Source organism: Equus caballus, chromosome 19, assembly GCF_041296265.1.
Source record: "Equus caballus isolate H_3958 breed thoroughbred chromosome 19, TB-T2T, whole genome shotgun sequence".
Classification (NCBI taxonomy): Eukaryota; Metazoa; Chordata; class Mammalia; order Perissodactyla; family Equidae; genus Equus; species Equus caballus.
The window spans coordinates 49,377,454-49,428,717 of NC_091702.1; the positions used below are offsets into that span (position 1 = coordinate 49,377,454).

Sequence of the window (51,264 nt, forward strand, 5' to 3'; positions counted from 1 at the left end):
TGATTGCACCCGTTGTTAGCTGCACAACAATGGGCAAGTTGCTTTGTTTCCCTGTCCCTCAGTTTTCTCATGTGTCAAATGAGGTAATACAGGGAACTTTTGGGGGGATTATGTCAAGTAATTTATATAAAGAGATTAAGACACTACCCGGGGCATACTAAATGCTCAGGAAGTTTCAGCTTTTCACTTTCTCTTTCATAACCGTCTATATGGGCTGAAATTTTTTAAATGAGTTAATTTTATAATCATAAAAAGCATTAGCAAGGCTTGTTTTAAAATGTTCATCGTAACTCACCCCTAGGGAGTTTTGTTGCTGGGAAGACTCCTGTGTCTGAATGAACGTCCATTTTAAAAAGGTAATAAAACCTCAGGCCCCTATGCTTCTGAAGGAAAATGTCATTCTAGCATCATAGATGGGTGACTGGTCGGCCAGCTTGAAACCGCTTGAACCACACATGGTAACTCCAGAAAAGAAATTTAGCAACTTGGGTTACTTCACTTAGGGAGACAAAAACTTGAATAAATAATTGCAAGGAAGCAATTTCTTTCAACCATTGTCAGCGTATGTGAATTAGTATGACATTTTTGGAAAGCAATCCAGTATTACTAACATTTTGATATATGTGTCGACCTAGCAAGTCTCACCAAGAAAATCTATCATATAGAAATGAAGGCACCAGTATGAGCATAGATATACAAAAACGTTTACTGCAGCATCATTTGTAGTTGAAAATAACTTGAAATAATCTTAATATTTATCACAAAGAAAATGGCTGGCTAAATTATAGCATATCCATACTGTGGAATATTATACTTCCAGTGAATAAATTAGATCTATGTATACTATCAGGAGGGATATTCATGATATCATTGTTAAGTGACAAAGGAAAATTGCAGAGTGACACATGTGCTATGATTTAATTATTTTTTTACTTTTTATTAAGATTATGATAGTTTACAGCCCTGTGAAATTTCAGTTGTGCATTATTGTCAGTCATGTTGTAGGTGCACCCCTTCACCCTTTGTGCCCTCCCCCCACCCCCCGTTTCCCCTGGTAACCACCAATCAGTTCTCTTTGTCTACATGTTTAACATCCATCTATGAGTGGAGTCATACAGAGTTCATCTTTCTCTATTTGGCTTATTTCGCTTAACATAATACCCTCAAGATCCATCCATGTTGTTGTGAATGGGACAATTTTATCCTTTTTTATGGCTGAGTAGTATTCCGTTGTATATATATATACACCATATCTTCTTTATCCAATCATCGGTTGATGGGCACTTAGGTTGCTTCCTCATCTTGGCTATTGTAAATAATGCTGCAATGAACAGAGGGGTGCATGGGACTTTTGGAATTGCTGATTTCAAGTTCTTTGGATAGATACCCAGTAGTGGGATGGCTGGGTCATATGGCATTTCTATTTTTAATTTTTTGAGAATTCTCCATACTTTTTTCCATAGTGGCTGCACCAGTTTGCATTCCCACCAACAGTGTATGAGGGTTCCTTTTTCTCCACATCCTCTCCAACATTTGTCACTTTTTGTTTTGGTTATTTTTGCCATTCTAACAGGTGTAAGGTGATATCTTAGTGTAATTTTGATTTGCATTTCCCTGATGATTAGTGATGACGAGCATCTTTTCATGTGTCTATTGGCCATCTGTATATCTTCTTTGGAGAAATGTCTGTTCATGTCCCCTGCCCATTTTTTTGATCGAGTTGTTTGATTTTTTGTTGTTGAGCTGTGTGAGTTCTTTATATATCATGGAGATTAACCCTTTGTTGGATATATAACTTGTAAATATTTTTTCCCAATTAGTGGGTTGTTTTTTCGTTTCAATCCTGTTTTCCCTTGCCTTGAAGAAGCTCTTTAGTCTGATGAAATCCCATTTGTTTATTTTTTCTATTGTTTCCCTTGTGTGAGAAGACATGGGACATGTGCTATGATTTCATTTGTGTTAAGAAACCCGAAAACAAAAAAACAACTTTGTGCATACGTATTTGTATTACCATGGAGAAATGTGTAGAAGCACATACACCAAGCTATTAACATTGATTACCTCAGGGCCATGGTAACTATATGTCTACAGTTTGAGTTTTTAAAATGAACATGTATTGCTATTGTAATTTAAAATATACATATAGTAAGTGGGATGGATTTGGGGGGAAATTAATATGAAGACCAAGATTGAGAAGAGATCACCCAGCTGCTTTAAATGAATCCTGGTCCCCAGACTCTGAACTGCAATCTTGCTTTAGAAAGACCTTGGGGGTGACTGGGGTCTTTGCTCAGTAATTTCTAAATAATCCCAAAGAGAAGAGAGTTAGAAGACGTGAGTGGATACATTCGCTCCAGTAACTAAAAAGAGAGAGAGCAGAGATTCCTGAAATTAGAGATCAGGACGATGTTAACTCACAGCAAAGTCCAGGACAAACCCCTCAAAACGTGGCTTGTATATATTTAGGAAATGAAGTAGCAATTACTAGGAACCTGCATGGGTTCCTGGGAATTAAATCATCCTAAAGCTAAATTAATCGTATTGTGTCTCCCTAGCTCTCTCTCTCAAATCAGGGTATCATTGTAGATATAAAGTATTGAAACTTTTCTCATAATATGTAAGTATTCAAGAAAAACATGAGTTAGAAATACATGTGAAACTTCAGACCCAGAGTACTCATCAGGCTCAAGGATGCTTCTAGAAGTAGGGCTCTACCCTTGACCTTCTCCTTTCAAGTTGTTGGACACAGATATAAAAAAGGAATTTATGAAAAGTCATATATATTATATATATATATAGTAAATATATATAAAACTGATGTAAAGCTTGGAGGGACAGCTAAATATTTTTAAGGATAAAATCAGGACATGAAAAATTCCTGACAATTTGGAGAGACCACAACAATATGTAATGGAATTGGGTTACATGCAAAGTTCCTTCAGGTTCAAAAAAATCAATCCACAAGAAAGAAGGCAAGCTGGATTAATAAGAATATATATTTTTGAAGGTTGAAGAATCGTAGTTAACCCTAAAGTGACTTTTAAGCTAAATTAATGGAGGATTATAATGAAGACCGTGAGAAATTGTACTCCTGGTGTACTCTGTGGGAGTAAGGCTTGGAATGTCAAGCCCAGTCCTGGGATTGTGGGACAAACAATGTGTTCAGAGTAGAGTCACCAGAGAGAGGAGGGGTCTGGAAACCCTGAGGGCAGGGGCTGAGTCTGGTTCATTATTTTTTATTATTCCCTGTGACACTTTGCACAGCGCCTTGCACTTGGCAGTGAATCTGACTGTTGGGTTGAATTACTTCAGCGATAGTCTCTCTTCATGGAAAGATCTCAGTAGAGGTTGTGAACGACCTAGGTGTGGAGGGGAGACCCACGCTCTGCCTTGCCCTGCCACCAAGCAGAGTTCCTTGTTACCTCTCCCTTTTTCCTAACCCCCGCACATCTCACTTCCTTAAAGCCGGGTTTCCCAAAGTGTGGGCCGTGGAGCCCTGGGCCAGATGGTTTGAGTAGCACTTACACCCAGCATTAAATAATGTCAACTCTCATGGTGAAAGAGTTATTCATGTTTTAATTTTTTTTCAATCCACTGATTGTATATGGAAGAAAGTCTCTCTTTGGTGTTGATACATTTTTGACAGCTCTCTCATACCTGCTAATCTTCCCTTTTTAATAAGGAAAAGACAGGCCTGGGGCATAGAGCCGTCAGCGCCCATGCTCTCTAGTTAGAATTCTAAACATTATATTCTCATTGTATTTATTTTTAGGATTAATTTATAATAAAGGAGACTAGTTTTCCATTTAAGATAATGACCCAAAGTCTCCGATGGGAGCAAAATAAAACGTGGGAGAGTTTAATAGGGCTTTAAAGTAAGAAGATGTTAGTGAAAAATGACAGGGCTGTGCCCAAAAGCAAAACTGAAAGGATGACAGGAAAAGCAGGTCAGGTCGGGGTAAGACCAATCAGCATCAGCATCACATTGCATGGGTTTGATCACAGAAGCATAAGATAATTTATATACACTTTGAAGAAAAGCAACAAGCAGCAGGGAATTCTAGCAAGAACTCTGTGCTGAGCGATGTCTCCCAGGATGATGACCATGTTCCAACGGTAGGAAGCTGAAAGCACAGGAAAGGCAGCCTAATACAGCTCAGGGTCTCTAGGGAGGTTCTTGCCGGGAATCTGGGTGGAGTCACGGAAAGACAGGTTTGGGGTTTTGAAAAAAAAAGAACTCCAAGCCTGCAGAAGGTTCTTCAGACATCTGGTTATTCTCCTACTGACTGTGGTGGCCGGTGCAGAAAGTAAAGCTTGCATGTGAGGATTCACGTTGTGTCACCTGTCCTTTGGTTGCATTTCACAGCCTGCACAAAGGCCGAAGCTTCCTCGCTGGTGACCTGGGTGGCTCGGCCCAGAGGGACCAATTGCGGCCTGTTGTTTACATCACCCACCCTGCCTGGAGAACATTAGCAAGTCAGCAGTCTCCTTCCAAAGCGCATTTACTGAAGTTTAAAAAAACTCTGGAACAGATATTTGCACACCCATGTTCATGGCAGTATTATTTACAATAGCCAATAAGTGGAAGCAACCCAAGTGTCCAATGATGGATGAATTGAAAAACAAAATGTGATTTAGACGTGCAATGGAATATTAGTCTTAAAAAGGAAGGATATTCCGACACATGCTACAACCTGGATGAAACTCGAACACATTATGCTAAGTGAAATAAGCCAGATACAAAGGGACAGATATTGTATGATTGTGTAAGATATTCTGGAAGAGTAGTCTTCATGGACAGAAAATAGAATAGTGGTTACCAGGGAGGGGCAATGGGGAGTTATTGCTTAATGGGTACAGAGTTTGAGTTTGGCTGATGAAAAGTTCTGGAGATGGATAATGATGATCATTGTACAGCAATGTGAATGTACTTAATACTATTGAATTGTACGCTTAAAAATGGTTAAAACGATTTTAAAGAGTTAAAGAAAACCATTAAGTATGGAAGAATCCAGACTGTACCCGGCTGTGGAGAAAGTGGTGAAGGTGGAGGCCAGAGTTCTCTGTTTGTTCCCCAGCCCCACCCCACCCATTCTCCACCCTTCTCGGCCCTGCTTTATACCCCGGCCACATCAACGTTCCTCTTGCCTTCTGGCTTCTGGTTGGAGTCACTCAATGGGGAGCAATGCAGGAGGAAAGAAGAATGAGGCTGGAGAATCTGTTTCCCGGGACACCCCCTGCAGGATCACTGCCCAGTGACTGTGTCTCTTGATTAAAGGTCCCGAAGCCCTCTCTGTCTCCAGATTCTGGTGCTCCTTCCTCTTGCCTCTTCAGACCTAGGGGAGTGGCAGCTCCCACTGCCCCTTGCCCCAGGGAACAGCACCATACCTTGTGGTCTCCCCGTTCCCTACTAACACTTTTGTAAATAGTCTTATTGCTAAATTCTCAAAATGCCCAGTTTGAGCGCACCATCTGTTTTTTGATGGACTGTGGCTGATAGAAGGTTATTTATAAAGATCAGAGTTTGGGAAACACTGACCCAAAGAAAATCCACCTATATTCCCAAAATATCTCTCTGATCCCCCAGACCTTCCACATATCCAGCGAAGCCAAAGGTAAGGGACGGTGAACGGCACCATCTCCCTCCCCAGGCTCCACCCCCTCTCTTTTTCCAAGCACTTCTTTTCGGTTGCTATTTTAATAAAGAGGATTCAGCATCTACTTTTTTCTCCAGCCCCACGGACTGTAAATCACACATTTTGTACATAACAGAATTCCATTCCAATAAAACAATGACATGATTCAGATATTCCATGGAGTTTTATTCTTTTTAAAAAGCACTTCCCCTGTGTATGTTTCTAGTGAATCTTAGGTACAGATGCCCAACGATATGGGGCAATTGCAGTTCGATATGAACAGGAAAGCTGAAATGTTATCCTTGGACGCCTCTTCAAATTGGCAATGGAGGCAAAACCCTAAAATGAATGCTTTCTCCCCTCTAAAGTGGCTAATTATGCAGAAAATAAGCAAGAGCTTTGCCCTCCTTCTCAGTAGTGATGACCTAGAATAAGTTAAACTCCTCCCACTCTGAAATCCAGGGAGATGGATCCTGGCCAGGCTTAGACTATCCACATGTCATTTTCAGGTCGTGAGAAGCAGTCACACTTGCTTGTAAGCTCACTGGCTCAGGTAAGCAGACCATCCTTTTACTGCAAGAGAAGAGCAACAAGAGGGGATGTGCTCAGGGCGGGTTCCTGGTTCGTCAGGAGAAACCAGGAGTTGTATGCTCTTGTGTTTCCATGCTGTCAGGTGACAGAAGTCTACAATCATCTAGATAGGAGCCCAGGGTGCTCCGAGGGCCCAGGGTGGTAAGACAAATACATAATAGAAGTGCCTGCTAGAGGCAGAGTAGAGGGGATTCTGGATCCACACCCACGAGTGTGACCAGTGGAGGCTAAGGAGGGAGGAAATATGCAATGAGAAATCTTTGTTCCAATAAAATCTTACATAGAAACTAAATCAAACACATATAAAACAGACCATATACGTATATATAAACATTTTTTTCTCCCCATCCCAGCCTCAGCCCTATGCTTCCCCAGCCTCCCCATTGCTTCAGCCTCCATCTTGCCTCTCCCTGCCACAGCCTTTCTGTTCTTCCCACCACCCCTCACCGTGACCCACCAGTCTCAGACCCTGTGTCACCGAGCTGCCACTCCCTCCTCTTACTGCTAACCCAACTTGATCTTCCCTGGCCTCACATCTGGATCCCCATGGAAATATATAGATGTATCTCAGATAAATATAAATATGTATATGTCCAATAAAATGGAATTTCTTATATTAAAATGGGAATGGGGAATTAAAGTCTACCCTCTTTTGTTTCCTAACATCTCAACCCAAGACGGCCCAGCAGGAAGTTCAGGAAAACCCTGGGTCTTTGTCATCTCTCCTTCAAGAAGCTAATCACCATAATGAGATTGTATGTCAACAAGCATCACATCCAAGGTCAGGATCATCCTTGTGGGTGGGTGTGTCTGGGGCAGGGGTAGACAAGGGGCTTACTTGTCATGGACAGGCAAAGGGGCAGTGCAGAACCTCCCAACAATGATAGTCTGGTCTTTTTTCCAAACTCGGTTGGAAGCCTGAAACTTGAATTTCACTTGGTTGATCTGGCACTGCGGGTTGGGGTGAACTATGACTCCTTTCCCCTGGTGTTGCTGTCTAGGTCTGCAAGGAAAAGGGAGAGCAAGTTACCATAGCACCCTGGGTCTTCTTTCCCCTTGGCTCCTATGGGGCTCTGCTGGAAGCGTTGGTTACCTGTTACACACCAGAGCTTCCTCCCAGAAGGTGGGGACCATAGTCCTTTGTATCACCCTCACCAGCCCCCTGCCCGCATACCCACACCTTTGAACATGGCTCAGAAAGCATGTGTGGATTTTTGAAAGTCAGTAAGTGGACACTGCAGCAAAATAGTAGCTCTTGGATTTTCATATATGGAAAAATGTCCCTCGTTCCCAGAGTCCTGGTTAGAGAAGAGATTCACTTTCAGAACCAACTGCCTGGAAGTCGGGCCCTCTGTTAGTTCAGTTCAAAGCATTTTGTGGGAGGACTACTCTATTTGAGACTATGACTGTGTGGATGGGAAAAAATAAACAAACAAAAAACAGATCTTGAAGCCAGAGAGAGCTGAGGTGGAGACCAGGTTTGTATCTTCCCAGCTGTGTGGTTTTGGAGTCACATAATCCTAGGTCTACACCCTGGCTCCCTCAGCGCTAGCTGTGAACTTGAACACAGGGTTTGGATTCTATTGACTCAGCCTGGGGACCCAGAGTGAAAATAATCCGGGTGTCTCTTAACCCACCCCCTTGGGCTTACCCCTCAAATTCCCCACTGGTTTGCAAGATTCAGCCACCACTTTGGCCTCATGGCCTGAGACAAAGACGAAGGAACCATCAGAGGCAGAAGGGACCCTGAGAAAGAGGAAGAGCGGGGAGGACGCTGCTTCAACCTCTGCACATCCGCACTGGGTGCCGTCAAGAGGGGAGCCACGGCCCGGCCAGCTCGGTTTCCCTTTCCTTTCTGGCCTCTGCAGAGTGATGAAATGTCTTAACCCAGCCTTAGTCATATAGTTTGTTTTTTCCTTTTGAGAAAGATCCTGTATAACTTTAAAAGCTGTTCTTTTTTTAAAAAATTTCAGAAGTACTTTGAAATATTTCAGAGACAAAGTAAGTAGACTGTCCCCTTTAAGAAGCTGCAATAGGAGCAGCTTGCAAACTAGAAGGGGTAGAAAGGACCCTGTGAATGGCCTGGGGATTTGGCCCAGGTAAATTTTCTAATTAGAAGGAAACCTGGGGGCTTCACAAAACTATAGAAAGTAGGGGAAAGATCACACAGAAGCCCTCATCCTCTCTTTTCAATTTTTGTTCTGCAAGAGAAAAACACAAGGAATTGAAGATAATCATGTTCGGACAGCATTCTTCGAAAGAGCAATGCAAATCTCTCGGGAGAGGGAAGAATTGTGATTGTCCATTCAAATCACTCAGCGAGCGTTAAAAGGTCTATCTGTGAGACCCAGAGATTCTGCTGCGATTGGTCTGGGGTGAGGCTTGGCGACGGTATTTTTCAAAGCTCTCCAGGTGATTCTAAAGTGCAGCCAGAGTTGTGTGTCACTGTCATGACTCCTGCCAGCGTTGGCTCATCTACCAACGGGCTGGAGAGGTGATGAAAATACCCTTGTAGAAGTAACAACCTTGAACTGATGTAATGAAAATTATTCAGCTATAATCTGCAAACTATAATCTGCCAGCTATAATCAGCTATCATTTGCAATCTTGAATCCCGCTCAGTGCTCAGGTGGGCGCCCGAAGACCCGTGTTGGGGAGCTGACTGCCTGCTGTACCTTGCTGTGTGGCCTGGGGGAGCTGGAACCCTGGCTGGTGGCAAGGTGTTCGGGAGCCCAGAGGTAGTTCGCCCCTCCCAGCAGAAACTCCTCTTCCCTGACGGTGAGGTTAACGTCCAGCACCGCAGCCTCAGAAACGTTTCTATGCCCAAATCTGATGTGGTCGCTCTCTTGTTTAAAATTCCCAGTGGTTCCCCAAACTGCTCTCAGGATAAAAGCCAAAATCCCGAACTTGCTCCAAGACCTGGACTGGTCTGGCCCTGATTGACGCCAGCCTCCTGTCATCCCCCTGCTGTCTGCTCCCAGTGTCACATTCTCACTCACCCCCTGCCTGAGTACCTCCTGCAAATCCTTCAAACCTTTCCTCAAACGTCACTTCCTCGCACTCGGTCAGGCTCCGTCTAACATGACCTCATGCCATCTGCCTCTGTCGACAAGTGTCCATTTCTATGTGTGCTCCCTGGTCATCTCCTTGTCTGTGCTCCAGCCATTCTGCTGCAAACCATATTTCTCAGGCTCCCCTGCCAGCAGGTTCCAGGGAGGTCTAAGGCACAGGAGGCACTCACGGTGGGCAACTGCTCTGGGCAGTGGTAACGGAGCAACTGCGTTTCCTCCCGGCTTCCAGCTCCTGCCAAGCACACCTCCCTGTGGAATCCCGCTCAGTGCTCTGCCAGCATCATCCCTAGCTTTGTCCCTCTAGTCCTGAGCTGGGAGTGACTCCTGTTGCTGATCTCTGCCTTGCCTCCCCATCCCCGTTTTGGGTTTTCAGCTCTCCCAACATATTTGTAATGAGTTCCTTGTCTCAGATTCCTTCTGTTGGACCTAGTCTGGGCTCTGGGTCTGCAGTGGACCCTGACTGAGACCGTGACTTGTCTGATGACTCCGTCTCCTGCAGGCCTGTGAGAAACTAACCAATTGCTTTTTAAAGACACACGCTCTGCTGCTGCTGAGTTCCTAAGCCCTCCTTGGCCTGTGGCTTCCCACAGTGAGGTTCTCTGCCCCTTCTTCTCAGGCCTGCTTGGTGCACATGTGACTCAACAAAGGAAGGAAATCCTCAGCCCAGTTTCAAGGACTGGCACCACCAGCATCAGGCCCTGCCGGCCCTCACCTTGCACTCCTTGGCTAACTGACCCTCTGCCTGGGACTCTATTCTGGTAACCCACCAGCACGGCCTCCTGCCCGGAGCGGGTGCTTCCCCAGCTCTGGACAGCCCTCCCTGGGCTAGTGGCTGAGGCCTTTCTACTTGCTGACGTCTCTGATGCCCCCTGCCTAGACTCCCCAATACTGTTTCCTACTGGGGACCCAATTCCCACGTTCTCACCACCTGTTGGGGCACCCTATTACTGCTGCCTGCCCACCTCATCTGCTCTAGTCTGCATACACTACGCTTGGACCTAGTACTGATTCTGAGCCTGGAATAGCTGCCCCTCACGCATCTCTGGATGCTGCGGTCACCCCCACCCCAAGGCTGGTCGGCTCCGCCCACCCATCCACGATCACACAGTGCCTGACCCGAGATATACATGTGTGCGCGTGCGCGTGTGTGTGTACTGAAACTGGAAAGGCGACTAAGTCCTAAGGAGGGAGACCAGCCACGTGGGACACTTACGTACATGGTGATCTTGACCGAAGAGGTGACATTGCCGCTAAGAAAGGTGACCGCGATGCTGGTGTCCTTGTTTCTCGGCTCCTGCAAGTAAAACTCCACGAGGCTGTGATGCACTAAGAAAGCAAAGCAGAGCAGATGACTGAGCCAGAGGTCAGTGGTGACAACGCGCAAAAAGCCCCAAAGCGCAGCAGCAGCGTGGTCAGGAATCTCCGCTCTGCCTCCCAGTCGCTGTGGGACCTGGAGCAGATTACCTGTCACGCAGATCCTCAGCTTCCTCAAGAGCAGATTGGGGATAATAAAAACAGATACCCCACAGGTCTGAATGAGAATTAAATGAGTGAATACATAGAAAGTCCTTAGCGGGTGCCTGTGCCAAGTAAGCAGTCAATGCATGTCAGTTTTTATTATTGCTTGTATCGCTATAAGGTCCCACTCCTCCCTGCTTGGTGACATCAGCCTAGTGGTGTGATTTTGAAAGAACCAAAAAGGACCTATGTTATCCTAAATAATTGACTCATAAAATATAGCAATGCCCCTCCCCCATACACACAGTGTCGGGGACCCAGTCGTGTGTGTAGGAGGCAACTGTTGCCCTGCCTGTGGCAGCTGGGTGCCTGTGTGTGTCTTGGTTAGAACACGGGCTGAGAAATATGACCTACTGACAGCAGGTTCTCAGAAGAGGGGGCGAGAGGGGAGGCAGACGGGCATGGGAAGGGTGCGGATGGGGGAGCGGGAGGACCTGGAGCTGCATCCTGACGTTTTCCCGCAGCCGTGTAGCCCCAGCTGTGGGCACATCACTTAGCCCCTCAGAGCCTCCCTTTCCTCACACCCACCTCTCAGAGCTGGGCTGTCAAGTGAGCTGACATTTGTGAACACCCACAGTTGACTCTCCTAACCCACCTCATTCCTAAGAGGTAGCCATGAATTCTCTCTGGCCGGAAGTTAGAAACACCCCCATCTCGTCTCCCAAATTCTCCCATGGACAAAGGGAAGGGAATTACTACTTATTGAGTTCCAGTCGCTGTGCTGGTGACTTCTGTATACCCTTTTATTTTATCCTCACAATTGATTCTTTGAAGTAGGTACTGTTATTGTTTCTATTTTCATATGATATGGGGATCAGAAAAGTTAAGGAACTTGCTCCTGATCACACAGCTGGCAAGTGGAGAAGAGGAGATTCAACTCCAGGTCTGCATGACCAGAGTTTGAGCTTTGGGCTCTACTCCCACTGCACCAGGCCTTCTAGCACCGAAAAGGTATGGCCACAAAGATCCCTCCACCAACCAGACGTGAGCTGATCAGAAAATCAGTTAGAATTAGGGTGGCCATATAATTTACCATCCAAACCAGCATACTTTTGTCCTGTACACACAATAAACCAGACAGGACCCCAGGATCACAAGTGTAAGCCAGGAAGTACAGTCAGCCTCGTTGAGATGCAAACAGCACAGATGGGTCCACCTGTAACGTATTTCACAGATTCTAAGACACACTTTCCTCTCATGTTTAACATCTTTTGCAATCACTGGCATCTTAGCTGCAATGAAATGCAGTGGTTAGAAGCAACAGTGCACAGTTGGAATATGTATACGAAGGGGAAGGAGGGCAGAGGGCAAGGATCAATATTCCTCAGGGAGCCTGACCTAGGAGGGCTGCCAAGGTGGGAGACACACAGGATGGGCACAAGGAGGGGGCAAAGAAGTATGGCAGGAAGGAAGAAGCCAGAGGCGACTCCCAAGTACCACTCTAGAGGGAGTACACGTTGGAGGGCAGATTTCCGTGGTAGGAGGGGAGGAATTAGGATCAGTATAGAGAGAGTAAGAAACCACCAACACCTCATCTGTAGAGCAATGGACTGACTGACTCCAAAAGTTCTGGTTCTATCTAAGACCATTAGCGACTTCACCCACTTCTCGTGACATCTTTGCCCCAGTCTTCCACTTCCCACCTTGGCCGCCATGCTGAGGTGGATACAGCCTAAGTTGGAGCCCTGGATTCTGCTGGATGGCACACTCGCAGAGCTGAGCCATGTATTTTCCCCCATCTCACCACAGTATGGAGCCTTGGAAGAAGTCAGAAGGTAGACTTTCACTTCCTTGGGAAGTGGCTCTATCTTGACACCATCTTGTTCCACCAGCCCTGGAAATAAAGAAGCAAAGACAGCAGAGCCCTGAGGAGGCCATTTCAGGGTCCTGTGGTATCCAGCCATTATTATTAGTTCATGCACCCGTTCATTCTACAGACAACTGCACTGTACTCTCATTGTGTGCCGTGCCCTATGGTAAGTCCCAGGATACAAGCAACTCAGTCCAGCAGAGGATGGACACACAAGGAAACGGCAAGCACATTCTTCAGATCAGCTGGCGTATTCTCCGGAGATATTTATAAGAAATTTGAAATTAGGTCTCTAACTTGTAAATAACAATCTATATGACAGTTGTTCTAACGGCATGTGTGTCCTGTGCAGTGGGAGCCCCGGGAAGTGTTTGACCTGAAGAATAGTGGTTGGAAAGTTGGGGAAGGGCATTCCAGATAGAAAGTACAGTTGGGCAGAGGCCCACGGGGTGAGGAAACATGAAAAACTCTCAGGAGTATGAGTAGTTAGCATCCTGGAGGGCTCACTGCCATGGAAGGTATAGTGAGAGATGAGGCTGGGCAGACAGTGTGAAGTGGTTCTCACACCAGCCGGACTGTCACATGTGGGTGGTAAGTGGGAGAGTGAGGAAGGGGGAAGGAACCATTTACACTTCCCAGGAGTTTCTCCTGGACTCCTTCATCCTGGATAGCCCCAGGATATTTGCAGCAATAATCTGCACAAGATGAGATGAGGTCAGATCCCTCTGCCTTCCTGGAGCTCTTCTCCCCAGACTGGCCTGGATCATTCAGGAATGTGCTCCACCTGACCAGAAATTAGGCACCTCTCTAGTTGGCGCATGGCCACCACAGCTTCACACCTCTACAGTGGGCCACGTGTGCCAGTCTTGGGGACTGTCCCACAACACCTTGATTTAGAGTCTGTAAGGAGTTGGAGAATGGCTGGCCTAGCCAGAAAGACCTATAGCAAGCATCCTTTCTGAGAGAGGGGTCAGGCGCTCTGGACTATACTGATGTTTCTAGAGAGCGTCCTGAGACCAGACTTGTGGGCAAGGGGCTGTGTGTGAAGGATGTGTGTAGAGTGAGTATGGCATCAGGCAGAAGCATAAAGGGTGAAGGGTAGAATACAGAGGGCCAAATGCCATCTCCCAGGTGAGAACAGGCTGAACACCTCATCGGTTAATTTCTTCACCCCAGTCGGGTAGATTTCTTCCCCACAGGAGATCAGGACTTAAAGAGGTGATAAGTAGCAAGACCTGGACTTTCCCCAAATTGTCAAAGGAAGACGAAAGAGTGGCATTTACCGATCCTTGGACAGGAAAGCAGAAAAGGGTTAAAACAATCCAGACAATGTCCAGCAAGGAAAGCCTTGTAGCTGGCACAGGGAAAGGCCATCAACGGACAGGAATTCTCCAGGGCGCTGATGTAAAGGTGCACAGCCCTCATGTGATCACAGATCAGATAACTGTAGCCTGAACAGGGAGGAAAAACACAGCAAAGGTTTCAGTTCAAGACAAATGGAAACTCCCTCTGTGTTACTTATTGTAACTCTATTGAATGTTGCATTCCAGCAGGCTATAAATACATGGGATGTCCCCAGAGCCACATTTTAAAAATATTAGTTGGCATAGTTACTGCACTCTCCCTCTTCCTTTTCATTTTCCTAGGATACCTAAGCTTAATCTACCAAGAAAATTGCTTCTTTTGAAACCCATTCTTCCGTGATCATGCAAACTCTCTTTCTGAAAATGGGAGCATATGGAGAGTTGAAGACTCCGACCCTACTTCTCAAAATGGATATCTGTCTGCACATTTTTATCTTCTGTATCATCACCCACACAACCAAATGTTTACAACCTTGTTACACCCAACCCTGGAATGAGACAATGAAGGGAGTCAGCAACAGCTCATGGTCAATCTCTGAAAGCAAATGTGCTGAGGTTCACTTGGCCAAAGGACTGATATGCTGAATTTGCCAAATGTCCCAATTTAACAGAAACTTGGTTTTCTTGTTATTGTTGTTGTATATTATTTTAAAAGTTGCAATAACTCACATTGGATGAATCGGCTGGGGCTAAGAGGTCTGTAGTGAGCCACAACTCCAGAGTTCTCGGTCTTCAAACTTTTCCTTCACCTTGGGACCCACTAAGAGGGACCTACACCAAATCTGAGCTGTGTGTTGACTTTCCTTTCTCCATGGTTGGGACACTGTCTAAGGCCAAGCTCTTCTAACTGCAGCAGGGAGCTGGGACAGACACAAACTAAACAGTTCTCAAATTGTGTTATGAACAAAAATGAAAAGTGGTCAACTAGAATGCCACAGAAAATTTCAAAAGCCGTTAAAACCAAACTATCCCATTTAATTAGAATTGCTGGAAAATTTATAAATTGTTAAAAGAAACATGTTTTGGGGAAAATCAGTAAATTTGGTAAATTAGATTAATGAGTATTCAATAAAATTGTCAAAAGAATCCTCAAAATGTTAAAACATTGGCAGAGCAGGAAAAGACTAAAAACACAGTCAACAGAAGTCAGGGTAAAATTCCCATATGAAATGATGATTGGTTGGCTATGTTCATAAGAAGAATATAAGAAGAGTAAACAACCCTTGTTTGATAATTTTAATATTATTTGAAATGATAATAAGAAAAATATATCCAGTGAATATATTCAAAAAGAACATTCCAGAGGAATATATTTAGAAGAGAAGAAATATATATTCATTAAACGTATTCAGGAAAATTATCTTGAAAACAATTTTGGAGAACTGTTAAATTTAGTAAATTTGGGGAAAAGATCATGCAGAGAATTGATCCTTTAGCCAGGCAGCTTTGGGCAAATTGATCTGCTTCTGCCACAACTAGGCTGTGCAGAGGATGTAGCTAGTGTAGACTTATGCCACAAAGCTGGGCCCGGGAAGAAGAGCTTATTGGCTTGAGGGATGTTAGATCACAGCAGGGCCTAAGAAGTGGGAGGGCAGCATAAGCATGGTGCAGGCTTTTCACTTCAGGCACTCCTCCCCCAGAATTCCTGGGCTCCAAAGACAATCATTCGATAAGTGCTGAGCAAGCTTTATGGGACCTGGCAAAGGACACAGGAAGGAAAACCCTCTGTGGGTCACACTGGATGACTCTACATGAAGGCTGGTGGTGAATTCCAGTCTCTAGGGTAACTTTCCAACTTTCTGGCTTTCTTACCTGCATGAATGAAGCTGGGACAGCCGGGCTGGTCTTGGCCTCCGTTGACGAAGTAGTCCACATGTCCGACAGGAATGCGAATACCCAGATCTGAAAGGAGGCAGAGCCCCGTTAACTTCTTACTGCAGGGGCATATGTCCCATGTCCCACAGCAGGGTCTGCTGGTGGCAGAGCCCAAGGTCTGACCTCAGAAGCCCACCCACTGTCTGTGCTGCATGGGTGCCCACCTCACTCCCGAGTGCTGTGAGCCTACAGAACTAGCTCTCAGTTTTCTAAAGGGGCAAAGGAAGCAAAAGAAGCAAAGGAAGCAGAGAAGAATAAATTCATAAGATACTCATATTTGCTAAATAAAATCAGGAAGAATATCCCTTAACACGTGTTTTTATAAATCAGGAACTATTATAAGCTTGGTAAATTTCCTTGTCAAATAGTTTCTATTTTGCTTCTGGCAACACTTCAGATAAATACGTTTGAGGCCACATTTCCACAGTCTCCCGCGTAACATATTTTTGTGCTCTCCTGACTGAGCAGAAGTATGACCTGGCTCTGAAGAGATGAGTTCGAGAGCCTGTTGCCCTCATCTCATCATTGTGACCATATCTGACCCCTCTGACTGGGTCAGATCCAGCTGCCAAAGACCCTGATTTTCTCCTTCATATCATCTGTTGCTGTTGTAAGCAATTGATGGGTATTATTTGATTAATGTCATCTATCCAGGGGTTAAGCAATGACCTAGAAGTCATCCTCAGTTCCTTCCTTTCTCTCACTCCCTGCATCCAGCCCATCACCAGGCCGGTCAGCTCTACCTCCAAAATCTATTCTGAATCTTTCCACTTCTCTCTGTCTCTACTGCCACCACCTCTGCCCAAGCCACCATCCTCTCTCACCCAGACTACCACTGCAAACACCCTCCAAAGAGCCTCTGGGCTTCCCTTTGTGCCTTCCTGCAGTCCATCCTCTGCATAGCAGCCACAGAAACTTTTTAAAGAAGTTCAAGTCATTGCCTGGTTCCCACTGATCGTAGAATAAAACTTAAACTCCTTGCATGCCCAGCTTGGTCCTGCTCCCTCTTCTCTAACTGCGCTCGGGACCTCATTCACTGTCCTCTAACCACGGCGTTTTCTTTCCTGTCCCCACCCATGTCCAGGCTTTTCTTTTGGTTGTCCTCTCCACCTAGAATGTTCTCCCAGCTCTACCCAGGGCTGACTCATGCTCATCTGCAAAGTCTCACTTTGAATATCGCCTCCTTGGACAGACTTTCTTCAATAATCCTACTTGAAGTAGGCCCCCTGCCCAAGTCACATCTGTCCCACATCCTTCATTATCATAACCACAACGTGTAATGATCTTATCTGTGTACTTGTTTGTAAGCTCCACAACAGCAAGGCCATTACTTGTCTTTTTTTTCTGCTGAGTCCCCAATACCAGCAGAGTACGTGACACATGTGAGTGCCTAAGAAATAGTTATTGAAGGAATAAAGGAATGCATGCTTGCCCGACTGGCCTATATGTTCCACATGGGCAGGGACTTTATTCAATGTCTTGTTGATTGCAGTATTCTCAGTGCCTACTAAATAGCTCAATAAAGATTGAATAAATGGAATAATTATAAAGATTGATTGAATAAATGAAATAATTTGGGGGGTCACGTTAGGAAGAGATCCAGCTTTGAAGGGGATTGGGAGGCCTAGCTCAGGTAAATGGGCACCTAATAAGTCACCTATTTAGCAAATTTAGTGACAGAAGGGGTTAACCCTGTTAATTAATGCAATTAATTAACCCAACAGCTAAGCAGAGGCCTATGGGTTTCGGGTTCCTAATGAAACGAAGATAAGAAAGAGGGTTGAACAAGATGACTGCATGGTTTCTTCTAGAATCATGAATCTGTGAGTTATGGATGCTAAAAAAATGCTTCTGACCAAAGGAAATGAGACATAGACATCTCTCACTCGAACTGCAGACACTTCGGGTCAGAGACAGACGTTATTTCTTCTTGCACCCACCATGCTGAGCACAGGGCCGGGGACAGACTCCGTGAGTATTTGATATCAAGTAGAAATGAGAAGGACTGCTCACCTCCTTTACCAGCCGGTCAGAAGAGCTTCATTTGCTCATATGGAATCAGAGTTGGAGGAGGGGTGTCTTCCCTGTGCCTATCATTATTGGAGGGGGAATTTCTCGTTCTTCACTGGACTGAAGGGCTGGGCTCATCCTCCAGGGAGGAAGGAAGTACTGAGAGGCCTGCATATCTGCCCCGGGAGTGGAATGCCCCAATCCCCTGGGGCTAGGCACATTCACCCTGAAAAAGCAGCATGACTTTCCCATATATCAACCAGGCAGCAGTGCCCTCAGAAGTATGACCTCAGCACAGGTTTAGTGTTGAATCAGAGAATGTGACTCACGAGCAAACATTTTTGGTCCACGAATGAGAATCTTCCTGCCTGCAGCTGGCTTAAAATAAAACCATTCACCTCAGTGTCAGAGACTGACAGAACTGGAAGAGACATTCAAGACCACTGTTAAACTCCTCACTGCGCAACAGAAGCTCGGAGCGGGAAGGAATCTGCCCAGGGCCACACAGCTAGATGCCAGTCTTCTAGCCCCTGCCCTATGCTGATTCCCCAACCCCAGGAAGGTCACCCCAGCTCACTGTCCGTGTCTGTGTGGATGGCTTCCACGAAGAGGGCGTCTCCAGCATCCAGGCGCTCCTCCAGGCTGGCTCTGGTGTACTCTGGTCCAGCGGGGTCCAGACCTGCAAGGATAGACTGATGTCAGGGGCTTCCTCTCAGCTGCAGGAACCCTCATGGACTTACCACAACCCAGCCCAGCAGCCCTTCCGGTTCAGGTCAGCGAGTCCAACCAGGACCCAAGGGTGGAGAACTAGCTCAGGACCACCCTACCCAGAGAACCCCACTGTGTCGTCTCTAACCTCTCAACAACCCAGCTTCTCTGGCTGTAAAATGAGCTAGATAACACCAACCATTTGGCAAGGGTTAATGTGAGTGATATTAATCCTCATGTAAGAATAACAGTAGCTATACTTTGTGAGCAGTTACTATGTGCCAGGCCTCCTGCTGGGCAGTTTCACACACTTGAGTCCCCACAAGAACACAGTGAAGTAAATCTTACTCTCCTCACGTCTTAGTCTGGATCCCTTTCCCTCTTCCTCCCAAAATGCAGGCCCTGAGACAGGCATTTAAAGGGCAAGTAGCTTATTTGGGAGAAGATAGAAGAAAGCATAGTGAGGGAGTGGGAAAATGACTCAGAGAAGGAAGGAAAATTTTAATGACTGGGTTATCACCTTGGGCAACTGAGTCCTCTCCCGTTGGGCCCCTCTGAGGGACTCTGTAGAACAGGCCTCAGAATTGTTCCATGGAAGGGCCAGGAAGCTGGGGTATTTACCACACAACTCTAGTCCCTTATGGATTGAGAATGGTTCCTGGAGCCTAAAGTCCCCTGAACTTTGCAGATATTTAGCAAAACTGTCTAACAGTGATTTTCACAGTGGGCCAAGGAAATACGGGCTGTTACAACCCATTTTACAGATGTAGAAACTGAGGCTTAGAAAGCAAAACATGGCCTCTTACACCGACATTAGAGATCCTGCAATAATAACACAATACCGTTTCATGCAAAAGGACCACAATAAATAAATTGTATTGGTAATAGATGACCCTGTGGTCACAAGACCAAAGACTCAACCCGCCCCCCTGCTCGCCTCAGCAAAGGCACTTCTAGGCATTCTCTCTCTACCTCTACACCTGGGACGGCAGGCAGGGAAGAATGTTACCTGTGATCCGTCCCAACTGGCCTTTGTAGAAATGTCCCACCATGCCCCCAACGTGGGCCCCTAGGCTGACACCAATGATGTGGACGGAGGACTTCGATACACCCAGCACCTAGAACGGGACATTTACAGGGAGCTGTATGTGGGCCCCAGTGGCCCCTGGCCTCACAAGGTCACACTTTTCCCTGTGGTTTCAGAAGCAGAAGGCCCCGGGTATGCTACACTCGCACACAGGCTTCAGGAAAAAGAGGCAGAATTCCCATCCCATGTATCACTTGCCCTCTTCCTGGCCTCCCCTCACTTTCCCTTGACAATCCCCTCACTTTCCCTTTGGTGCCCAAAGTGTGTGAGTAATGACTGTGGCCATTCCCTGTTGAGTGACTAAAAAAGCTGGCCTTCGGTACTCTCTATCTAAGGTGCAGTGGCACATTTTACAGAGGCGGAGCGGGAGGCTCAGAGAGGTTCCAGAACCTGCCCAAGGTCAGCACTGTAAGTGGCAGAGCTGAGATTTGAACCGAAGCCCCACAAGCCACTGGGTGGCTCTGCTTCTGTCCTAAAGCTCCTCCTCATGTGTCGTTTCTTTCTTTCTGACCCCTCGCCCCTCCATAAACAGAAAAAACTCACCCCAAGCTCTCTGCACCTACCAGGAGTTTACTGAGGAAACGAGAGATCTCGAGTCCCAGCTTGACCACATTTTCCACGGCCGAGTAGTAGGCCGCTGTAGAGCCGTAAACCCAGTCCACGGCAATCACGTTCGCATCCGCTGCCCGCAGAAGGGCCTCAATGAATTTATTGATCCAGGAAGGCTTTGTTCCTAAAGCTCTAGACGTGGGGCCAAGAAAGGATAGGAAAATTATCTGCCAAGCTGATATGCATTGTCGTGGAAGCCTCTATTAACAGAATAAACCCAGAAAAAAACAATCAAAACTAGAGAAGAGAGTATATCTGCAATAAATCACACAGCTCTTTGAGCACAGGAAGGACAGAATCCCAAAGTGACCAGGGCTGCTGCCTGCACACATGCAGGCTTTGTGTAAATTATAGAGGGGACCTTTTGTCCAGGGAGATGCAGCCTCATGCCAGGGCTCAGAACTCAGGTCAGTTTCACTCATTCATTCATTCAGCAAATGGGCCAGGCAGTTTGCTAGGTGCTTTGTGAGAAATAAAGAAAAGCAAGATATAGTTCCTATCCTTCTGGAATTTACAGTATGATAACACTTTTCTAGGAAAAGGAGAATGATAGAAAAATTTCAGAAAGCTTTCCCAAGAGGTTGGGATTGGAAAAGAAGTTTTCTCAATGGCCCATGGTACGGGAACAAGCAGAGCACGCTCCTGTGGACAGAGGAGCACAGACTGGGTATGTGCCATGCAATGTGGCCTCGGGGGAACTAGGGCAGACAGAGTGACGAGCCTGATGAGCTCTCTAGCTCTACTGGCTATCTCTGGGTTGGGGGTACACACTCAGTCTTGGACAGGGGTTGAACTCAAGATTTACTAGAGGAGACCTTGGCACAAGGGGAGGAGGGATGCCTAAGGAGGGATGGGGCTGAGTGCCTGCACTTCAGGGATTTGAGAAGCAGAGAGCCCAGAGACCAGGAAATGGTGATCCTTTGTGGAGTGCCTTGGTGCCCACCTCTTCACAGCGTGCTCCCCAACTCTCGTTGCTCTGTAGAGCTCCTATTTCACCACCTTCTCCCCTTGCCTCCTTCCAGCAACCTTTCCGTTTCTAGCCTTGTCAGTGGGCTTTGGAGAGAAGATGGTGAAAGGAAGAATGGCGATTGAGTTGAGACTCAGTGGCTATATATTACAACAAAACTTGGACTGTAAAACATCAAAAAAATTGAAGAAGAGAAGTGTCTGGCTCCCGAGAAATGCTAATCTCTGGGTCTGATGGAAGCAGCACCTATAAGTAGAAGTTTCTTAGGTCATGTAACCAGGGAAGAAGTGAAGAAGAGGAAATAAAACCCTTGGTAAAAGCACCATATGTTACCCCTGAGTGACTGCAAAGCCTGTGATGTCATTGGCTGAGACGAATCATAGAACCTATGCTTCAGTTATGAAAACCAAGGCTCTGTGTGCTAGAGTGACTTGTCCTGGATCACACATATTTACTGTTGGGGACTGTGTAGACAAGACTGAGGGGGAGGAGTAACGTATATGGCCAACAAGAATGAACAACATAATGTGTGTTCATGTTGACTGGAGACGTCTTCAAAGACAGCAGATGAGGGATGGAATATGTGACAGTAAATCCATTTCTTCTTTTGCTCCCCATTAACTTCCTTTGGCATTATGGTCACTTTCTAGTTCTTAGCTGAGGTGATCCTATTGGTTGCTTAACTCTTACCTGAATCCATGGATAATTAGTTTGGTTCCCAGAGTGACATTGAACCCAGAGTTTTGGATGTCACTACTTTCTTCAACCAGCTGCCCACAGCTAGGATGCGAAGGGGTGAAGAGGAGAAACCGGACTTTGAGATTGGTGCCTCGGAGGAGATTGGCGTTCTGGAAGTCAGTGCACTCTGGCAGTTGGGTAGGAGGTGCATCTCCTAAAGGAAAAAAAACAAGAACAGTTCAAGGTGAGGTCATCTGTTCTTAGAAGGAAGAAAAATGTTCTTGAAAGGAAGAAAGAAACAGGGGCATACAGGTATTATAAATCATTGAGCGCATTAATCAGACTCATTTATTAAAGAGCATCATTTCTGTAACTGAAATGAATTTTTTTCGTGTCTAAAAGTAAAATGCCAGAGAAGAATATAAATATTGCTCACCTAGAGGAGATTAAAGCTCATAGCGATATGGATATCATTATGTGCTAAATCACGTCCCCCCATAAATTCATATGTTGAAGTTGTAGCCCTCAGTACCTGAGAATGTGACCGAATTTGGAGGTAGGGTCTTTACAGAGGTAATTAAATCAAAATGAGATTGTTAAGGTGGTCCTTAATCCAATATGACTGATGTCCTTATAAGAGGAGGGCACATTGTAAGAATTTGGACCATGTGAGGAGGAAAAACCCTATGAAGACACAAGGAGTAGATGGCCATCTGCAAGCCAAGGAGAGAGGCCTGGAACAAACCCTTCCACCAGGGCTTTCAGAGGAATCAACCTACTGCACCTTCATCTCAGACTTTGAGCCTCCAGGACTGTGGTTTAAGCCACCAGTCTGTGGCTCTTGGTTATGGCAGCCCTAGAAAACTAACACAGGTTTCTCAAAAGAACCCCAGGCAAAGAAATGAGCAGCTGCCCTGGGGACTAGGCTCACCCTGGTCTGAACACCCCACTCCAGCCTCATCACTTCTCACCCTCGTGAGCAGTCCAGCACTGCTCCCTAGCCTCCCAGTGCCCAGGGCACGGCCGCCTAGCCAGATGGTAGAGTAGCCACATCTACTCTACAGCACCTTCCAACGGACACCTTCAAACAGTATATTTTATGGTCAAGGTCAGTGAAGGATGGTTTAAAATACTGAACTGAAAAAGGCAGCATGAAACTGCTGCTTTCCATGGAACTAAAAATCTAGCCCATCTTCGAGATCCAAAATCCCACAGCCACATCCACTTCTGTGTAAAGAGGCGGGTTTCCTGACGCCCAGCGTGTCTTACAGGGAGAGACCAGAAGGAGCAGCAGGGCACACACTGACACACAGCACACGGACCCAGTCGGGGCGCTGTTAGCAGCTACCTCACATTCCTGCCCTGGGACAAAGCCATTCACAGAATCAGAGGAGAGGTCCAGATTGCAGACTTTGGTTTGTGCAGGCCCCTTCACCAAGAATCCAGCAACTTTAGTTTTCTGGGATGGTTATCTGCCTTCAGAGGTAAGTGGGCAGCACTTATACAACAAGTGTGTGGATCCAGGGTGCTCTGGGATGTGGTACTTAGTAGACTGTGGGATCCCCACCCTTAGAGAGTGCTAAGGTGCATCAGCAGTTTCACCACTTGTGTTTCTGGGCCCCAGACCTGGTCCCCAAGTGCCCTTGCACATCCCTTCTGAGCAGCCAGGTCTTGGACACTCCCTGGATGAAGCCCCACTCTAAGAGTGTACCCCTCCCCCTCCTCAGCATGCGATTTGAGCTCCCTTGGTACACGGTACACAAGAGAGAAAGATGCCTCATTCTACGACCTCATCTGCCTTCTCTAGCCTTTGGCTTTTTGAAGAAAAGATGAAAAGACTTTGCTTGAGCATGAGATTTGAATGACATAAATGAATAAATTTGCTCGATTGGTCACATACGGAAGGCTGCCTCCACCAGACAGACAATTGAGTCCTTTTAAACGAGCATAGTTGTCCTAAAGCAACGCCCACAAACATCAAGGAATCAATAGCATCCTGACAACATTAGCTAAACAAAATGTAATAAAATTAGAAATCAATAACAACAATAATTTTGAAATACATTTGGAGATTTAAAACCTCCCTTTTAAGTAATGTGTGTATGGGTTATGGAGTCCCTAGTCTCTAGTCTCAGTGAAGACCAGAGGATGTTAAAAACTGAATGACAATAAAACCAATACATATCCAAAATTGAGTAAAAAGCAAAAACAGCACGAGGGGATGCACATAACTTTTAATGCAAATATTAGGGGGAAAGGAAAGATATGGATTAGGTAAATTAATCTCGCAACTCAGAAAGTTGAAAAAAATACAGCAACTCAAAATAAGGGAAAGAAATATAAAAGAAATCATTATAATTAAAGAAAACAATGAGATATGAAGGACTTTGTTCATGACTCAGTCAGAGCAGTTGCCCAAGCCGAACCTGCTGGAGTCATCTCTGATTTCCCTTTCTCCCACACCCCACATACAAATGGTGAGTAAATCGTGTTGGCTCTCCCCTCAGAACAAAGTACTCAGAATCAAACCGTTCTCACTACCTACGGTGTTACCAGCTTGGTCCAAGCGACCGCCATCTCTCAAATCTATCACCGAAGCTGCAGCTATTTTTCCTGCCTCCCCTCATGGCCAAGTCCGTCTGTTTGCAACACGGTAGCCAAAAAAGCAAGTCACATCTCTGTGCAAAAGCCTCCAAGGCATTTCATTCAGAATAAAATCCAAAATCCTAACAGTGGATGAGAGCTCTAAATTTAGATCTAAACCCCCGCTCCGGGAGCCCTTTGCCTGTCCGACTACGGCTTTCTGTGTTCCAGCCCCGCCCCCCCCCCCCCCCCCACACCCCGTGTCCGCCTAGTTCCTCTTCACTCTAGATGGATGCCTGCCTGCGGGCCTTTGCACTGGCCGTTCCCTCTGCCTGGAGTGTCCCTCCCCAGATGTGCACATGGCTAGTTCCCTCTCCTCCTTCCAGTCTGTGTTTGTCAAATGTCTTCTCTCCTCCAAGCACCCTGTGTAAATTGCACCCTGCCCATGCTCCTCACCCCAGTTCTCCCAATCTCCCTTATCCTAATCTGTTTATTTTGATAGCAATCAACACCTTCTATTCTGCTATGGAATTTACCAGTTTGCTATTAAACTTACTGTTTCTTGATTGCCCCACATTACAATATACTTTCAAAAAAGGCAGAAATTTTTATTTTCTTCTCCCTACTGCCTAAAATAGTGTTGGCCACACATGATAAACACCAAAAGCTAGTTCTTTGAAAGGAATAATAAACTCGATGTACTTTTGATAACAGAGTAAGAAAAAAAGGAGGAAGTCACAAGTAAACATTATAGAGAATTAAAAGGGGAAATAAATACAGTAGATTTTTTTTAAACCAAGAAAGAGCATGTTTATACCCACCCAAAAGTTAAAAATACAGATATTTTCCTAGAAAATGGATAATTTCCTAGAAAAATATAGCTTACTGAAACTTAGGCAAGAAAGAAAAAACAGAAAATCAAATGTAAAACTGTAGCATAAAGGAATTGAAACAGTAGTTTGAAATCTATTCATCAAAAAATTCTACCAGGCCAGTTTTACAGAGAAGTTCTACTGAACTGTCAATTCCCATCTTACACATATTGTTCCAGAGAATAGAAAAGGAGAGAGAGAATCCAAACTCCTTGTATGAAAATAGCCAAAATATCAAAACTAGACATGGACAGAAGGAGAAAGGAAAACTAAAGGTCAATTTCACTATTAAACACAGACATAAAAACTAGATAAAATGTCAACAAATCTAAACCCATCAAGGATAAAAAAAAAAGCAAAGATATGTCATGGCCAAGTAGGGTTTAATTCAAGGAATGAAAAGATGGTTTAACATTAGAAAATGTATTAATGTAATTCACGTATGAACAAACTAAAGAAAAAATATGCTCGTCTCAATGGCTTGTAGGGAAAAAAATGTAGAAATGCAGATGTAGGAAAAAAAATGACAAAATTTAATACCCAACATTCTTTAACATAAGAAACAGTATCTATCAAAAAGCCTATAGCAACGGTTATACCCGCTGGTGAAACATTAGCAGCATTCCATTCGGAACTGGGAACAGATGAGAATATCTGCCATCAGTGCTTCTATCAAATATTGTGCTGGAAGTTTTAGTCCTAGCCAGTGAAACAGACAATGAAATGAGATAAAAGTCATAAAGTTTGTAAAGGGGGATAAAAAATTGCCAATATTTGCAGATGATAGAATAAAACTGTCGATCATTTAACAGCATGGAACGTGGCACCGTGACTCATGCTCAGATACCCCCGTCCCCTCAACCACGGCTCCAACCAAAGAGTAATGACGAATGAATGTAAAAGGAGAGAGAGGAAAAAGCCAGACGATCTCACATGTAGAAATAATATCTCCATGATCACGAACGAGAAGGGAATTACAAAATGGTGCTGGGTTCTGGGTCTGGGAGAAGGCAGTGGTTGTAAGAATTCAGCTCTGTGATGTAAGTGGGCTCCCAAATTGCTCCATGTCGGGTGTGCAAGAGCCGCCCCAGGCCCGTCTGTGGCAGCCAGCGGTGGAGAGGGGCTCCCCAACTCGGGAAAGGAAGCCAACAATGAAAAACAGCTATTGACTTTTTATCTCGGGCTCCAGCTCCCTAGGGAGGCAGGATGGAGAGACAAGGCCTAACAGGAGCTGAGAGAACCCACCTGCCTGGAGGAGCGAGTCTAAAGATGAGAGGGGTGGGGGAGACACAGACAGATTGAGAGAGAAAGCCACAAACAAACTTTCCATTGGAAATTAAGATGAAACTAATCTATTGTGTTAGAAGTCAAGATAACAGGTATCTTCGGGGTGGTTAGTGATTAAGATGGGATACAGCGCATGGGTTTTAGGAACCTGGTAATGTTTTGTTTCTTGATCTGGATAATGGTTATACAGGTGAATTCACCCTGAAAATTCATTCATCTGTGTATCAATAATCATGTGCACTTTTCTGAATGTGTGTTGTACTTCAATAACAAGTTTACTTACAAAAAAAAGCCTGCAAACAAAATGTTTATATAAAGAAATCAAATGTTTACAAAGATAGTCAATGAAGCCAATAAGTGAATCACGAATTCATTCCAGGTAAAATAAGGCTTAAAAAACCTTTCACATAGACTTTGAAGTAAGTATGCTGAGCATTTACAAGTTTGAAAATAAACACAGCTTAAGATATTATGACATAAAAATAGGCATAAATGATAAAATAAGTTATATAAGAAAAAGCTAATTAGAAAATTGGAAATAAAATAATATAGTCTTTAAAATAAAAATTAATCAATACTATAGTGTCTAGTGCAGAAGTAAAAGAAACTTTCTTTTTCCTGCTTTTTCTCCTCAAATCCCCCTAGTACATAGTTGTATGTTTTTGTTGTAGGTCCTTCTAGTTGTGGCATGTGGGATGCCACCTCAACATGGCCTGATGAGTGGTGCCGTGTCTAAGCCCAGGATCCCAACCCAGCGAAACCCTGGGGCACCGAAGCGGAGTGCACAAACTTAACCACTTGGCCATGGGGCTGGGCCTAAAAGAAACTTTTTAATATGAAAATGCAGTTAAAAAGTACAGACAACGGATCAAGAGGCTCCAACATTTATCCAGTACCTATTCTCTAAAGGAAGAGAAGGGAGAAGAAACAATATTTTGAAAAGATAATTATTAAGAATTTTCCATAACTAAAAAAAGATAGTTCTCCAATCAAAAATTATACTCAGGGTAATGAGCAAGATAAAAAATAAATAAATCTATACTAGACAGATTACAGTGTAACTGCCGATCTTCAAGGCTAAAAAAGATATTCTTAAAAATTTTCAGTGCCGGCCTGTGACCGACTAGTTAAGTTCTCACGCTCCACTTCACAGCCTGGGGTTTCGCAGGTTTGGATCCTGGGCGCAGACATGACACTGCTTGTCAGGGCATGCTGAGGCAGCGTCCACATGCCACAACTAGAGGGACCCACAACTAAAAATATGCAACTATGCACTGGGGGGATTTGGGGAGAAAAAGCAGGGGAAAAAAAAAAGATTGGCAACAGTTGTTAGCTCAGGTGCCAATCTTTTAAAAAAAAAACTTCAGAAAAACGCATTGGAAAACAAAAGAAATGGGTAATTTTCTAGGAAAATATAATTTACTGAAACTGAGTCAAGAAGAAATTAGAAAACTGAAATAAACCTACTAGCATCAAAAACTTGATCAAGAGTCTTATCTGGCCCTAGAATACACTAGAGGCACATGGTTTTATTTGAGAACTCCACCAAACCTTTAAAGTACAGATAATCTTTATCTTATATAAACTGTTTCATAGGATAAAAACTTATTTTATGAGGTTATAATAATCGTAGTGTCAAAACCGGATAAGGGCAATACAAGAAAGAAAATGAGAGAGAAGTTTCATTTGTGAATATATATGCAAAATAATACATGTAAAAATATACAAAAATAAAAATAAACATTGGCAAATAAAATTCAACATTGTATTTAAAAAAATACACCATGACCAAAGGATTTGTCCCTGGTGATCTTAATCCTATTGGGCTAGCCCTTAGGGTTTAGAAGAAAATGTGATAGATTATCTGTATAGGAAGATTCCTTAAACAAGACACCAGAAGCAGAAATCACGATAAAAAATAAGAATGAAGGCAACAATGTAATATTATCTTACCTATCAGCTTTACATTATGAAAAACAGTGGATACTACAAAGTGTTGATGGAGAGGTGGAGAAACAGTCATGCTCACATATTGATAAACAGTTGTAACTTCTTTGCAGGGTAGTTTTTCTCACATCCATCGAAAATGTGTAAGATATAAATGCTGTCCATCTAGTATATAGCTTATAAACAGCCGTTTAAAAAAAAACAAGAGGACTCTGGACCTTGATATGGAAGGATTTCACACACACACACACACACACACACACAAACATATTTTTACATATATATAACGAGGTTATTTTATAGACACACACACACACACATACACAAGTAAATGATTGAGTCAGGAGAAAGTACATGTGAAGCTAAGCAGCAGCTTTTAAAAGCCACCCATTGGTGCAGGCAGTGAGTACACTCATGCACAGAGCCCTGTGGAGCAGGGAGGGGCTGCTGAGGAGAGGAACGAAGGGTTACAGAGGAGGTACGAATCATGGACGCCCTCCTGGAAGATGGGAAGAACAGAAACAAACAAAAAGGTGGTATGAGCAACTCCAGGCAGAAGGAATAACACATGCTAAAGCCGGGGAAGGAGTATTCAGTGTCTTGAGGAGATGACAGAAAAGCAGTCTTCCTCTGGGAGCAGAGGGTTGGGAGCTGTCCCAGGGTGGGGCCCTGCTGTGGGAGGGGGCTCTTCACCAGTCAGAGAACCTCAATGCCACGGGAGGGTTTAGATTTGCTATATTAAGCAAGTGGGCATGGCGGGTAGGGTTTTACCCAGGAAAAGGTAGAATGCAAATGGCATCTGAGGGAAGTTCTTCTAACGGTCATCCGTGGTTAGCAGGGGCTAGCTGTCACAGCCCAGCCCAGAGGGATGAGAAACCTGAACTTGAACTGGGTTGGCAAGATGAGAAAGGACATCTAACAACCTCAGTGACAAAATCGTTGTTAGTTTGGAAACTTTCAATTTTAAAATTAAATATATCTTGGGATAGTGGATGTTTACAAGATGAAAATGAATCGTATTTTGGAATTAATCAAATTTTACTTTCTTGCATTCATCCTGGCTTGTGCAAGGTGAAAAGAAGTAATGAGTAATGAGTAAAACGACTACGGGAAGTTCAATTTTTGTCACTTGAGAAAGAGCCCTGATTATCATCATTCCCATTATGATTGTAGGGTTTTTTTTTTTCCCTCTTTTAAATTCATCTCAGCAGAGGGCTTTTAGGGGACCTTCCAAAGGTTAGCACTGCATAATAGATGGTTTGAGAAATAGAATCGCCAACTGAAAGAAGTTCCGCCCAAGGCCCCAGCCTCCGACTTACCTGCACTTCCAACACGGAGCCACAGAAGGAGGCCCCACGCCCAGCAGCACCTCTCCCAGAGGCCTGGGGACATCGCTGAGCCGGAAGGCTCAGAGCTCGGGGCAGGGTGACCCCTTAATGCCAGAGAGCTCACAGAGCCCAGCCTCTCAGAGTTTTGAAGACCAAACACCCACCCACACTAATCATTAACTGGCCTCATGACCTGTGAAAGAAAAATAAACTCTCCCTATTTGCTTAACCTCTGCAGTTTTTCAGTTTCTTCTTCTCAGTGAAAATAAATACTTTTTTCTTTCTTTCTTTTTTTTTTTTTTTTTTAAAGCAAGGAACACTGAAACACATTGTCCTTCCTCTGAGCCAAACATCATCAGGAAACTATTTCCTGCACCTCTCCCACTTCCCATTATAAAATGTTAGTAAAAACCAAGGCAGAAGTCTTTCTTCTCTAGGTGGTCACAAAACCCGCATTGTACTGGAATCATCTAGGGACGTGTTTGTCTCCCTAGGAAGACTCTGCACACTGCCCAAGTGCCACTGTCCCCAGGAAGGAGAGTGGCAGTAGAGAGGGCACTCCTGAAGGTTGTTCTGTTGTCAGAGACCAAGCCAGGTGTATCAGTCCAGGTCCTTGGAGATGAGATGCCAAGATGGGACCAGATGTGACATTTATTGGAGATCATACTGTGGAGACTAAGTGGAGCAGAAAAAGGCAGGGAGAGCCTCTAGAACATGGGGCGGGTCTGACACCTGTGAAGGAAAGAAAATGCACAGGGAAGAGTCTCGGACTGCCCCACAGTTCCTAGAATGTTCTGGCCGGGGTGAGGAGGAATCCTCAAGCTGAAGTCTACTGTTAACACAGTCCAGTGTCTTACAGGAATGAGCCTATTAGCAGTTCCACCCTACCCAGTCTCAGAGCAAAGACAAGGGGCAATCCAGAAGGGCTGCAGCTGGAACCATCAGTCTATTAGGTTCCCCACAGCAGGAGACTGAGGGCTGCATGTTCACACCCACCCCACCATGGCCAGAGCTGCAAAACCAAGCCAGTTATTCCAGCACAGGGCTCCTTGTGTGTGGCGTTGGTATAGCTGACATTTAGAGAGTACTTTCCCTTTCACATTCATCATTAGTACGGTGCTCTCCAAATGAGGTTGGAGCTGACCCGTGCAGGACCACCTGCCTCAGAATCACCCAGGGCGCCTGGGACAGACTGCTGGACCCAACCCAGACACACCGAATGAGAATAGGGGGTTGGTCCCAGGACTCTGAAGTTCCCACTGGCTCCTCCGATGGCTGTACTCATGCTAGAACCATCACTCTTCTGTTAAATCTTACTATAGCCATCTCCATGTTACCAGCAAGGAAACTGAAACTCAGAAAGGCCAGTAGCCCCCACTGCTTGGGGGTGCCAAGGAAGTGGGGTCCTCTTGGAAAGTGAGGCAATGTATTTTAGAAGGTGAGGATAGAGACCTTTCTACCAGGAGACACTGAGGGAACACCAAATTATATTGTGTACCTGGTCTGTCTCCCCCAAGGAGAGAGTCAGCCTCAGGAGGGCCAAATTCTGGTTTGGTTTGTTCACTGAGGTCTCCCCAGCACCAAGCACCGTGCCTGCCACATAGCTGGTGCTCAACGGTTGTTTGCTAAGAGAGGGCATGGCCCATCTAGTAGAGTGTGCTCATTTAGAGAGGACAGGGCAAAGGGGGCTGGTCCCAAGTTGGCACTTAGCCCCCATTGTGAAGTGGACTCAGACGGTTTCACCTGCCTAGGACCCAGGTGCACAGGGAGGCAAGTGAGAGACCAAACACGCAGTGTGCAGTACCCACTGCCCACTGCTCATGGCTCCATGCCGTGTCCTCATGTGTAAAGCGGTGCCTGCTGTATAACAGATGCTCGCTAAATATTTGTTTTGAAAGAAAGAGAGAGGAGAGGAAGAGAAGGAAGAGGAGGGGAAGAGAGAGGAGAGGAAGACCTATAGGCACACCCCTATAACCCAGTGAACCCCTTTCAGCCATTCTTATCTGTCTATTCCCAGATCAGATTCCCAACTTCTTGCTCACCTTCTTTCAGGATCCCTAGCTGACAGTTCCATAAGTGGATATGCCTTTATTTATTCGTGTGTGTGTATGTAACTGCTGTCTTCAGTGTGGTGGGGGAGGGTGAGGTTGGGAGTGATAGGGACATAAATGAGTCTTAGGAAATAATAATTCTAGGATTCACCAGCTTATAACTACAAAATGAGGTCACATTAATTTTTTAAAGCATGTTTTTAATAGTTCTACATGTACGTGGGTTTTTAAAAGATCAATCAAAAATTTTTAATTAAAAAAATTGTCAACATTTTCTTGCATATCCCTCTAGAGATATTCTGTCTGATCCCTTTTGAGCTTTTTACACGCTTGTTGACTCACTATGCAAACCCTTCTGCACCTTGCTTTTCACACTAAACGAGGTGCTTTGCACCTGCCTCATTCTTTTTTTAAAGTTGCATAGAATCCCACTAAATAGAACATCACATGAAATTTTAACGCCCAGTCCAAAATTGCTCAAGCCCCTATCCTACCCGCTTTTCAGGAAGTCCAATCTATTGCCAGCTTCCTTTCCCATTTGAGGTGAAGAGCACAATTTTGGAGCCTCCACGCCTGATACTCTATATGTACTGCACGTATACACATGTGCACCCACAGGCACACACACACACACGCTTTCTCAGAAGGCCCAATTACACAGTAATTACCATGTTCCTGCAACAGGAAAAAACTGTATACCTTCAGAGAGTGCCTGCCTCCCGGTGTCCTGGATTCAGTGCTGGTATTATGGAATAAAGGACACCAGAAAGTCCGTCTCACCCCAAAACGTTGCCTCCACTAGAGCAGTCTTCAGTGGAAATCATCCTACTGGAGATTCATTTGTTTGCACAAGGTCATGTTTCCCAATTTCACTCATTCAGGTTCCACCTTCCTGCTCCTGCCACATCCCCTCACCGCCTGTGCCAATACGTATTTCAAGTTTTCATTTCTATAACTTCCACCTGCCGGCATTGACAGTGGGGGATGGTTGTCCATATACCATCCGAAATGACAGGAAACACTGGTTTGAAGCATGGCCCTCTATTCTATCCATAGCTCAGGAGATCAGGGGAAACCAAAGGGTTCTTCCTTTGATTCTGTCCTCATCTTCAGATAACCCCATTTTAGACTCACATTCTTTGGAAGTTATAGTCGAAAGTCCATGGGCTCCAAGCCCAGAGACCCTGAGAGGGGGCACTTGCCTGAGACCACCCAGCTAGTACAGATGATGACATCAAGACCCACAAGGGTGAAGTAGGAAACTTAAGAGGGCCAGGTGTAACCAAGCACAGTGCGGAGAAGTCCAGATCATGGCCCAGGCGTTGGGTGGGGTCTCCTTGGTGGCAGAGGAAGAGGAGGGTCTCTGAGGAAGGAAGGGAGGAGAGTGAAGACACTGTCCATTTCACCGTTTTGGCCAGGCTCAGCTCTGCCCCCTCCCTACCCTCATCCTCAAATGTGGACCTCAAACCCACGACTAGCTTTCCTCTTGATTTCGCCTCACAGTTGTGGGAAGCTGGAGAAGGCATAGGCTGCTGCCATCACCATCTCACTCCTGGGTTTCACTTTGGTATCGCCTAAGGAAAAATTTTCTAATTATAGCTAACAAATTCGAGTGTAGTAGAACGTGTGCAAAGAAAAAAGGCTTTGGAGACAAACAGTCCTGGGTCTAAACCCCAGCCCCATCTCATCCCAGCCATGTGACTTTGGACGGGTGGCACTTCTTTAAGCCTAAACTGTCCATCTGTTAACAGGCTGTGGTGAACTGCCTGACACATGGCAGCTCCTTCTTCCTCCTCTTCTTTTTTCTTCCTCAAATGGAAAGAGTCTCACCTGCTCCCTAGATGTCGCTTTTTCCAACCCCCAAGCCCCACAGATGAAAAGGTGGCGGCAAGGTTGTCTCCCATGATCTGTCTCATTGATCCCTGGATCCTTCACCAGATCCCAGCAGCCATTCCCTGAGGAGCCAATTCAGTAGGCTGGTTGATTGTGAAATCATCAGTCTCCATTCCTTCCCCCATGCCCCCAGGAGCTCTGTGGCTGTTAAAAAAAAGATGCATGTTTACTCCCCCTGGAGAGAGAGAGAAAAGAGTGAATGGAGAATGTGGTGGTTGAAGAAGCTTGGAACAGGGTGGACGAGGCCAATGCTAATTTTGCAGGTCTTAAAAAAATAAATATTGCCAAGACTTTTAGACAACATCTAGCAATCTTAGGTAACAAAGAAAGCAAACGAAGCACCATCACATAACAGCTCAAAAAAAATATCACTAATCCCTGTAATGCTACTCTGACCTATTCTGTTTTTCAGCGCACATATATTAACTTAGCAACCATGACAAATTCGTATTGTGTGTCAGATCATTTTTGTTAGTTTACCCTAACATGGTACATATAATTAAGTTTATTATCTCTTTCCTCTGTTAATTCTCATCCTCTCTCCTCTCTCTCTCCTCCCCTTCCCCAACCCCACACTAGCTCCCAGTCAGATGGCAGAGACCATGAGCCCAGATGCAAGTGGATACGTAGAAGTGGCAATGGGAGTGTGCAAGGGTTCTCTTCTGACTGCGTCTATTTTCTCAGAGAACCAGGAAGCAAGGTTTCCAATTGAGAGTAAAATTTGGGGAGGAGGTTTTGAAGTTTGAGAAAATGGAATCTAAAAGTCTCAACTCTTTTCGAAGTGTGCCTGTGATGAAGAGTGACAATTTGCAAAGCAAGTACAGTAATAGGATCTCTAACGAGTCTTTCTCTGTTGTCTCCAACTATGGCTAAAATCCTACATCAGAAAACAACAAATGCTCAATCCCCACCCTCCTAACCCCCGTGCCCCCCGCCTCCCCTCCACCAACACGTTACAGAGCCTGGAAGGACTTGGGAAGAAATCCCTGTAGGCCTCACGAGGAGATAGCAGAACTGCTCTGTTATCAGACCTCCCGTCCCCTCCTCCATCAGCTGAAAACCAGGGCTTTGAAGGGAAAATCATGAGAGTCAGAGTTCTCAAAGGGTTCTTCTCTTTCTGGAAAGAGGAGGGAAGGTGGTGCTCTTCCTTACCCCTCACAAGCCAAATGAGGGAGGGCCCACCAGCTGACATGATGGTGGCCACATGAAGGTGACAGAGTCATCTATTTCCAAGGTGGATGTCTGCTGGGCAGCCAGATGTGTCCTCAGGGCCTATTTCAGAGGAATGGGGGGAAATGTAAAGACAGCGGTGGAGGGGCAACCTGCACTCCCGGTGGTGGATGTGATGAGGAAGGACGAGTTTCCCTCGGGCTGAGTGGACCCCTCAGAAGACAGCTGGCTTGAGCCTTTCCCGCTCGTGTTCCACCGGTGAAGACGGTTTCAAGGCAATGCTGGAGAGGAACAAAGAACCCCAGAAGAGGAGAGGAGGAATGAAAGACATCCATGTCCCCATTTTTCTTGTAAGCCCTTGAGCCCAGGACTGACTGTGGTGGGGAGGAAGGAGCGCATGACATTAAAATTTTGGAATTGATTAAACTGGACTTGGATTCCCACTTCTGGGTATACATCCAAAGGAAATGAAAACAGGATCTTGAAGAGATACCTGCATTCCATGTTCACGGCAGCATTATTCACAACAGCCAAGACACGGAAACAACCTCAGTGTCTGTCAACAGCTGGATGCATAAAGATGTGATGTATATATACACAATGGAATAGTACTCAGCCATGAGAAAGAAGGAAATCCTCCCATTTGCCACACTGTGGATGGACATTGAGGGCATTATGCTAAGTGAGATAAGCCAGATAGAGAAACACAAACACCGCAAAGTATCATTTATATGTGGAATCTATTTTCAAAAAAACAGTCAAACTCATAGAAACAGACAGTAGAAAAGTAGTTGCCAGGGGCTGGGGAGTGGGGAAAATAGGGAGAGGTTGGCAAAAAGGTACAGACTCAGCTGTAAGATGAATAAGGTCTGAGGATCTGATGTACACCATGGTGACTAGAGTTGATAACACTGTATTATATAACTGGAATATGCTAAAAGAGTAGAACTTAAATGCTATCATCAAAAAAACATATCTGTGAGGTGACGGAGGTGTTAAATAACTAGGTGGAGAGCACCCTTTCACAATGTACACGTCTATCAAATCACTACAATGTACACGTCTATCAAATCACTACAACGTACACGTCTATCAAATCACTACAACGTACACGTCTATCAAATCACTACAACGTACACGTCTATCAAATCACTACAACGTACACGTCTATCAAATCACTACAACGTACACGTCTATCAAATCACTACAACGTACACGTCTATCAAATCACTACAACGTACACGTCTATCAAATCACTACAACGTACACGTCTATCAAATCACTACAACGTACACGTCTATCAAATCACTACAACGTACACGTCTATCAAATCACTACAACGTACACGTCTATCAAATCACTACAACGTACACGTCTATCAAATCACTACAACGTACACGTCTATCAAATCACTACAACGTACACGTCTATCAAATCACTACAACGTACACGTCTATCAAATCACTACAATGTACACGTCTATCAAATCACTACAACGTACACGTCTATCAAATCACTACAATGTACACTTTAAATATCTTACAATTTTTATATGTCATTTACATCTTAATAAAGCTGAAATTTTAAAAAGTGGACTGGGATGAACTGGATTGGGTTTTTCATCCCCCCGCCACCAAAGACGAGAAAACTATGTGATCCGTCCACGATGATGCTAAGGGACAGGAAAAGTAGCTTCAACAAAGAATGTATGAAGGCAGCAGTTGGAGAAAAATAAAATCATTCTATGATTGCTTCTCACTAAACTGAAACCATCACCAAACCACTCACACAGATGGGAAACAGGTCATGCCTCAGAAGCCTCTGGCTAAACCTCTTCTGCCCTTCTAATTGTGAGATTTAAGCACCTCAGGACTGCTGTTTGGTCAGTGCTAACAGAAATCTAGTGTTCCACCTTGAAACTGCCGGCTCTCCTAACCGCTGGTAAAAGAAACCTCAGAAAGACAAGGAGAAAATGTTTTCTCTTCCACAGCTGCAGAAAAGTACACGTCATTCTGTATTATAAAGTCCGTTCTTGAGAACAGTCATGAGATTCTCCATCTTAAGCTCCTGCTCAGGAATCCTGTGTTAAAACGTATATACTTGTTTCTATTATTCTAAACTGTCCTCAAAATATTTATACAGAGGAGTCTTTTAAGACACTTGAATTTTTTTTTAAGATTTTATTTTTCCTTTTTTCTCCCCAAAGCCCCCTGGTACATAGTTGTGTATTTTTAGTTGTGGGTCCCTCTGGTTGTGGCATGTGGGACGCTGCCTCAGTGTGGCCCAGTGAGTGGTGCCATGTCCACACCCAGGATCTGAACCAGCGAAACCCTGGGCCACAAAAGGGGAGCGTGCGAATTTAACCACTCGGCCACTGGGCTGGCCTAAGACACCTGAATTTAAGAGAGCATTCCTATGTTCTGTGAACTGTAACCCACCCCTCCCAGAAGTCTCCATTTCTGATTGGTTGTCCTGCTGAAGAATCTGTGTCCTAGTTGTAATATTTCAAGTGACATGTCTGTTTCCTGAAATATGTAAATACATAGGAGAGTTTTTTTAGCCAGAAAAAGAGCTTTGGAATTCCCTTCTCCCTTTATGTATAAAAGAATTATAAATCCCATGCTGTTGCTGGAGTCCTGCTTCAAATACAGCATCGAGAGCCTTGTCTCATGTAAGTCAGCACACAGGCGTGGTTAAGGCATTAAACTCTCCATCTCTCACAGCGCCTACTGGCCACCTCACCCTTGGCCATCATGAAGGGGAGGGCATACGGAACAGAAATGAACATCACTCATCAACACAACTTGATGAACTTCCGGAGTCAATGTTCACTGACTGTCTCTCGTGGGGCTGGCAGGGAGCCCACAAAGAGAACAAGACACAAACCCTCACAAGGAACCTGAGACTGCCCTAAAAGACACACAATCACTACACAACAGCATCAGTGCAGTGCCAGGGCCAGGACAGAAGGCTGTGGGTGTAGTGAGCAGAACGCCAGCAAGTGCCTGAACACTCAGAGCAGGTGTCACCTGGAGCTTCTACCTGAGCTGGGGCTCGAAGGATGCATAAGAACTTACTAGGTGAAAAAGGAGAGGGCAGAGCACCAATAAATGAAGAAAGGGGGACAGGTATTCCTTGACCATGACCAGAAGTTCCACATGATCAATTTGTTATTTGTAAAGATGACTCGGAGGGCAATGAGGAAGGCAAGACTGGAGTTAGAGGCACGAGATGGACAAGTCATCTAATAGAAACTGATGACATATCTCCTATGTGCTAGGTTCTGCCTAGAGGAGAATAAAGACAAGCAGGTGACAAGAAAACTGGTGACATGTGAAGTGCCACCCCAGGAAAGTTCAGAGGGCAGCTCGGAGCAGCATCTCCCCAGACTCAAGTAGCTTGGACTGCAGAAATCCAGCTGAAAAATACTTGGTGCAAGAAGGTAAAAGAGGTGATAGATTTAAAGGATGTTTAGGAGGTAGAACCACCTAGCCAATGCTGTCAGGACCCCACACACCCCTCACTGTTCCCATGCACCTTACAGCTTGCCACTGCAAGCATCTCTGAGTCTTCACCTGAAGACATTCGTGTTTGGCTCGCACAAGAGGCAGGCCAAGAAGCACCAGGGAGTCAACATCCTTGGGAGTGGACCTCAACCAACATCAGATGGAAGCTCGTGGATAAATGCTTGCCCCTTGAGTGGGACAACTCTGAGGAGTGCCTTACGCAGAGGACCCGGATGGACTGAGTCCCAACTACCCACTGTGGTAACCTGCTCATTAACGCACCTCGTACTGGCTCCCTTCCCTTCCCTTCCCTGTCTTACATCCTCATGCTCCTACCAGTGCTTCCTGAAATCGCCTCCCAAATAAATCGCTTGCACTCAAATCCTTGTCTCAGAGTCCACTTTTGAGGGAACCCAGCCTGAAACAAACAGAGAAAAAACTTAGCGAAAGATTAGATGCTGAAAATGAAGACCCCAGTATGAGGCTATGAGATTTCTAGTTTGGGAGACGCGGATCCCATGAACTGAGATAAAGACTCTTTAGGATGGGAAGAGGGATAGATTCGGGGAGAGCAGGATGAGTTTGGAAAGACTGAGCTTGTGTCAAAATTCCCTGAGTACAAGGTTAAGACTCTTGACTAGAAAAAGTGAAAAGAAACCAAGAAGAACGGGGACTACACGAGAGGAGAAACCACGAGAAATGAATGTCACCTCTCCCTAAAGGGCACTTACAGTATCTTCCTTTGACCCCAGAGAATACAAAGCCCTAGCTGTCCCTTCCAGCCGGTTTCTGTATTCCAGTTTCTCATAGTTGGAGGGACTCACTCCTTTAAAACCATACAGAACTCCCCACCAACAGCCGGCAATGGCAGCTGTAGAGTCACTGTCCCCACCGTGGAAGAAGGCTCGGTGGGCGAGCTCCTTCCAGGAGCCTCCTGCAGCCAGGATGGCATCGTAGGCAATCATGGGGGCGTCGTGTCCACTGCTGCCACCCCAGCCGGAGTAGCTCACGGAGGTGTAGAATTGATCCCTCTGCTTCACATCAAAGGGCTTGGGGAAGGTAGGGGCCGATGTGCCATCTAAAATCCCTCTAAGTTTTAGGTACTTTTCCCATTGGTCTTGGAAGTAGGACCTGTAGGAAAGAAAAGATCTACAGTTAATTGAAAAAATAAAGTCAAAAGCCATGAGGAAAGGTACCAGATGGACGTGTGAACATGGAAAATTCCAAGATGACTTCCACTCCTTGTACTAATATTGTAAACGATATAAAAAATCAAAATGAGTTCTAGCTAAGTAATATTCATTCAATAAATTTTTGCTAAGGATTGCTATAAATAAGGCATTGGTACCTGTTGCTAAATAAAACATATATCAAGTTAAAGGTGAGAAATAGAGGTTTGTTTTTCTTACATTGAGAACATGTTGTGTCAACTTTCAAGGGGGAATTTTATTTATTTATTTGGTCTGTCATTATAGTTTTTATTTTATTATTTATTCTATTTTCTTACTAAAAACTGTATATATTTCAGGTGTACCACATGATGATTTGATATATACACACGTAGTGAAATGATTACTACGGTCAAGCTAATTAACACCTCATCTCCTTACACAGTGACATTTTTTTTTTCAAGAGGGAACTTTGGAACATCATGACCATGGGTGATTTCAGCAGAAAGTCTCTGAACTTTTTTATTCTAAGAAAGGCAATGTGAAGTGAACTCACCAAAAAAGGGGAAGATGTGGCCTCACCACTTACTAATTAGCTGGTGGAAAAACCTCTCCCTCTCAGGCGTTCTAAGCAACGATTCAAAATATTATTTGTCTGTCAAGATGACATCAAAAAAAACAAGTTCCAGGAGATGAGCAGGAAAGTTCATCTCAGTAGAGGATGGCCACAAAAACTAAAGACAGTTGGAACACGGAACAGGATCCCTCTATGAGGGAAGCACTGCACTCCTCAGTGAGGTCTTGCTTGGCTCCTTGGTGGCAACCACAGATGGAAATGAACCTGAAATCCTTAGCAGGTGGGCAGGGATGGGGCTCAATGCAGTGGATGACAAAACTGGATGGTGAGAACCATGAAAAGAACTAGGATCTATGAATTCTGGGAAGATTCATGCATGCCCTTGCACACACAGAATCAACCATTTTCCAGCAGAAGCATGCCCCTACCCACTTACCAGTGTTGAAGGTTCTTCTCCACAAAGTAGCCGGATTGGATGATGTACTTTTTAGCTTCTGGAAGCACCTCCATCAGTCCTTTTCCCCATTGATAGGGAGGCTTGCCGCTCACAGCATAGGTTGTAAAAAGAGCAGACACGAGGGCTCCCAGGTAGCCTGTGGGGTGGTGGTGGGTCATCCGGCCACTCTCGATGCTCACCTGGATCAGTGTGCCCAGCTGGCTGCGGTGAGGGAACCGGAGACCGATGCACATGGCTCGCATGGCAGCCCCGCAGCCGCCCTCATGGCTGTTAAAGGGAATCCTCCAGCCATTGGCCTTGTCCGGCTCCAGCAGCATGGAGTTCTGCATTGAGGCATTCCCTGGGAAGAGTCGGTTAGGACATGGGGTCAGTGTAACCAAAGCAAAAGCCCCAGGAGGAGGAAAGAATCTAGCTCTGTCTGCAAGTTTTTTTGATGGAAAATGAAAGGCAAGAAAATATGATGATGAATGCCCCAAACTCTAAACCCCAAGCCAGTATTGTGCCTTACTTTATGCATAACCCTCAGCACGACAAGATTAATAATAAAAGAAGCAGACTCATATAGAGAGCTTGGAATCTTTACCAGTTATTACTGAGTCATCACAACAACTCAAAAAGGTCATATTATCTCTTTTTTAAATGAATAAGCTATGGCTCAGAGCTTAAGAACCTTGCTCAAAATCACGTAACCCGCTAGTTAATGGCCCTGTCAAAACCATCAGATTTCCAGCCCAAGCCCTTAAATAACCCAATGAGAACCTGACGACTGGAGTTCCTGGGTGTCAGAAAGACGCCACAGGCTCGAGTGAAGAATCCGGCGCACAGGAGGAGCAGTGGGTTCAGGGCGACAATGTGCCCTTGGGTGATCTTGGTTTTCCCCGACGTGAGAGCAGGCTTGTCCTATCCCCCCATCCTACAGGGAACCGTGAATGCACACATGAGCCAGGCTGTGGCAGTTAACATACTATGGGGTGTAGTATTATTGTTCCCTTATGGTCGGTTTATTCACAAAAACATCACGGATGGCATAGTTGGACAAAGAAAACTTTCCTCTCGCCAAACTGATGAGATACCAGATGTTGAGAAAGGATGAACAGAGACTGGCTTCTAAGGCCAATCCTGGGGGACCCCAGAGACCCCTGGGTGTGTGTGGCGGGGAGCCTTTCAGCAGGAGGTGTTATCAGCTGAATTTGTGTCCTCCAAAATTCATGTGTTGAAGCGCTGACCCCTCGTTCTTTGGAATGTGACTGTATTTGGAGACAGGGCCTTGAAAAAGGGGACGAAGTTAAAATGAGATTGTTAGGGTGGGCCCTAATTCAACCTGACCGGCATCCTAATAAGAAGAGGAAATTTGGACACACAAAGAGACAGCAAGGACGTGTGCTGTGAGAGGACACAGCCAGGAGGTTGTCTGCAAGGCAAAGAGAAGGGCATCTCTCAAAGGAAGCCAAACCTGCCAACATGTGGATCCAGACTTCCAGCCTCCCAGCCAGTGAGAAAATAGATGTCTGTTGTTTCAGCCACTGGTCTGTGGAACTTTGTCATGGCAGCTCAAGCCGACCAATACAGGGGGAGAGGCAGGGCCGATGGGCTAGGGGACAGGTGATTCAAGTCACCTGGGAGCCCCAGTGGCTGTAACAAGTTCCCAAAGTGAGCAAGAACCACTTGTGAGCAGACCTGGAACCAGAAAAGCAGTCGCTACGAGACCCTTTCCATTCCTCTTTAACAGAATTTTCTTTTCCTTATGGTTGTTTATTACAGAAAACTTAGAAAATACAAATATGCAAAAGAAAATAAGAAACTATATATACCTTCCTCACCGAGATTTAATCCTTCTTTGTGTACATTCTTCCGGCCTCTCCCAGCAGAGATACACACGCATACACTTTCAGTGATGACGGGTTCATAAGATACATACTGTTTTGTAACCTACTTTCTTTTTTTGCTTGATATGTAATATCTTTCTATATCAGCACATATTTATCTGCATAATTTTCAATGGCTGCGATGTGTCACCATAATGAAATAAATTACATAAAATTTAGGTTATTTCTATTTTTATCACAACTACAAAAACGATTGCTTCCTTGATATTATATCGCAACCAACACTTTTAACGACTTCCTTGGGTCTGCTTTATTCTCCGCCTGCCCAGGACCTCCACCGCCGCTCACCTGGCGCCCGGCCAGCCATGTCTCCCATGCAGTCTTGGTAATGCTTAGCGAGGAGGGAATACAGTCGAGTCAAGTCCGAGACCTTCCCGGCTTCCACGAGAGCTTCCGCCGTGGCCAGGTGCATCACCGTGTCATCGCTGACTCGCCAAGTCTCCACATCTATGGCGTCCAAGCCACCCAGCTGGGCCAGCTGCCAATGAATCTTCTCCCCATCCCGGAGGAACTCCCACTTGCCGTTGAAGTACCCCAAGGCATCGCCAGCAGCACTCAGCACCATGGCAGCCACATACTTCTCAATCAGTCCCTCACACATGGTGAAGCTGTGGCGGGGTGGGGGGTGGGAGGGGCGGGGGGAGGGAGGATTAAGACACACAGATGAGAAGAAAGAAGAATCAGAAAACGGAATAGCCCTATCAGTATTTTATTGAGGACTCACTACTTGTCGGGCCACTATTAACTGCATCTCATTTAATCTTCACAGCTGCTCTACGAGGAACGTATGATGAGGCCCATTTGACAGATGAGTAAATTGAGGATCACAGAGATAATGCAGTTTCAGAAATGTTAGGTCACTGGTCTTAGGTCACAGAGCTAATAAGTGGCAGGGCTGGGGTTGCAACCTAGGTCCATCTGACTCCAAAGCCCACGATTCTAACTATGAGTCCATCTTTTCCTCCCTGTGAGTGGCAAGCCCATTAAATTCTACAAATCAAACCAACCAAGCTTGTCATTTCCCTTTTTACTCGGGATTTGTCCTCGAAAGTGCGCCCCTCCTTTTCTTGAATAATAGTCCTTTCTATTGGTATCACAATGCACGCTTCACAAGGCTCCCGCACATTCTCTGTCTCATTAGTAGGCAGGGATCACAGCAGGCATTTCATAGCTAAGGAAAGGGAGGCTTAGAGAGCGTAACTTCACACAACTAGCAAGTGGAGGCCCCAGATCCAATCTTCTGATCACAGGCCACTCTGCACAGACCTAGAACCTTGGACAACCTCTTTGTGCTCAGCCTCCACATCTGTAAAATGATAACAAAAATAGTACCAGCCCTATGGGGAGTAAATGAATGAATTTTTTTTTTTTTCTGGTGAGGATGATTGGCCCTGAGCTAACATCTGTTGCCAATCTTCCTTTTTTTTTTCCTCCCCAAAGCCCCAGCACACAGTTGTATATTCTAGATGTAAATCATTCTAATTCTTCTCTGTGGGATGCCCCCACAGCATGGCTTGCTGAGCAGGTGTGTAGGTTCACCCCAGGATCCAAACTAGGAGAACCCCAGGGCTACAGCAGAGTGCAAACTTAACCACTCTGCCAGGGGGCCGCCCTGTGAATGAATTTTTGTAAAGCACTTAGAACAGTGCTTAGCACATAGTAAGCACTATGTTTATTGTTTTTATTCTTCTTACACACCCAGGGAACACGATTTTTCCATTGAACTACAATACGTTCTCCTCACAAGCTTCCTTTCAACAGCAATATTTAAATTTTGTTTTCCTCCTAAATGACTGACTTCTAGAGTCTGGGGATCTCAGCTAACATTCCCTCGGTGAATCTAGTCCCTGGCAGAGCGCTGGCTGCCCTGTGGTGCATTTCCAGTTTCTCACTGCGCCCTATGCTGCAGAGCTGACGGTCAGAGCCCCCCACGTCTGCCCCTACTCTGTCCATCCACTCCACCTGCACAGGCCACGCAAACACTTTACACGCCTGCGGATGAGCTCCTTCTCCCCTCAGCTCGGGCTCTTTCCCCAGCCAAGACGCCCTTCCTCCCTCCATTTACCTAAACCCTGTTGCCTCAGGGGTAAGTTCAAGTCCTAGGGCTTCCGGGAGTCCTCCTCCAGCCGCACTGCTCTGGGCACGGGGACGCAGCGGGCAGCGCCTGGAGAAGTGCAAATGAAGATGGATTGAGCACACCGATACCGAGTTATTGATCATGCTGAGTTTCTTGGCTCACAAAGGATATTTGTAAAATGTTATTTACATATTTTATCATTTATAAATGATGCCTAGGAACTGGAGTTCTGGGCTACTAGACCTGACTCTGCCGAGAATCAGTTGTGTGATTGTAGACAAGCCACCCACCCCGACCTCGATTTTCCCATCTGTCAATTGGCGGCGTGAAGTGGGGGGGAGTGCTGTGGATGCTCCCTGGGCTACGGTCCTGCGCCGAGAGCTTCAGAGACCGAGCTTAGCCGGCTTCTGAGGACCAACTTTTAACCCCCGGTGCGGGACCCTCTCTCCCAACGTCCTCAGCTTCCTTTCTGTGGCTCCCTCTGGCTCCATCCGCACGTGTGTTTCTGTGAGTGGTAAGCAGGGCTGGGGGACGACGACCATCTCTTGCCGTTGGAATTGTGACTTTTACGCGTACTGCTCTAGCCTCCCGCTTTCAGAACGCTGCTAGTCCTGAAACGCCTCTGAACTTCTACAGTTTACATTCTCGCTCCCGAACGACAAATTCAAAACTAATGTCTGGGCAGCTGCTTCCCGGCAGTCGTCTGCTTTTGAGGCGGGGAGTCGGGGGAACGCCTGGCTCGGGCGTGGGGGGTGGGTGTTGGGCACCTGGCCACCGCCGGGGAGGAGCGCGCGGGGGCCGCGGGCCGGGGTGCACCCGGTCGCCGGGGTTGGCGCGGAGAGCGCGCGCGGGGTACAGGGCCCGGGAGGAGAGGGGTGGGGAAGGGGAGCGCGCGGGACTCGGGGAGGACGGCGGGGGGAGTACCTGGTGGCCAGGGGAGTGGAGCGCGCGCGGGGCAGGGGCGGGGCCGGGCGCCGGGAGCTCGGGGTGCAGGGAGCGGCCTGGCTGCAGTCGCTGCGCGGAGGCTCAGGGCGGATCCGTCTGCGAGCGGAGCGCGTGGGGCCAGGGCGGGGCCGCGCCGCCGCGCGCGGGCTCCGCGCCCAGGATCGGCGGACATTTGCTCCCGCCTGCCGCCTTCCGCCGGGCCAGCCTGGGCTTGATTGAGCGAGCCGCGGGCCCTCGAAAGCGGCTTCCCGGCACCGCTGCGGCCTTGGGCGCCCTAGCTGGGGCGCCGGGGCCTCCATCACCCGCCACCTGGGCCCGGGAGGGCGCTGGGAATCGCCTGGAGTCGCGGAAAGCCGCGGCTCCGGGAACCTGGCTCTCATTTTACTGTCGGCGACGCCCGTGTGGCCCCCGGCTGACACCGTGGGCTTTTTCTCATGCCTAGCTTTTCTGGGTTGCAAAGAACCAGTGTGTGGCCGAACACTTGCAAAAGGGTACTAAGTGCGAGGCCTCCGTCGGGGGTCTGGGTCCTTCCCGCATGAAATGGAACAATACTATTCCTAACTCTTAGGGTGGTTGTAAGGCCTAAGTTAATTTTAACTCGTCATTTATTAGGCGGCAGTATGGAATTTTTGCGTCCTGATAGTAAATAAAAGCAAAGAAAAACTAAGAATATTTTTGTCTGGATAAATTAATAATGACACTTTTAAAAAGAATTAGAAGCACCATATGTAAGTATTCTATACGCCTCTCCAAAATTTCAATCTGCTATGCTTTTCTGGCTGTAATGACGTAGACTTGGCCTGAGACCTTTTTTGTTGTTGTTGTTGAGATATAATATACATGTAATGAAATGCATTCATTTTGTGTGCTGTTCGATGAATTTTGACAAATGTATATACCTGGGTAACCGTAATCAGGATACAGAATATTGCCGTTACTCCAAAACATTGCCTTGTGCTCTTGCCCAATCCCGCACCTCCATCTCCAACCCTAGCCTAGGTGACTTCTGAGTGTTCACAAAAATCAAAGGCACTGTTCGAATTTTACCCTCGGAGGATGTAGTCAAAGAAAGTTCTGTAGTGAGGGACGTTTTTAGTAATAAACAGGCCTATGAAACTCATCCCTGGCTCAGCTTAAGATGTCTGTTGAAGATATTCTTCATATCACATAGGGCTCTTTCTGTGGGAATCCATGGGAAAGGCGTTCCTTTGGCTTGAATGTCAAGAATCCCGGGGTTGTTCTTAGCCATTAGTTCACTTTCACTTCATGGTGCCTGGGAACCTTGCTATTATTAGCATAGACTCCCCTCATGCTACCTCGTTTCAAACCCCAGCAATAGCACTTTGGGAAAGTCACTTCATCTTACTAAGTTTCACTTTCTACTTTTGTAAAATAGGGAAATCTTTGCACCCACCTCATCACGTTGTTCTGAGGGGGTTGCATGGAATAATTAATGTAAAAATTTTAGCACTCTGCTTATCAGTGTAGTAATCATGCAATAAAAAATTACTCCCAAGTCAGCTGCCTGTCTGTATCCCCAGTGCTCACCTCTGTCACGTAGAGCCATTCTACCCTCTTTTCACAATAGTTAATGCCTACGGACATCGTTTCTCCTTGGTCAAAAACTAGAAAATGTTTCTGGGACATCAAGGACATGGTCGTGCAAATCAAAAAAACAATTGATCAGTTAGCATGCTTCCAGCTCCAAGTAACTGCATATAACCATCATACCCCCCCATACCAACACCCACATACTCACCAGGCTTAAACAATAAGCACACATTATCTTATACAACAAAATGTCCAGACATGTCCAGATTACCTTATAAAACAAAATATCTTATATAACAAAAGTCCCCAGGTTAATTCAGCAACTCAACACTATATCAAGGACTTGGTTCCTCCCATCTTTCTCGTCTACTCTTGTCAGTGTGTTAGTTTTATCTGCAGAAATTATTCTCAAAGCTTTCCCTGCCCCCATCCCCAGCTGCACCCCAGAAGAGTAAACCAAGAGTAAACCAGTAAACTACTGGCAGGCAAATGAGATTACGTCTCCCTTTGATCAAGGATAGAACATCTTCCCGCAGAGGTGGAGACTTACACAAAAATCAAGGTTTTGTTTACAAAGAAAAGAGTGCATCTTGTTCTGCCAAGAAGAACAGATATTTATCTGGCATTTTACTGGGTGCTAGGTATTAGTGTAGATGCTGGAAAGACAGAGATGTTGAAGGCTGAGTTCCCCGTCTCCAGTTTTATGATGGAGGACACATCTCAGGCATTCACTTCGTTACTCACCAACACCTATCATTTGCCACATTGAGGCTCTTGCTGAGAAACAAACTTGTAGGACTCAGACCTGACCTCTGAGACATTTCCAGCACTTCATCTGTAAGGTGGAAATGATGATACTTCCCTTACAGAATTGTTATGACATCCAGGAATGATCTTTATGTATGCCGCAGACATTAAACACCTACTGTGTACCAGGTATATGCTGGGCCCTGACACAAGACCTGACCTCAGAGAGTGGACCGAGCCAAGTCATCTCATTTTAGGCTTTTGACTTATGATATTAAAAAAATTTTTTTAAATAAAATGTTTATGTATTTTTTTGATGATAAAAATAATGCATACTTCCAGTAGAAATCCTGGGAAAGCTTCTAGGAATCTCTCTCCTAAAGAAATATCCACACATGTTCACAAAAGTAAATGTTCCTGGATGTTCTTTGCAGAATTTTTTCTAATAGCAGAAAATTGGAAATGACCTCAATATGTTTTTACAGGAGAGTATGAATTTCCTTCTCCTCAATTATGGCATAATTATGGAACTGTTCCAAACCATGAGGTAGACCTTTAAATCAGTAGACTTTGAGTAAATAAACAAGTGTGCCTGGAAAGAGCTTGGAGACATTTTGTGAAGTAAAAACCCTCAAATTTTAGAATGAGGAATATATATGGGCTTATTTATGTAAAAAAAAAAAAAAAAGAGGAGCTGTGTGTGTGTGTGTGTGTGTGTGTGTGTGTGTGTGTAAAATGGCTGAAAGGATACATTTCAAATTGTTAATGATGATTATGATTACCTCACGGGATAATGAGAAAGTTCGCTGGGAGTAGGGAGAAGGATAAGGGGAAACTTTTAATCTTTCACAATAAGTAGTTTTATATATTATGTGTATTAAGAAATTTTAGAAAACCTAAAGTAGAAACCACCCACGTTCCTATACTCCGATTACAGTTTTTATTTTATGCACGTGTTTTGGAAAAAACCGGGTCATTTGTACATAGAATTTTATATCCTTTTTTTTAACCACTAAGCTTTACATTGTAAACATTTCAGTCATTTGTAGTAGTATTATTACTATAATTGATCCCAAATGTTCAGATAAGGTAACGCCTCTGTAATAAACTCCCTTTCATGTTGATACAAAGAAATATGAGGCCTGCTTGCTCAGTTGCTTTCTGAGCTCTCCATGGCCAAGGTTGGTGCAAGGCCAGGAAAACATAAGCATAGATAATTGAAAAACAGCAGACTAGTTGAATCTTTGCCATTTCGTGGGCCCAAATGTGTGATACTTTGTCTAGTTAAATCATGAGAACTAAAAAAAAAGAGAGCTAACAGGAAATGGTTAATAGGCAGGGCCCCTTGAACTCTCTAGCAGACACAAAATAACAAAAATACTCAAAGGAAAACATACCACAGGATAGGACCTCAATGTACATTTTTAAAATAAAGTGAAAAAAAAAAGAAGTAGAGACTTCTTAGAAGAAAACAGAAGAGAGCTAGTGCAGGAGAGGTAGGAAGCCCGATGTGGCAGTTCACACGTCCTGTATCATCAGTTCATCTCAGAAGACTTAGTGGGCATCTGTGATGGTTAATTTTACGTGTCAACTTGGCTAGGCAAGACTACCCAGATAATTGGTCAAACATTTTCCTATATGTTTCTGGGAAGGTATTTTTTAGATGAGATTAATGTTGAAATCCGTGGACGTTGAGGAAAGCCAATTATCTTTCTTAGTGTTAAGTGGACCTTACCCATTCAGCTAAAGGCCTTAATAGAAGAAAGACCGACCTCCCACTCTACCCTACCCACCCCCGGCCAGGGAAGAAGGAATTCTGCCAGCAGACGGCCTTCAGCTTGGAGCTGCAGCATTAACTCTTACCTAGGTCTCCAGCCTGTTGGCCTACCTTGCAGATTTTGGACTTGCCAACCTCCACAATCGTGTGAACCATTTCCTTAAGATAAACCTCTCTCTCTCTCTCCATATGTACATATTAGTTCTGTTTCTCTGGAGACCCCTGACTAATACAACATATAAAATGTGCCAGGCACCTTGCTAGGCACCCCTTGCAGTTACAGAGGGAAGGCAAAAGTCACAGTAACAGGGGAGACTTCGGAGGGTCTAATGACATTAGGCCCTGAGGACTGTGGCAGGGAGAACGTTCAAGAGACAAGGTCGGCAAATGTGAGAGAGAAGGCTTAGTCAGAGTGTTCAGAGAAGGCATCCAGAGAAAATTACATCTGGGCTGATTTTTCAAGAGTATTAGGAAGACAAACTAAAATTGCCAGAAGCCCAGAAATAACCCAAACAGCTAGCATGCAGGAGAAGCAAAGATCTTTAAAACATAAAAGCAAAGATGTGAGGTTAGGTTGGTGTTTCCTCCCCGAATGATGCACAGCTGCTGGGGCCCACCTCAGTGCTGAGGCGCGAGCTACTCACCAGTCGAGCCTGCTTAGAGTTGTGAGAGTGGTCACCATCTTAAGCTGTCTCCTTTCCTTCCTTATTGAGTCATTCCAAACACATCACCCATGAGATTGAGTACCAGATTTGCACAATGGAAATCAACTATCCTCCTTGAGGATTTTAAGGAAGACAAGGAAAAAGGACTAGAAGTTCAACTCATTGAGGAAAACAGGCTCTCTGGCCACTCGTCCCAAGGTAATTTAAAAAAAATAGAAAACGCATGTGCATAAGAGCAAAGTTTAAATCATCAAATAGCCTCGAAGGGGATATTTGCACAGCTTGTCACTTTATAGTGAGGAAACTAAGGGCCAGTGAGGTGAAGAGAGTCACTCAGGGTCACAGAAGCAGAGAGAAGTGGGCCCGGAGCCGACGGTCTCTGACCTCTCAGTCCAGGACTTCTGCCACTCTCTGTACTGCCATTTAGACAAAATTTGAAAAGATGCAATAGACTAAACTTCGATTTCATTAAAGTTATGAACCTCCTGAGCCCGATTTTTAACATAGTCCACTTCCCCCCAAAAGAGGCCTCCGCTTGATCACAGTATGAAAGTAGTATTTAAAGAGAAATCTAAGATGTATACTGTAATTCTAATAAGAAGGCAGTAATCACATACAGTAGGCTGTGGTGACGGGGACACCGCCTGGAGAGATGCGAAGGAGATTAAGTGGATACAAATTGGCGTTTGAAAAGCCAGCGGTGGCTTCTAAACCTTTGATCTGGAGATCCACCAGGAGATTTTGAAACCTTCTTTCTACCAGATGGCCTCCACGGCTGCTGTGCGTCTCCCAGTCCTGCTGGGATTTCCCCCGGGGAAGGAAGCTCAGCCGGCCAGGCAGTCCCCAAGGTCG

At 45.4% G+C, this 51,264-nt stretch overlaps 2 protein-coding genes across 8 annotated transcripts; both read right to left on the minus strand.

Moving 5' to 3' along the window:
• Window positions 1-5,801: 5,801 nt before the first annotated feature.
• On the minus strand, window positions 5,802-30,202 carry PLA1A (phospholipase A1 member A). Of its 6 annotated transcripts, none has more exons than XR_011429251.1 (11): window positions 29,933-30,202; window positions 21,937-22,138; window positions 20,234-20,411; window positions 19,593-19,701; window positions 18,453-18,554; window positions 15,803-15,892; window positions 13,910-14,077; window positions 12,561-12,650; window positions 10,512-10,624; window positions 7,066-7,230; window positions 5,802-6,209 (listed from the first exon to the last, which is right to left on the minus strand). XR_011429251.1 is itself a non-coding variant. In XM_001500667.5 (11 exons), the coding sequence occupies exons 1-11, from the start codon at window positions 30,003-30,005 to the stop codon at window positions 6,125-6,127; spliced, it is 1,371 nt and encodes a 456-aa protein (XP_001500717.1). In that variant the 5' UTR covers window positions 30,006-30,202; the 3' UTR covers window positions 5,802-6,124. The 6 variants fall into 6 exon arrangements, 2 of the variants coding, with proteins under 2 accessions (XP_001500717.1, XP_005602009.1); XR_011429250.1 differs by having other exon boundaries at window positions 10,516-10,624; window positions 12,460-12,650; XR_011429248.1 differs by having other exon boundaries at window positions 10,516-10,624; window positions 11,850-12,650.
• A 5,574-nt stretch (window positions 30,203-35,776) lies between these two features.
• ADPRH (ADP-ribosylarginine hydrolase) lies at window positions 35,777-50,639 on the minus strand. 2 transcript variants are annotated; one of them, XM_070243743.1, is made up of 5 exons: window positions 50,392-50,639; window positions 44,716-44,814; window positions 42,939-43,258; window positions 40,744-41,104; window positions 35,777-39,692 (listed from the first exon to the last, which is right to left on the minus strand). In XM_070243743.1, exons 1-5 carry the CDS (start codon window positions 50,427-50,429, stop codon window positions 39,278-39,280), a joined length of 1,233 nt encoding a protein of 410 aa, XP_070099844.1. In that variant the 5' UTR covers window positions 50,430-50,639; the 3' UTR covers window positions 35,777-39,277. The 2 variants fall into 2 exon arrangements, with proteins under 2 accessions (XP_070099844.1, XP_023479478.1); XM_023623710.2 differs by lacking the exon at window positions 50,392-50,639 and adding an exon at window positions 45,652-46,151.
• Between the last annotated feature and the right edge of the window lie 625 nt (window positions 50,640-51,264).

Excerpts from the sequence above, each read along its gene's own strand:
- PLA1A (XM_005601952.4), bottom strand. The coding sequence starts at position 30,005 with ATGTCCCCAGGCCTCTGGGAGAGGTGCTGCTGGGCGTGGGGCCTCCTT. Across the intron at positions 22,139-29,932 it reads GCTCCGTGTTGGAAGTGCAG|GAGATGCACCTCCTACCCAA; the intron begins GTAAGTCGGAGG and ends TTTTTCCTTTAG. Across the intron at positions 19,702-20,233 it reads GTTTCCTCAGTAAACTCCTG|GTGCTGGGTGTATCGAAGTC; the intron begins GTAGGTGCAGAG and ends GTCCCGTTCTAG.
- ADPRH (XM_023623710.2), bottom strand. The coding sequence starts at position 46,052 with ATGAGAGCCAGGTTCCCGGAGCCGCGGCTTTCCGCGACTCCAGGCGAT. Across the intron at positions 44,815-45,651 it reads TCCACTCCCCTGGCCACCAG|GCGCTGCCCGCTGCGTCCCC; the intron begins GTACTCCCCCCG and ends GCACTTCTCCAG. Across the intron at positions 41,105-42,938 it reads CATGGCTGGCCGGGCGCCAG|GGAATGCCTCAATGCAGAAC; the intron begins GTGAGCGGCGGT and ends GACTCTTCCCAG.